This window comes from Cannabis sativa, chromosome 4, assembly GCF_029168945.1.
Source record: "Cannabis sativa cultivar Pink pepper isolate KNU-18-1 chromosome 4, ASM2916894v1, whole genome shotgun sequence".
NCBI lineage: Eukaryota > Viridiplantae > Streptophyta > Magnoliopsida > Rosales > Cannabaceae > Cannabis > Cannabis sativa.
The window spans coordinates 50,671,631-50,743,719 of NC_083604.1; the positions used below are offsets into that span (position 1 = coordinate 50,671,631).

The 72,089-nt window shown below is 34.7% G+C and overlaps 3 protein-coding genes, 1 long non-coding RNA gene and 1 other non-coding gene across 5 annotated transcripts in view; 3 read left to right on the plus strand and 2 right to left on the minus strand.

Annotated features, from left to right (window-relative positions):
- The first annotated feature begins 9,437 nt into the window (after positions 1–9,437).
- On the plus strand, positions 9,438–16,413 carry LOC115714735 (leucine-rich repeat receptor protein kinase HPCA1). The gene is made up of 19 exons (XM_030643491.2): positions 9,438–9,863; positions 10,575–10,689; positions 10,784–10,855; positions 11,151–11,225; positions 11,317–11,388; positions 11,510–11,671; positions 11,775–11,849; positions 12,054–12,125; positions 12,232–12,303; positions 12,427–12,495; positions 12,651–12,725; positions 12,856–12,927; positions 13,068–13,205; positions 13,303–13,796; positions 13,882–14,055; positions 14,145–14,281; positions 14,544–14,763; positions 14,898–15,136; positions 15,751–16,413. The coding sequence occupies exons 1-19, from the start codon at positions 9,782–9,784 to the stop codon at positions 16,222–16,224; spliced, it is 2,889 nt and encodes a 962-aa protein (XP_030499351.2). The 5' UTR covers positions 9,438–9,781; the 3' UTR covers positions 16,225–16,413.
- A 13,404-nt stretch (positions 16,414–29,817) lies between these two features.
- Positions 29,818–30,788, plus strand: LOC133036977 (uncharacterized). The gene is made up of 2 exons (XM_061113766.1): positions 29,818–30,299; positions 30,416–30,788. The coding sequence occupies exons 1-2, from the start codon at positions 29,818–29,820 to the stop codon at positions 30,786–30,788; spliced, it is 855 nt and encodes a 284-aa protein (XP_060969749.1).
- A 39-nt stretch (positions 30,789–30,827) lies between these two features.
- On the plus strand, positions 30,828–31,493 carry LOC133036978 (uncharacterized). Its single transcript, XM_061113767.1, has one exon. It carries the CDS (start codon positions 30,828–30,830, stop codon positions 31,491–31,493), a length of 666 nt encoding a protein of 221 aa, XP_060969750.1.
- Positions 31,494–48,869: 17,376 nt separating this feature from the next.
- LOC115715383 (small nucleolar RNA R71) lies at positions 48,870–48,976 on the minus strand. Its single transcript, XR_009687654.1, has one exon. It is a non-coding gene; the product is annotated as a small nucleolar RNA R71 (small nucleolar RNA).
- Positions 48,977–65,916: 16,940 nt separating this feature from the next.
- LOC115702560 (uncharacterized) overlaps positions 65,917–72,089 on the minus strand; it is a 13,917-nt gene continuing 7,744 nt past the window's right edge. Inside the window, exon 3 of the long non-coding RNA XR_009687132.1 lies at positions 65,917–66,163. This is a non-coding gene — a long non-coding RNA (uncharacterized LOC115702560). The remainder of the gene's footprint in view (positions 66,164–72,089) is intronic.

Here is a 72,089-nt window from a genome sequence, read left to right on the forward strand (position 1 = left end):
AATCAATTTCGAAAATTGCATTTTATTTATGCAATATTTTCAAATTTTTTATTTTAAAAAAAAAATAGACTGAGTTGTAAATTAATTATTTATTTTAATTAATTCTTGGATCAACTACAATCAATGATTTTTTCATTTAATTGATTAATTTAAATAAATGAATTTAAAATATATATATCATTAGAAATTGAATTAATTAGTCAAAAGAAAATCTAGATAGGTGATATTTTTGCTTGAAGTATTTCTTTTCTATTTTTATTATTTTCGAAAATTGTATACTTTTTTTAATATATACTTTAAATTTTAGAACTCAATAAATATATTCTCAAAGGAAATTTTTAAGTTGCTAATTATTTAATTTAATTCAACTTAAATTAATTTCCTTAATATTTATATTTAAGATTATTACTAAGATGGAAATAATTTATTTTATTTCAATCACCATCTAAGTATAATTTTATAAATATTATATTAAATTCTTATTTTTGAATTTCAATTCTAAATTTCAAATTTAATGAGAATTTATTTATTAGAATAATAAAGAAAATACATATTAAAGAATGAGCTTTATTATTATTAAGATATTCGATCTCCATTGTGGGTTTTACACCGCGTTTGTTTTAGTGAGTAATCCTCCCTAATGAAGGAACGTTCATTAGCAATTTCGCACCTTTTAATCTCGCATGATAAGTGGTTTGTAAGTGTTTTATATGGTATAGATCACCCTAATGATGGCGACCATATTTGACTTGCAAATTGCGAAACAATGGTAGAAGCTCATAAGATAGAATAGCCTTGACTCTCGCCTAAACGGGACAACACTGGATTCCAATCTTGATCGAATAAAAGGTTGCTAGAATGTTTGACAACTCTATTCAATTGATGGTAACTTTGACTCTCGCCTAAACGGGACACTGATATCAGTTTGTTGAAAAACCTTGGAAATTATTTAGGATTGAATTTTTAAGTATTTTCTCATATCATTCCTACTTGCTATGTGCTTATAATTTCTGAATTGATTTTGTGTTAAACCATTATTAATTTCTATTTGTTGATTTCTATTATTTTGTAGTATCCTGTTTTGTCAAAATGACTTCCATGTTATCACTGTTGACTGAAAATAAGCTGAATGGATCTAACTTTAATAAGTGGAATGAGAACATTAATATTGCTGTCATAGGAGAAAGTGCCTTGTTTGTTTTAACTGAGCCGTCACCTGAAGTGCCTGGGGACAATGCTTCCAAAGCTGTGAAAGAAAAGTATGAGCGTTGGCAGAAAGCAAATAACAAAGCTCTATACTTTATGCTTTCTAGCATGGTTAACACCCTCAAAACTCGGTTTTCTAAAACCGAAAAGGCTGCTGAAGTCATGACGAAGTTAAATGAGCTATTCGGTAAGGCACCACTTCAGTCACGCTTTGACGCGACTAAGAAGTACATTAATGCACGGATGGAACCTCATCAAAACGTGCGTGACCATGTTCTCCTCATGTCAAGTTATTTCCAAGAATCCCAGGATCATGGTGCTGAAATGGACAGTGCTACTCAAGTAAGTCTTATCTTGAATAGCCTGACTCCAGCATTTCTACCATACACATCAAATTATGTCATGAATAAGAAGGAAATTGACTTTCATGAATTAGTCAATGACCTTCAAACTTATGAAAATTTGATTGGAGGATCCAAGAAGAAAGGGAGTAAACCTCATAATCCTGGGAATGGTAATGGGACGATGAAACCTGAAGCAAATGTTGCCTCTGCTTCAAAGCCCAAATCGAAGAGGAAGTGGAACAACACCAAGAAGCGAACTAAAGCCATGAAGAATAAAAAGGCTGTTCCTTCTGGTGATGCTACAATTAAAGGAAAGTGTTTCTACTGCAATGAGAAAGGTCATTGGAAACCCCAGTGTCCTAAACTTCTTGCAAAGAAACAAGGTATTTCCATTTGTAAACTTTAAGAGTTTTAGTGAATTATTATCCAATTGGATTTATGATTCTGGACTAAACTTTGTTTATTTGTTTTCTTCTTCGTATAAGCCAAGCTACTTGAACTCAGATGAGTTGGATCAGCAAGCTCGACCAAGGGTGAAATCGTCCAGATGAAGATGAAGCTCTTCAATTTATTTTTGAATTAATTGTTTTAGTTTAAAGACAATTTGGATTTCAAATTTTAGTTAGGGATATTTATCCCTTTTTCTCTCATATTGTTGCAATATTTTTTTTATTATTAATAAAGTATCTATTTTTCGAAATTCACTATTGCAAATTATGAGATTGAGCTTCATTTAATTTATCTTCATCAATTATTACCACATTATATTTGTATGTTCGTATGTGTAAGTGTTTTTATTATTGATGCAAATTCTATAATATTTACAACTCTTCATAGAGTTATATTAAATAAAAACTAGAAATTATTTCTATGTTTATCAATAATTGTTAATTCTCATACAATTATTAAGAATTTGTTTAATAAAAGGATCTTTTGATCTGATAGGGGTGGAGAAAAGTTAAGAAAACTATGCAGTTCAACGATCTTTTATATCTAATGAACTCTGGATAGTATTCAACTCCACATAAACTCTATCACACTAAGAGAATAATGATCTTTACAACCTTTAGGGGTGGATCATAATCTCTATATACTTAGGGGTGGAGGTTATCCATAGTACCCTATATGTATATACTTAGGGGTGGAGTATATTCCACAATTCCCTATGAAACACATATCTTGTTTAAACATGGAAGTAATATAATGAGTCAGCTATTGTCAATATAAATTCTTGATTGTATGCTCCATTTCGTTTTTATTGTTGTAAGTAAAAGTTTGATACCTTTGAAAGTTCTTTGTTAAAGTTTCACACTACCTTAATTGAGTGGGAGAATTTTAAAGTTCTATACCCATCTTCATTAGGTTGATAATTGTGATAGGTACTTAAGAACACTACTGAAAAGCAAATCTAACCATTCACATGGATAGGTATAGCTTATCAGAATTATGAGAATAAGATAAAGAACTCTAGTTCAGTCCATTCGAATGACTTGAACCAAGAATTCTTAATCCTCATAAAATTTGATGGTATCTTAATTTTGATTACTTTATCTCTGACATGTATTTTTCACTTCAAAATACTAGTCTGCTATGTTGATGACTTAGTCTTAACTTAAAGTTTCAAACTAATACAAAAGTCACAACTAGGTAACTCACTAAACAATCAGAGGTTAAAAGTATTATTTAACCAGACATCTGCTATTGAGTGGGAGCTATCTGAGATGTAATCAAATAGGGAACATTAGAAGATATTCAAGAAAGATTTATGAAAGTGATCTATATGTTAGATATTAAGAAACTGTGTACCAGTTATCCTTGTATCTCACCATCTAATTTCGATTTCTATGAGATGGAGCTTACTTTTGAGGTGGAGGAATTATTGTATAATAATTCAAGCTCTACCAGAGAAGAACTATAACTTGGTCTATTCAAAAATACCAGAAAGTTATATCACTGAAGAAAAGTCTACACTGTATTATCTCAATTACATATTTTAAAATATGAGAGATATGTCTTCTGTTAATTCAGATGTACTTTTAAAACAGTAAAGATTTCAGTATCCCTTGATGAGTAAAGCATATAGTAAAGGATGTTTCATAAGTGAATTTATGAAATAGTTTCCAGAAGTTTGGGTGGATTCAAATATACTACACTTGATCTGAAGATCAAGATATCAGATTGACCTATTTGCACAGTTTGTTTTATATTAGTGCAAGTGGGATTTTGTTGGGTTTTATGCCCTAAATAAAACTCTTTACAATCTGATTAGTTATCAATATAAGAAATTTGAAGTGATTGATGTTTGCATGAATTTTACATGCTAATGGTTTAATATGTTTAATATGTTTATTACATTCATACACACAAAATCAGTTAAATCCAGATCATATGTTTATTCACAATTACAGTATCGTCAACACAGTGGAATGTGATTGTGATCATATGAATCAAAAGTTTTGGTCCCTGTTTCATCAGTGTTATTGGATTTACACTAATGTGATAATCAGCGATGATGTATACTTACACTTGGAGTAAGTGTTATGTTCTTTCCAGGACATTAGTAAAGTATACTAGTTTCGAATGTATGGAGTATACATTGGACTGGACCGATATTGCAACTAAGTTAAGATATTACAAACTTACCGTTATACATATCTTTCCAAGTCAATATCAGTAGTTGATCTTAAGATTAAAAGAATCTAAATCCTGATATGCTTAGCTCAACTCAGGAGTGCTATTCATGTTCTTTGATTTATTAGTTAAGCCTACTTTTGGGTCAGGGTGATACGTATATTTTGGGAACATGATAGTATGATTGAGTGGGAGTGCTAAACATAAATATGGAATCTATAGCTTCTACTGGTGTATAGAAGTCAAGTGATGATTCCCTTCGAGCTTAGCAAATAGAAGTAAATGGATGAGCTCTTGTTTAACTGACTATTTATTAGATCACTAAACACCATTTACAGGTAGCTAAGTGTTTTAAGGGGCAAAATACATTGAGGGGTGAGAACGGTAAAGAAATCCCATCTCGATGTAGATCATCTATATAGAGGATCTTTAAATCACAATAAGATTAAAACAATGGTTAAATGAGATAGCATATTGATATCGTGGAACATACAATATGCTCTATATAAGTCTGAGAGTGCAATTCTAAGTTCTAAGAGTGGATTCAACGAAGAATTAATAAGTAGGAATTTACTTGGTAAATTTGGTTCACTTATTGGAAGCTCAGCATATAGATCCATGGTCCCCATTCTAGTTGAGAATATTCTGCTTGTAAGACTCATTAATTGATTCGTGATTGATCAATTATAATTCTAAAGTTAGACTATGTCTAATTTTATGAATTTTCACTAAGCAGTGGTGAAATTGTAAAGAAAAGAGTTTCTAGGTTTATTTATTTATTAATGGACTTTATATGTCTAATTAATAATTAAATTAAATGACAATATTATTTAATAATGTATTTTAGTTATTAAATAATTAGTTTTAGCATTTAAAAGGTTAGAATTGGAAAATTGGCGTTTTTGAGAAAATAGAGATAAAATTTGATAAAACTGCAAAATTAAGTGAGGCCCAATAATACACCATGGCCGGCCACTTAAATAGGTTTTTCAAATTAATATTTTTATTATTTTAATGCCAAATAATTCCTAACCTAAACCTAGTAGTTACCTATAAATAGAAAGTGATGGCTCAGTCAAATCACAAGTTTTCAGATCATCTTTCTGAGAGAAATTTCTCTCTTCAGAAAAACTGAGCCTTCCCCACTTTCTATACCTGGCCGAAATCATCCCTCTCTTTTCCCTTCATTAATTTCGTGACCCTAGTGAAAGATTAAGTGCCCACACACAGCAAGCAGTAACTCAATCATAGATTGGAAGACTGTGAAGGATCAAACTTGAAGAAGAAGGACATTCGGGCTCAGATCTTGATTATACTCTGCTACAGAAAGGATACAAGGGTTAGAGATCTGAGTGGAAGGAGACATTAATTCCGCTGCATCAATGTAAGGTTTTCTTAACTTTATATGTGTTTAATTTATCGTTTTAGAAAGTTCATATTTAGGGTGTTTAAACAACATACTTGTGAGTAGATCTAAGATCCTGGTAAAATAAATATTCCAACAGATCCTTGCTATCTCATGTTAGTTTATTGCATATGCACACATTCAATATTTATTGTCGACAAAAATTTCAATAAATGATAATTTCCTCCCATATTGACATAACTTATAGAGATCTCTTTAAATTACATATTTCTCAAATATGTTTATCATTTATAGGTACCTATATAGAATCACTTCAGGGATTCAATTATGATCAAATGTATTATGTCTAACTTCTCTTGGGAGTCTCTTCAAGTACTATTTTCATCACAGTTATCATTTTAATCATCAATACTTTATAACATTAAGGTATCTCCATGAGTACCTCTAGATTTAACAACTTCAGGATAAATTAAATGAATATTTATTAATAATTTCTATATTGTTCATTTACGCTTTAGGCGTTTTCAACTCATTCTAACTCAACTTTGAATAATATTGATTTGCAGTTGGTATATATCATTTTGAACTATATTGTTCTTATATACTTTTGTGCAAGGATCATTTTTCAAAAATTATCATTGATTCCAACTACTTCTCTCCCCTTGATCGAGAGAATTTTTTAAAAATTGTGATATCTAATAATATTAATATACCTGTAGGGATTTTAATATATCACAATGAATCAATATTTATTTAAACTCATATATACTACATGACATTGAACTTCAGGTTCAATAAACTTCAGTTTCAAGTTCAATCCTTATGAACTTGAAACTGAAGTTTATTGAACCTACATGACATTTCTAAGAATGAGTCATACGTGTATAATTAGAAATACATAAATTTAAACATTTTGTAAATGCATGATCATATAATCTTATCACATCGATAAGAAACTATACAATAAAAATATAACAATGGCTCAAGATTGTTAAAGAAATATAATTTAAATATTTTTTATGTGCAAATATATGCACATTCTTCTTTTGAGCCTTATAAATTAACAATGAGAAGAATCTTCTTGTTCTTCCACAAAATTTAGTCAAATTCTTTGATAATTTATTGCATATGATTGATCATGTCAAAATAATTCAATTCATGAACTTCAGGTTCACTATAATTTGTATTTCAATGAAACTTTCAAAAGGTAATGTAAATTCATTACAACATAATCATTATAAGTTTCATTTTTATATACACGAATAATATAATTATATTATTCTCTATAACGTGTATAAAATAATATATAATAGATTTTCTCTATCATATCATAGACACACATATATTGTAAATATTATGAATGATAAGAACATAACATATATATGAAATCAATAATAAATATATAAAAACATATACATACATATATAATATATAGATATATAGATAAAAAGAAACCAAATAATTCTTGAATTTGTTTCAGTCAGATGAGTATATATATAAATATATTTAGTGTATTTTGACTTTGAAACAATTCAAGAACTTTAACAAGATACTTAAATTGGGACTTGGCCAGAGAATCATGCTTGAAGCTTAGGCAGAGACTCGTGCTGATAACGTGTTATAAAATAATATACAATAGATGAGAAGAAAGAAGAAGAAGAAGAAGACAGAAAGAGAAAGTGAATGAGAATTTCTCAGTTGTTTATTCCCATGGGATGAACCCCTATTTATACAAATACAAGAGTGAAATATAAAGAAACTAAGAAAAATGGAAACTAAGAAAAAGAAGAATGTTGATTACAATTAATGGTAATAAATAAAAGATTTGGACATCCACATAATTATTAATATTTATAACATTTCTCAATTTTTAATCTTTTCTTCCTTATAAAGTTTTAATACTATCTCTTATTAGTCTTGCTTCTATGGATATGCCATTGTAATTAATAAGGGTGTTTATTGGACCACATTCAATATTTTTAGACCTATCTAGATCAGATCCAATTATATATTGGATGTTAAATTTTATCATCCGATTAGATCCAATTAGTTTCAATTATCTAATCGATCCAACATCCATTGATTGTTGGATTAGATCAGTTCTATCTATTGGGTGTATTTTATATATATTTATTTGTTTAATTTGGGTTTGTCCAATATTTTAGACTTAGTATTTTTTGGATCGGATCAGATCCATCTAATATTTTAGGTCCAGTATTTATTGGATTGGATTTGATCCATCCAATCTAAGATAAAAAGAGTAAAATATTAATGTTAATTTTCATATATACATATATATTTTACGTATAACAATATAAAATTTAATTACTCTTTCAAACTAAATGAAAATATTAATTAGTTCGATTGGATATTGGAAATATTAGATTTTTAGGCACCCTATCCGACATCCGATCCGATCTAATCACAATTGATATTCAATGTTTGGTGATCGGTTGTAATTGGATCGGTCGGTTGGCATTGAATTGGATCAATTTATGCACACTCCTAATTGTAATGTTTAATATTTTGTTTTAACTTTTAATCTTTTCATCTCCATTAGCACTTCATTATATTATTTATTTGTATTATTATGTATCGAGTAAACCTATTGGGGATAACAATGGCAACGACTATAAGTAGAATACGGTGATGACAACGGGTGAGATATAATAATTGACAACAACTTTCAATAATTGAGATATAAATAATATTGATTGCGGGAAAGAGTGTTTACTTAAATAATAATAATACTCTAATTTTTCTCTATATTATCCTATTTATTTTATTTTATATTAATAATTTTTTAATAGAGAAATTAAAAATTTACATATATATTATTCATATAAATTTTAAACTTCTTAATAAATAAAATAGAATTTTTTGAATTTTATTTTTAATAAATAATTTGATAATATATTTTTAATATTATTATATATTAGATTAATTTTTTAAGTTATTATTTATTATTTTCATAAGTAATTCTTTTTTAATTATTATATTAAAATAAAATTAAATAAGTTCACGAAAAGCGACTATATTGACTAGTTATATAATATATGACCTATAAATATACTACTAAACAATATTTCAATTTCTTTGAAAACATTTTACATTCATTATTATAGTTAGGGGTGGACACTTAGTAGCATTTTATGGAAATAAAACTACATAGCAAAATTAATGAGAATCTGGCCCCCCTTAAGCTATCACTTACCTCTGCTCTTGACTATAACATAATATTTATGCAAATTTTTACAATGACAACTTTTTCTCTTCAATTTCTCTTTAATGGTACATCATTCTAATATTTTGCCATATAATATGTTCATGAGAATTCTCTAAAATTTTACTATTAAAGATGCTCTAAAGTTGCTATTTGTATATTTAAGTATGAAATGTTTAATCACTTTTACAAAATATGGCTATTTATTTGTAAATAGCCCTCATGAGGTGCTAGATAGCTGTTAGGGCCTAATATCAATCCTCTTATTTGATTGATTTGATTTTACTGGCTATATATTCTGAATGGATGCAACTTGCAAGGAGAAGAAAAGTCAGCTATATTTCATTAACAAATCTTTTGTTGCTGGGGTCCATCCACACTCTGATCTTTTGTTTGGGAAGGACGAATGAGCACTAACTGGTTCTCAATCTCTATCACACTCACTTAAAGGTCTACATGGCGAGAAGAAAATAGCAAAATAAACAAAAGTGAAAATAGATTGCTGAAGCTTTCCAATGGTTTACCTTTTCACGAGGAAAAACTTCTTTAAAATGTATTGTTTCATTGAAAATGATATGACAGATTTAGTCCATGAAAATACAAAATTATACTGCTGTACCATTATTTGATATTATATATATATATTTTTAATTTAACCAACTGCCACAGCTTTGAACATTATCAGTCTTTGCCTACATAAGTGGAAATATTCAAACACGGCAGCCTGTCTTTTATTCTAAAACATAATCCACTTTCAATGCTGATTAACACGGGCCATTGACCATTTAAAAAAAAAAAGTAGTCTAATATCAGAAATTAATCAGGAAAACTTGAACATCAAGACTTCATTGTGCCAGTAGTGATTTTGGTTTAGAACTTTGTTTTTTGTGTTGTTCACTTCATTCCATGAAGTAAGATGGACTCTGGTTGAAACCCAGCAGAAAATTTTCTTCCCCATTTCATAGTGATCCAAAAAGAGGTGTATATGCTTTTGAAATTCTGGTTGTATATATGATGGAACAAAAATTACAAGTCTTCCTGCTCCTTGTAATATCCCAAACATGGGTCGTTGTTTATTCAAACAATCAAGACTGTAAGTTCTATTTATTTATCATGATGCATTTAAAATAGTTCTTACATACTTGTAAAATTGGTACTCGAGATGAATGGTACTGCTGGTGCTGTTGTACTTTTATTTTTCTTTTTCTTTTTGAGTATGTGAAGGTACATAGAAAATGAAATTAGCCTGTTGACATTTCAGTCCTTCTGGTGTGTCATTCTCTAACTCAGCATTAGTTCTAATGCTAATTCTAGTGTTTCTTATCCAAATTCTTCTATAACTTAGTGAAGATTCGTCTGTCATATTAAGCAGTTATAATAGCTTTAAGAAAGAATCTAACATCAGAATTTATATCATATATCTTAAGCACTCTTTTTCTTTTACAAAGAACTTTTTGTCTTACTATAATTGTGTAATGTTTGTGTCTTATAGGGCTCTTCCCTCCTTTGAGTTTTCTCACCAAAGTTATAATTGGTTCACCATTAAATTCTAATAGCTTTTTTATGTTTGACTCATATTGCTTCTTCAATTTTTCCTTTTTTAATAATCAAAATGAGCTTTAAGGACTAGTAGTAACTTTATATGGTTTTAGAGTTTTGTTATTGGTATGGTCATTTCTTCTACTAATATATTTTGCTCACTTTCTGAAAACTTCAGATTTAGTTGTGATTCTTTAAATACATTGTATTGAGGATGCATCTCTTTCTCTCTCTTTTTTCTAATTTATTTTGACTACTTATGTAGTTCTTGGTTTAAAGTCTCTTGAATGGAAGAACACGCCTCCTAATTGGGGGAGGAAAGATCCTTGTGAAGCTAAGTGGGATGGCATTGACTGCATCGACACTCGTGTTACTTCAGTGTAAGAAAATCTTTTATAGTTAAATAAATAAATGTCTTCTTATTTCAGCCAAAATTCACTGCTTCCTGATATGTAAAATGCTCATTTTATGCAGAACATTATCAAGCATGGGGTTGGAAGGTCAGCTTTCAGGAGATATCGAACAGTTAACTGAACTACAGACTTTGTAGGTCTTCTATTTTGTGTAATTATTGGCTTTGTATGAACTATCAATGAGAGGCTTCCTTTCTCCCTTCGGCCAACAATATGTGCTTACTACTTAAAACATTTAATGCTCTCAAAGTTAAGAGTAGGAAGCACTAATAGTAACTTATCATAAAATAAATCATTTTGGTTAATTATTATGATAGAAATAAGCTTCAAATTTTTATAACTAGATATCTTAAACACCCTTATTATAAATTGGCAACTAAATTTTCATAATGCATTTCTGATTTTTATTTTTTTGTCTTTCCATGCAGGGATTTGTCTTATAATAAGAAACTGACAGGACCACTCCCACAATCAATAGGGAATCTGCAGAAACTTACTAACTTGTAAGGAGATATATGTTGAATTGCCTAATGGAAATTTCATTTTGAGATCTTTGTAGTAATTTTGTACTTTTTATTGTTTTATGGTTGCAAGAATCTTGGTTGGTTGCGCCTTCTCCGGTCAAATTCCTGGCACAATAGGATCTCTAAAGGATCTGGTCTTTCTGTAAGCATTATACATTTTCACATATAAGACTACTAATTAAGCTATCAGTGTTTCTTTTCATTAAAAAAAAAAAAGCTAGAAAAATGTCTTCCACGGAACTAACTCATTCCATTAAATGTAGATCTCTGAACTCTAATCGCTTCACTGGTCTTATTCCACCATCCATTGGAAGTTTATCCAAACTTTATTGGCTAGATCTAGCAGACAACCAAATAGAGGGGACTATCCCGGTGTCTCGTGGGAACACACCTGGTCTTGACATGTTACTTCACTGCAAGCACTTGTATGTAAATTCGGTTTTGTCATCATATAAGTTAGCTACTTTCTTATAATGATAACTCTTCTTTCAATAATCTGACAGTTGAAAACTTCTCTGTTTTCAACAGCCATTTTGGAAAGAACAAGCTCACAGGCTCAATTCCAGAAAAGCTTTTCAACTCAAATATGACTTTGATACATGTGTAAGTTTGACAATAAATTCAGTTCTATGACAACTCATTCTTCTGTGTCAAAACTTATAATTTTCTGGCTGTTGCTTTGATCAAATCGCATATTTAACTCATTTGAACATTTACCATGCATTTGTTTATTTTTTCAAAGATATCCACATGAAACAACTGCCAACATTGTAGTCATTAATATTGCTGTTCTCATTTCATTTGCAGGCTTTTCGATAGTAACCAATTGACTGGGAATATTCCTTCATCCCTTGGACTTGTTAAGAGTTTAGAGGTGGTGTAAGTACCAACCTCATACATTTAGTCTATTGTATGTAAAGTGAACTTGTTTGGATGTTTGCAATGCCTAACAATATCATATTTTATCTTGTCTAAAAACCTCCAGGCGCCTTGATGGGAATGAATTAAATGACACTGTACCTGCAAAACTCAAGGATCTTACAAATGTTACTGAGCTGTAAGCAGAAAAACTAGATTTTTTGCAATTATGCTTTGAACTTGTAGACAGTTTCTTTATCTTCAGGCTTCAATATATTGCTTTATATTTTTAAGAGATCATATTCTTGTGACCTTTTAACAGGATCTTGTCTGATAACAAGCTGAGTGGTGTTATTCCTAACCTTACTAGCATGAGTGGCCTGCATTATCTGTATGTTCAAGAACTTCCATGATCAATTAAAGCATTTATGGACAATTGTTGTTCAATTGAGCACTTGATATAGTTTTTCTCATTCCAAAAAGAAATAATTTTCCAATCATCATATGATTATAATTATGATTACAATGACTTCACACTTACTGCAGAGATTTGAGCAACAACACTTTTGACAAGTCTGATTTTCCGTCATGGATTTCAACGATTGAGTCTTTGACAACATTGTATGTCTCTCTCTTCCCTTATTATTTTTCTTAGTGCATGTCTTTGTTTTCATTTCCAGCCCGTATTGTGTTGAATATCAAGGGCATGTCCAAGATTACTAATTTTTTTTTTTTTTAACTTGTGTGGCAGAATAATGGAGGACACAAAACTTCAAGGACCAATCCCAGTTGACCTATTCAGTCTTCCAAATCTAGAGACTGTGTGAGTTGATAATCATAAGTTGATCTGACCTACCACAATTCTCAGAGACATATATTGAGAACATATAGAATTTCCTTTAAATTTGAGATGGTTATAGTTCATATATTCTTCCATGTGATTAATTTTCACATCAATTGCAGGATACTAAGGAAGAACAAACTCAATGGTACATTGGATATTGGTACATCCCATGGCTCACACCTGAACCTCATTGATTTGAAGAACAATGAAATTACTGAGTTTCGCAATAGTGATGAAGTGAATGGCATTGATATAATGTAACCAATATCCTTCAATCTTCTAAAGTTTTTAAGTGATTACATTAAGGCAGGCCTAAATAACTTTTTTTTTTCCCTTCTTATCTTTCTCCTGCAGACTTGTGGATAACCTGATTTGTCAGGAAACAACAGAAAGCAAAGCAAATTACTGTAATACTTCTGTAGTTTCTCAGTTAACTAATTCTTCATATGTTACACCTAAAAAGGGCTGTGTTCCTAGTCCTTGCAGTTCAGATATGATTTCCAGCCCCAACTGCCAATGTGCTTATCCATACACAGGATCATTAAACTTCCGAGCTCCTTCTTTCTCAGACTTGGAGAACACAACTTACTACCAAATACTTGAGAATTCTCTCATGACCTTCTTTCAGAAGTTTGAAGTTCGTGTTGATTCTATTGCTTTGAGTAATCCCAACAAGGATGTCTCTGAATATCTTAATATAAAGCTAGAAGTATTCCCATCTGGCCGTGATAGTTTCGATCGACAAGAAATTTCAGATATAGGTTTTGCACTTAGCAACCAAACCTACAAGACCCCAAAAACTTTTGGTCCCTTCTTTTTTATTGCTGACCAGTATGAAAGCTATGCAGGTGATTCTTTGAACATGAGTAAAGCAATCTGTTTCAGTTTATTTATGAACTTTTGAAAACTCTTCATGTTTCTCTTTGTAAATAGACTCTATAGAAGTTCCTTCAGACAAAAGCAAGTCATCCAAGACGAGTACTGGCATCATCATTGGAGCAGCAGTTGGTGGTTTGGCTGCTGTGCTGTTATTACTTCTTGCAGGGCTGTATGCTTTCCACCAGAAGAAGAGAGCAGAAAGAGCCACTGAGCTGAGCCACCCTTTTGGTAAAGTATTTACTTCTCTTTTTCTGCAAGAACTAAATTTAAGCAACATTTTCTTAGAACGTTGTTAGACCTTAGTTTATTTAATACAGGGAGTTGGGATCCAAATTCGAGTAGTGGAGCAGTTCCACAGTTAAAGGGAGCAAGGTGGTTCTCTTTTGAAGAGCTCAAGAAATACACCAACAATTTTTCAGCTGCAAATGATGTTGGATCTGGGGGTTATGGGAAGGTTGGTTTTCATTGTCTTAAATTTGTGTATAATTCTTAGTTTCAAAAACCAAACTATGATTGTATACCATTATCATTTCAATTGGTGAATGAACTCTTAACCCCAAGTAGATTTTGTAATGTCGACAACTCATCTGTTTGAATGCTATTCTTTTTTGGAACTCTAGTGTATTGTTTATGCTATTTATTTGTGTTGTTTCCTGCACTTACAGTTATATACATTAAAACTTTCTCAATATTAACCATGTGGTAATATTTTAAAGGTTTACCGTGGAACTCTTCCCACTGGAGAATTGGTTGCTGTCAAAAGATCTCTAAAAGAGTCAATGCAGGGTGGAGTTGAGTTCAAAACTGAGATCGAACTTCTTTCAAGGGTTCATCACAAGAATCTTGTCACCCTTGTTGGATTTTGTTTTGAGCAAGGTGAACAAATATTGATCTACGAATATATACCAAATGGTTCTTTGAAGGATAGTCTTTCAGGTATTTCCATCTAGTTCTTCACCCTCCATATGTTCTTTTCACATATAGTTAATACTTACTAGCACTTTTCAGAAGATCAATCACTCAATGTTTCTTTGTGATATAACTTAATAGTAGATGCATGTTATATGCAGGTAAGTCTGGAATTAGATTGGACTGGATGAAAAGACTCCGAGTAGCTCTTGGTACTGCAAGAGGCCTTTCCTATCTTCATGAACTTGCCAATCCTACAATAATACACAGAGATATTAAATCAACCAATGTCCTTTTGGACGATCGCTTAAATGCAAAAGTTGCTGATTTTGGTCTCTCCAAGCTTATGATGAGGGATAGTGATAAGGATCATGTCACTACTCAAGTTAAAGGCACAATGGTGAGTATTCAACCCCTCAAAGCTCTAGGCATCAGTTGGTGCATTCTTATTTATACTGAATGAAAATCTATGTTTTCCTAAGACAGTTAAAATCTGCTCTTTTAAACTATATATGTCCCATGATTTTTTGTTTGGATAATGGATATGGAAAATTTTATTCATAATTCGAAAGTATAGCTGACCACGAAAACCCCAGATGATGATGATTCTGATAGAAAATTAAGTGAGAGATTGAGATTCAGAGGAAAACTCTCTGGGCAAGCAGCTCAGAGCTTCAGAAACATATTAAGAGACACAAACATGGAAAGCTCACTTTCTTAATTGAGTTTCTATTTCCTTATTCATTGAAAAAACATCTCTTTATAAAATAACGAGGAAGAATTTTCATCAGCCAACATAAGTTGTTGTACTCATTAGTACTTAAAAGTGTAACATGTAAAATGAAAAGTTGAAAAGACAATCTCCTAAGACCTTGAAAACTATGTCATTTTGTTATTACAAGATGCATTAGTCTAATATCATGGAACTATAATGTTGTTGAGAATGCTATAGATATCAAATGTTACATAATTTATTGTTCCTAACCGTGGAGTACTTTTTGTTTATTGGCATAGGGTTACTTGGATCCAGAATATTACATGACACAACAGCTGACAGAGAAGAGTGATGTTTATAGTTTTGGAGTACTGATGTTGGAACTCATAACTGCGAAAAAACCTATAGAGCGAGGGAAATACGTCGTTAGAGAAATTCGATTAGCTATGGATAAAACTAAAGATCTATACAACCTTCACTCATTTATTGACTCTAATATAGGTTCAGGAACAAGATTGGTTGGCTTTGAAAAGTTTGTGGATATGGCAATGGAGTGTGTTGGAGATTCTGGAGTAGACAGGCCTACAATGAGTGAGGTGGTGAAAGAAATTGAAGCCATCATGAAGCTTGCTGGTTTGAATCCAAATGCTGATTCAGAACCCACATCTACAAGTTATGAGTATTCAAGTAAGATGAGCTCTTCCAATCCTTATGGTGAAGAAGCGTTTGATCATAGCGGAACCTTCCCGCCATCAAAGATAGAGCCTCAGTAGCATTGTTTCTTAATTGAAAACACAAAATATCTAAGTTTGTTGAAAATGGCAGCCTCTTTTTGTGTATTTGTATATGTGAAGATAAACTTTGTGTTGAATTTCATATAGTTCTTGTTAGAATTAATTTATCAATGTAAATTGCAGAATTTTTAACAAGGAATATCGCTAAATAAAATGAAGTTCAACAAATATAGTCTTGTTGTTAACACGCCAAACCAACTCAATGAAAGATGAAAGGAAAACAAAGATAAACAAAACTAAAAATAATATATCAAAGCCAAAAAAGCAAAACTACAGATGCAACAGGTTAGAGCACACCAAAAATTTATACTGGTTCAGTCAAAATCATTGACCTAGAGTTCTTGGACCAATACTTGTTCAAAACTCAAAATTCTCCCTCACTTCCTTTACAATTTCTCGGCATTTAATTTTCATTAATGTAAGCCTTAAAGTGGTGTAAACCGTCTCTATTGATGGCACTCATTCTCTTCATTTTCATATTTCCAATATTCTTTTTCCATTTTCCGAGATAATTGTTATTGGAAAATTCTACCGTGCACACCCTTAAAATGGATATATTGATGCAGCCCTATCTGTTTTAGCATCTGAAATAATTTTTCAGTCAAAATTTTTCTCATAGTCATGTACGTTATAGTTATTTAAGACATCCTGCAAAATTTTAAGAAATTTGGAAAATTTTAACACGCCGAAAACTATGTTCAAACATTGTATTGCACGTGTGACTATTTTATTTTATACGCGTGTAAAATCGACTGTTTGAACATTGTTTTCTATATTGTAAATTATTCTGAATTTCTCAAAATTTTGTAAGATATCTTAAATAGCTGTAACATACATGAATATAAAAAAAAAATTAGATTAAATTTTGTTTCTGAATGCCGAAATAAGTTAAGGGTGCATCAATACATCCCTTTTAAGGAAGTGCATTGTAGAATCACCCATTATTATTTACACCGTATACTAACTTTTATCTCAAGTTCATATTTATATTTTTGGATGGGGATGTAGTCACGCATCACTTTTATGCGTTACCAATCACGCATGATGTTTTAACCATTGGATTTGTTTAATTTTGACAGATCAATAATCAAATGGTAGGTAAGTTATACAATTAAATAAGGTTAATTAGGATTTTAATCCTCTGAACTTTGACATATACCGAATCATGTCCCTGAACTTTTAAGGTTGTTGAAAATGCCCTCTGAACTATTGAGGTTGTTGGATTTAAGGACTTTTGTCTAATTTCATTCAATTTAACTATTTCAGTGATTGCTTATGTACTAAACCATGCTCCCCAGATTTTGATATCTACCAAATCATGCTCCTTGAACTTTGATATGTACTAAATTATGGCCCCTGAACTTTCATCAATGTTAGACTTTTTTACTAAAATTAGAAAAAAGTCCTTAAATCAAACAATCTCAATAGTTCAGGGGGCATTTTTAACTACCTTAAAAGTTCAGGGGGCATGATTTGACACATGTCAAAATTCAGGGGGCAAAAATCCTAATTAGTCATTAAATAATAAATATATTTTACTTTTTATGAATTTATTTAGAGGGCATTATTAATGTTTACCCGCTGTGTAACCGGTTAGACTTTAATTTTTCCTTTTCGGTATTAGTGCTGGAAAGAGACTATTAATTAAAAATGACTTTTTCCTTATATATAAAGAAAAAAAAAAAAAAAGCTGAAGTACTTTTACCCTAAGATACAGTCACAATTTTTTTTTCTTTGAAATATAATGCCACATTAATAACACTTGGCACACACAAAAAAAAAACAATCTCATTTTTTTTCTTTATTCATTTTTTAGAAATTAATATTTAATTTATTTTAGAAATTTTTACATGAAAAATCCATTTTACACAATTTATTACAAAAAAACCCCTACACGCCTATATCAACTTTTTTACTTACCATGTTTGTTTTATTACAAAAATACCACTTAGTCATCATTTCATGCACATACACGTGTGCTATCCCCATCACTCATCAATCAAATCCCACTCTCTTCCCTCTCTTTTTTCATTTTCTTTCAATTTCATTTTCGATTTTTCCTTCTGTTTCTAAGTTGATTTGAAGATCAAGTAACCTCCATTCATAAGCTTAACCACCCATTATTGATCACGTTTTTTCCCTCTCGTTTTTTGTTCATCCACAAAATTTCAACTCCCACTAAGCCCACGATTTCTCAACTGTTTTTCCCTCTCAGTTTCATTTTTTTTTCAAATTTATTTATAAGATGGCAATCACTCGTTCATCATCATCGCCTTCTCCAGTTCTCAAACAAAAATCGAAAATGGGCAAGAAAACTTTGGCCAACAAATCCAAGGGTAAACGCCCGATCCTTGAAGACTATGATTCTGATTTTGATGCTCCACTGCCCAAGCGTGGGAGGCCCCATTCTTCGAAGAAAACGAAGCTCAACGTGGAGGAGTACACGGTTCCAGAAATTTCTGGGAAAAAATCTCTTGCCTCTGCTGAAGATCGAACTCAGGTTGGTTTTAAGTTTCATTATCGTTTCCCCCTTTTCCAACATTTACACTTTCCCCAGATTTCAGCGTTTTTTTGTTCATTTTGCTTTGTGTAATTTTAGGGTTTCATTTGCACATTTCGTTTTATGTTGTTTAATTTTTTAGTTATTTATTGTTGGTTTTGAACAATTTATTTTGTTCTTTTCTGGGTGTGGTTTTTAAATTTGATTTTGTTTTCTTTATTTTCAGTGTTTTTTTGTGCTTTAGGTTCTGTGTTTTGTTTTCGTTTTTAGTGTGTACAATCAGTCGTATGTAGTTTCTTATTAGTTTTTTTATAGTTTAATGTTGGTATGTTTGATGTGTTTTCGATTTTCATTAGGTTTAGTTGTTTGCTGTTATTTTTTAGGTTTCAAAACGATTTTCAGATCTTTGCTCTTTATTTTTGTATAGTTGTATCTGTTTTTTAGTTTGTTTGTTGTTTGTATATAGTTTTATTGTAGTTTTCCTACTGTATTATTCACTATTAATAATTTTATTGTGTTGTTATGTTTGATGTGTTTTTCGATTTTCTTTAGGTTTAGTTGTTTGCTGTTATGTTTTAGGTGTCAAAACGATTTCAAGTCTTTGCTGTTTATTTTTGTGTAGTTGTATCTGATTGGTAGTTTGTTTGTAGTTTGTTTATAGTTTTATTGCAGTTTTCATACTGTTTTATTCACGATTAATAATTTATTGTGGCCATTTTCGTTATGTTGCAGGTTTGGGACTACAAATTTAGTCCTTCTGATTTCTATAGATCTAAGTGTGTATGCACTAGTGTTTTTTCCGTGATAGATAATATTAAGAACACTTTATCTGTTAATTTGCTTTCTATGTTTCGTGAAACTCAGTTTGGCCATTTTCTAGATTTGTCTGAGTTTGTTTTTCATCCGCAAGTCGTACATAGTTTATTACTAAGGGAAGTTTTTCAGCCCAATCCTAAAGAGTTTTGGGCTAAGGTTGCTGGCCGTTGCATATGGTTTAGTGCCGAGGAATTTTACTTGATTTCTGGAATAGATTGTTTCGGTGATTGCAACAAGTTGTTGTTTTCACAGGAAACAAATCAGTTGGTAGAAACCTGTTTCCGTGGTGTAAAAACTATTGACCACAAAGCCATCGAGGATGCTTTTTTGGGTAGTCGGTGGGATTTGGATGAGTCTCTTGGTTTGAAAATGGTTGTTTTGTATTTTATTCAGTGTTTTCTTCTTAGCAATACTCCTGATAAAGAAGTATCTAGGTTTGATCTAGATGTTGTGGATAGCGGTCGGTGGGACGAGTATTGTTGGGGTAGGGAATCATTTGAATTGATAATTGATTCATTCAAAGGTAGAATTCAGCATGGGATTATTATGAAAAATAGGAAGGCAGAGAAGGGAGGCCAGTATGATGGCTGGTATAGGGCTTTGGGATGTCCTTGGGTTTTTACGGTTTGGTTTTATGAATGCTGTCCTGCTATGGTGAACTCTTTCTGTAAGAGAGTTTCATCTTCTATTCCAAGGATTCTGAACTGGAGCAACACCATTGTCACCAAAAATCCAACTCTTCGAGACTTGAAGGGCAAGATTTTTGATTTGGCGTTGGACAAGGTAATTTACAGTTTTTTTACTGTTTCTTTTCAGTTTTATTTATGTTGTTAATTTTTAGTTTTTTCAATTGTTTTAATATTTTTCATATTATGTTTGATTATGCTGTTCAGTTGAAGATCAAAAACATGTGTCCTACTGATGAAGAGAGGCAGAAGCTTCAACTTGACGGTTTATTTCTCGATGAGTCTATTGATGACCGTGGTGTAGCGAAGCAATCCTTTGAGAGTGGGTCATCTTCAAAGAAGTCTGATTCAGCGGATATTGATTTGATGAAATCTAAGTTGGAGATGGTCATTTCGAATCAATCATCATTGGCCAAAGACTTTATATCCTTGAGGTGTTTTGTTGATCTTAATTTCAAGTCCGTAATGACTGTAATTAAGGATATCCAAGAGAAGGTTAATGTCATTCATCGTCGTCCTTCTGATGAGGTATTTATTCATATTTTATTGTTTAGGTTTTTTCATATTTTTTTTAAGTTTTTTTACTGTTTCATTTAAGTTTCATTTATGTTGTTTGATGCAGGGAAAGCCATCAGATGAATTAGTAACTCAAGATTCTGATGATGATGCTGCTGCTGATGATGATGATGATGTTGAGGATGATGAGAAGCAACTGCCTGATCTAGAAAATATTGATTCCGACTCTGACGATGGTGGTGAGTTGGTTAAAGTTGGTGGTGATGCTGATGATGCTGACAAGGTTGTTACTGATGTTGCCCCTGCTAATGTGAATCCATCTGAGGCTGATGGAGGGAGTGATAAAAATGCTAAGGATGTTGAAAAGCCAAAGGGCGATGAGTCTCGATTGAAGGGGGACGATTTCTTTGATGGGTTAAGCCAATTTTAAATAGATGATGATCAAGTTATGTTGGCTGGCTTTGGAGGCTGTTGGTAAAATCCATGTAAGTGTATTTTCAATTGTTTGCAAGAAAATTAGGTTTCTTTTTGGTTGCTCAATAGTTTCTAGTTTGTTTTGCAACTGTTTTAATGCATTCTTTCTTTTTTAGGTCCCCGCACCCAATGCAGATGTTGTTGGTCAAAAGTCAGATGCTCTTCATACTGATGAAGAAACTGAGGACACTGTCTCTGATACACCTCTGTTGGATAAGAGGAAGCGTGCTCCGGCCTTGAAATCTCCTTTTGTTGATTTCAGGTCTACTGATGTGGGGAGCACTCCAATGGAGCTTATGTCCTCAGGTTCTCAATCAGCTGGGGATGATAGGGATTTTAAAATGGTGACTTATGTGAAGGGCCTTTATGCTCTTAATGATGCGTTTGCTGATCTCGTATCTCCCGAGATTGAGGCAAAATTTGACGCTTGGATTGGTGAAGGATTGCTTAAACATCCTAGGTGACTGTTTTTATTAAATCTGTTTTTGTATTATGTTTCATTTTTCAGTTTTATTCTGGTTTTAATGCTATTTTTTTTTGTTGTTTCTTTGTTGTTTTAGGCATTACAATTGTTATGAAGATGGCGCAAATAAATTTACCCCGGGTTTTAGGCTAGGTGTTGATTATGTTGAGGATAAAACTTGGTTTTATCATTTTGGCTACATGTGACATGTTTATAAACGACTCGGTAAAGTTTCCAATTTCTATTGTAGTTCTGATAGTTTGTTTTCAGTTGCTTTATAAATGTTTTTAAGTTTTGATGTATTACAGATTTTTAACAATTGTTCAACCTTTTCATTTGTGTTTCTGTGTTGTTTTTTTTTTCAGCATATGAACACCATATTCTATTACCTTCGGAAAAAAGGTAAATATTCTTCCGCTGTGACGTTGAATTTTGCAACAACTTATTGTCTCTTTGATGATTCCATCCAAACTTTGTACCACAAATATAACAAAGCCAAGTTAATGAAGACTAAGATGTCACACATTCACGCTGCCCACCCAATAGCGCATTACATCCAAGGTATGCGCATTCCCTGTTCCAAGCCTTGGTATGAAGCCGATCATGTGTTATTCATCATCAATCTAAGAAGGGAAAGTCATTGGGTGTTTGGTCGTCTTGACTTGAATGAAGGGATTCTGTTTCTGTATAATTCTATGAGGACTGCGAAAATGAATGCTGCAGCTAGGAATGCCATGAAGGCTTATTTTGTGTTGCTGCCTTTATTTTTCGATTTATTTGATTTCTGGAAGAATAGGTCACATGCTCCTGCTTCAGGTTCTAACCCTACAGCTCCCTTAAGAATCGTGGAGATTAGTGGTCTGCCGTCTCAGCAGAAAAAGTGAGTGTTTCTTTTAAGTTTATTTTATGTTGTTTTTTAGTTTCTAAACTGTTTATTTTTCTTCTGTTTTTATAGTGATTGCGGAACATATGTTGCTGCATTTTTCGTGTTCTTTATCCACGGAAAGGATGTCCCTGCGGACTTTGATATCGAAGTTTATCGTACCCGGCTTGCTGCACTTTTCTTCTCATATGGCCAAAGGAAAATTGATGAAAGCATTGATAGCGAGGATGAGAAGCAAAGCAAGTCTTCTAAGGCATCTAAATTGAAAAAATAGGATCTTTTATATTGGTGACTATTTTGTGTTATTGGTTGAATCTATTATCAGACAATAGTTAGTGTTATTGGTTGAATGTAGGTATTATATTTGATTTTATAATGTGGACCTGGTTTAAAACTTTTAGGATATTTGACATTTAGTCCTTATAATATGTTTATTGTATAGGTCTGTATTTCCTAAAGTTGTTTGTTTTGTTTAATTGTTCAAGTTTTTGTATACGGTCGCTCAACTATGGAGAAACTATTAACCAACTGAATACAAACAATGTTTACATATTTCTAAATTGTGCTATGAATGTATTTTTATTCTTTGTTTTTCCGTTACTCCTTTTTCCTTTATTTTAGTTAGGTTTTATCAATTCTTACCTGACTGCTTTTAAAATTGTAAAGAAGAAGTCATTCTGGTACTTAATATTTTCAAAGTGTCACAATTGTAACAAAACGATTTTGCAACTATTAAAAAACTGTTTCAAATTTCATAAAAATGAAATCCCATGTATTTAGAACATCACAGATCAACCTGTTTGAATTTGCACACAGAATTAAACAATTCAAATATTTCATATGTATCTATTTCATTGCTTGATTGTTGCATGTCTTTCGATTGTGTCCGTGTTGACCATATTTGCTGCACCTGTTATGTTTTTTTGTATCCCATTCAGATAAAAACCTTCGTTTCCTTGGTCTTCCAGATCTTATTTTTTGGTTTGGTGGCAGAACAATGATATCTTTTATGTTTTGTGGCACATCCCATGTTGTGTGATTGTGTACCGGATATGTTGAGCCGCTGTATGTTTCAAGCCATGTTCTTGTGGTGTAATAACCTGAACAGTAGTTGTAAACATTCAAGTTCATCTCTTTTATAACAGCAAGTGCATGAGCACACGGTAACTCGTCAAGTTGGAATCTGTTGCAATTGCATGTTTTCTCCTTGAGGTTGATGACCCATGATCTGGTTAGTTCAACGACTTCGAACATGGTCTCCATTATTGGTTTTACATTAAGTAAATTTATAAAATTGTTATTATGTATAACAACGGCAACCAAACTATTAAGAAACTATAACGCAACTACAATATTAAACATTTCATTACATTTTCTGTCAATGAGTCCACAAAGTTGTCGACTAATTTCTTCTCTGCTGTAGGTGTTAAAAATATTGTTATTTTCTGTGCTTTTTTCCTGTTTGTGTATGTCCATTGTTGTATCAAAGCTCTCAATGACTCCATCAGTGTTGTGATTGGTAGCTCTCTAGCTGCTAAGTTTGCTGCATTTAGAGATTCAGCAATGTTTGAAGTCACAGTTGAATACCTGTTGTTTTTGCAGTGGTATCTTGACCATTTGTGGTATCCAACTTGTTGTAAATATGGTCTGACACGGATATCCAAGCTGTCCAACTCGCTCATATGGTATTCAAATTTCCTCTCTGTGTATGCTCTGGCTGCAGCGAAGAATGGTTTATCCAGCTTGCTTGCATTCTTCTTGAAGGTTGCTTTTAGGTTGCTTAACAGGTGGTATACACAATAGCAATGTGTGATTTCTGGAAATAATTGACAAGCTGCCTTAATTATGCTCTCATGTCTATCTGAGATCAAGCACTGTTCCTCTCTAATCCCATATGTTTCTCTTACTTTTGTGAAAAACCATTGCCATGAGTTGTTGTTTTCTGAATCCACAACAGAAAAAGCTAGTGGAAAAATGTGCCCATTTGCATCTTGTGTGCAAGCAGAGAGCAATGTACCTCCATATGTTGATTTAAGGAAAGTTCCGTCAACAACTATTATAGGTTTGCATTTCTTCCATCCTTTTATTGAAGCATCCAGTGCGACAAACAAGTACTTGAAGCTGTTGTCATCCTCTGTTTGCATGTGCACTATTCCGGGATTAGTTTTTTGCAACATGTGCAAAAAACCGAGCAGCAGCTTGTATGATTCGTTGGCTTTTCCTCGTAATTCTTCTTGCGCGTGCTCTTTGCTTCTCCATGCTTTCATGTAGTTTATTCTCACCCCATACTTTTGTTTCATTTCTCATCTGATGTCTTGTGGCGTTTGAGTTGTTTTTATGTTGGTAAACCGTGGGTTGATGTAGTTTCCAATCAATTTCGTTGTAGCTTGTCTTTTGTCGGCAAATCTTATGTTTAGATCACAAGTGTGTATCACCTTTCTGTCGTACTTTCGAATGATGAATGACTTTGTTGGCCCGTTTCTGGATGCCGTTAGTGCCCACTTGCATTTTGGATCCAAACAACAAATCTTGTATGTTCTTGCACATGATTTTTTCACTCTGAATTGGAAGTTGTTCCTAATTGCATAAAAACCAAGCACACTCTGCAGTGTTTCTTTGTCTTTGTATATTTGTGCTTCTTCTATTTCAGGATGTTGCGGATCTGTGATTAGTAGTTCGTCATAATCTGTGATTTCTGGTTCCTTTTTTTTGTTGTTTTCCAGTTGCTCAACCATCTCCTCTGCCACAAGTTTTGCATAGTCCATGAAGTCAAAACTTTCTCCCCCAAATTCGATGTAGCTTCAATTGTATGTTGTTGATTTGTTGAGTCTTCTGTTGTTCCTGCATTGTATTCGATTGGTTGGAAGGCGCTTGTATGTGTAATTAATGAATTGTCATTTCCCAAGAATGATGCATCGATGGTTGTTGTTGGGTTATGGATGACATTCACACACAATGGGTATGTTGTGAAGTCGGGGTCCTTCAGTTTGAGTTGTATGTAGAAATGCAGGCTTTGATCATCCTTTATCCTCAATGGTTGGTATCCTTCCTTCACTTGATATTTCAGTTGCAAAACAGTGTTTTCTTGGTTGCACTCCAGGACATCTTTGAGTTTCTGTTGCAAATCTTCATAGTTAGAATTGGCTGAAATGTAATGTCCACTGGCTTCATAATTTTCATAATTCATTCGATCATCGAATTGTCCATTGTAGAAGACTAGGAATGGAATGTCTTTCCTTTCCTGTGTTTTTGCAATGTTTATTAGTCCGAGGCAACGAATTTTAAAACTGGTTTGATTTTGTTATGAAATAGAATACAAACTTACTTCTATCTCTGTCCCTTTGTTCAAGCATTGTATTTCCTGTCCTGATTCCTGCTTTTGTCATTTTTTTTGTTGTTAATAAACTACAAAGAAACGAGAATAAAACTATTAAGAAACTTCATTAAATTTTTGGGAAACTAACTATTTCTCAAACTGTTTTGTCCTCTATCTTTTCCAAAATAAATTCCTGCAAAAAATGTAATGAAACTATTATTAAATGATTATGCATCTGTAAATCAACTTAAAAACCACAATTCTTTCCTCAAAATTACATAGTTCTTACTCATTATCATTTTTCATCATATTTATTCGAATCAGATCAATTTCCAACTATTATAAAACTAATTTGCTACCATTTACATAAATCGTACCTTGTATACATGCTAGCTTTTGGTACTCTTCAATTGACACTTCTTCATGATTTGTAAACCATTTTAAAACGATATTGCAACTGTAAGGCAACGCAAAAAATTAAAAAGATCCCTTATTAGTATCATGTGGTTCCTTAATTAGAATCAGTTCTTGTTTTTTGTTGTTAGAATATGACTTTCCTATTGTAAACCAGTGAATCAACCAGAATGCAAATGTGTATGACGTATATCATTGTTGAAAAAAATTTCAGTTCATACCTTTTTTTGGATTTCAGGGGGAGCTCCAGATCTGTTCAATACAGATTTACATTGCTTCAATCTGGATTTTCGACGCTCGTTTGAGTGATATTGCACGATTAAAAACCGAAATCAAATGTTTAATTTCAGTTTCTCCACGGTTTTCTGGTCTTTTTTTTTAAAAAAATTCTGTTCAGATCCTTAGATTTGTTTGTTTCCTATCGAAGTTCGCCAGAATTGATGGTTGTTCTACGCTCGATCTGGTTTCATTCTGGTTGCGTAGCCGACTGCATCGATGGAGGTTCCTTCATCGTCTCCGTTCGTGACGTGCGGCTGAAGGTATAGGTGAGGTGGTATTTTTGTAATATATTCATAGTGGGCTGTACAAATGTTGATTGGGCCGGCCCACAGTTTTTTTGTAATATTTTACCCTTTTTGGAATTTTCTTGTTTTTTTCCCTTTATTTTATCAATTTTTCTATTGAAATTATAATGTATGCATTATTTTATTATAAATACACTTTTTTTCTTTTATATAGTGAATTACTGTATATGTCATTTGCAGTTAACATCGAAGTTATTATTGCTTACATTTGTGTCAATTAATTAATCTTTAATATATTATTTTAATCTTTATTTGTTTAATATGTAACAAGATATTTATTTTAAATTACTTAATCAAAGTATGTTTTGTATATTGTTACATGAGTTAGCTAGCGATCATTTTATTACTTTTATTATTAATTACAATTTTAAGTTATCAAGTTATTTGACTTATAGAATTATTGATGTTATTGGAGTTATAATAATTATTTAAATGATGGACTGAATACTCGTGGATCTACTACAGACACTAATTGCAATTAACAAGATAAGTTCTTTTCACATTTTCTTTTTTGTTTGGAAAATTTGAATTAATATGCTTACATCATCTTAAAATTTTTCTCCTAAACTTATACTTAACATAATTAGTTATATATGACACTTTTATTGTTTTCCCCATAATACCCTCCCCAATTACATCTACCCACTCCAACCCTCTCATCCCATCAATTTCACACCTTCCCCACCCGAATCCCTATCTTCCACCACCACCAATTTTTTTTTTCTTCTCTTCACTCATTAATACACTAGAAGCTACAACCTTCCACACTACAAGCCACCACACTAAACCACCACATTAGAAGCGAGAACACTACAAGCTCCCATATAGCATCAATGGGTAAGTAATTATTATTTTTTTAAATCTTGTTGTTGTTATATTTAAGTAAGAATGTTGTGTTTGTTGCTTGATCTGTGGATTGTTGCTGTTATTTTTCTATTTTTTCTGTTAAAATGTTTGCTGCATGTGAAAACTGGATTTTTGCTGGTTTTCTGCATATTTTTTTTCGTCGGGCCCGATGGGGTCCGATGCTGGCCCGATGGGGGGGAAAAATTTGTTGGCAGGGGTGAAGGTCCGATGGTTCGATGCTCCTCCAAATGAGTCCGATGGTCGGACCCCCATCGGACCCGATGGCTATTTTTTTATTTTTTAAATTTTTTTTTTTAATTTTTCGAACTTGGGTCCGTTGCTCCCCATGTGGGTCCGATGGTCGGACCAATCGGACCCCGTCGGACGCGATGGCTTTTTGGAATTTTTTTAATTTTTTTTTAATTTATTAAAAGTGGGTCCGATGCTCCACCATGGGGTCCGATGGTCGGACCAATCGGACCCGACGACTTTTTTTAATTTTTTTAATTAATTAATTATTTTTGTAATTATTTATTATTTATTATTTATTATTTTATGATTAATTTATTTTGTATTGATTTATTAATATTTGTGTTATTAATTATTCTTTTATTAATAATTATTAATTATTATTTTATTTAATGTTTTAAGAATTATTTTATTTATTATTGAGTTATGAAGTATTGTTTAATTAATTGTTAATTTTTTTATTTTTTTATCAATAAATGTTTTATTAATTATTAATTATTATTGTTTTATTATTAATTATTAATTATTATTTTATTATTAATTATTGTTTTATTTTTTTATTAATAATTGTTTTATTATTAATTATTATTTTATTATGAATTATGAATTATTTTTTTTATTTTATTTTTTATTTATAATTATTTTATTATTAATTATTAATTATGAATTATTATTACTAATTGTTAATTATTATTTTATTAATTATTGTATTATTTTTTATGGTTTTAGTAATAATTATTAATTATTATTTTATTATCAATTAATAATTATTATTTTATTTTTAATTATTAATTCAGACTTTTTTCGGTGAGATTTTTGTTGTAAATTATAACTGTGTTTTTTTAAATGTATGTGACAGGTTCAACTGTTAATGCGTGTGTTATGTATAATGGTGTTTGGGAGCTTGATGGTAGAGACTGGGTTTATAAACAGAGCGAAAATTTGACATTTGATATTGATCCGAACCTAAGCTACTCAGGTTTGGTTGATGTTTTGTACGAAGAACTGGATGTTGACAAAGTGGAGTATGACTTGAAATTGGAAGTAAATTACAAGTACAAGAAAGACTATGAGTATCGCCCTGAAGTTGTTGGAAATGATAAGCGTGCAAGGTACTTTTTATCTACACTTGCGAAGAAGCCAGATGAATTTACTCCTTTGTTTGTGACTTTGTTAAAGAAGAATGTTTGCGTCGATCCTAGTCCCACACCAAGTTCTGCTAAGGATAATCGTAGCGAGGTTGGGAGTTTTGTTCCAGAAACAAATCCAGAGATGTTGGTTGCGGATGTATTACCTGAATTAAACACTATGATGCCGAGTGCTGATATTGTAGCACAAATGCCGTTCATTGATTTTTTTTGATGGTCCAGACCCTGAATGTTATGTTGAGGGCTATGATGGCGTAAGAGACGACCAAGGTACAGAGGCCCCTGCTGCTGTACCTTTGAACTTGACTCCAATATCGTACCAAATACCACCGAGGCCACCGACACGGAAAAGAATGACCCGTAGAGAAAATTGCCAAACACTTGGTACTAGTAGTAGCTGTCCAGGCGAAACCAGTCATGCTAGAGAAACTACTGACAGTACAGATCCTAATAATGGTAGAGAGACCAATGATATTAGTGGTCCTACTGATGCTCGAGGGACCAATGTGACTGGATGAAGCGATCCATTTTCTTCTTCGACAAGTTACGGTAAATTGAAGGAGAAAATGTATACAAGAGAAGACCTCGAGGATCATAGTCATTATATATCTACGTGTGGCACACCAAGCGGGGAGTTACATGTGGAAAAGTTTTTTAGAGACAAAGATCATTTAAAGATGGTTGTTGGCCTGTATGAAATGAAGAAAGGGTTTGACTACTACGTTAGGAAGTTCGGTACTGATATTTGGTACGTCACATGTAAGGATACAGATTTTGGGTGGAGATTAAGAGCGAAGAATAACATACTTTCTAACATGTTTGAGGTGAGTACATTTCATAATGTACATACATGTTCCCTTGATCTTCGAGGAAAAGATAACCGTCAAGCATCACCTTTGATAGTTGCCCATCTAATTAAGGATAAGTTCGCAACTGACGGCTCGGATCACTTGGCCTCTGATATAAGAAAAAGTATGCACAAGGATTACGGGATCCAAATGAGTTATGAAAAGGCATGGAGGTGCAGAGAGAAGGCACTACACCTAGCTCGGGGTACACCTGAAGATTCGTACTCAAAATTACCTAGTTACTTGCACATGCTACAGTTGAGAAATCCAGGTACCAGTACGGATTTTGTGGTAGAAGATGGTCGCTTCAAGTATTGTTTCTTCTCTCTGGGTCCTTGTATTCGGGGATTTAGGTTTTGTCGACCTGTTGTATGCGTTGATGGGTCTTTCTTGAAGACTAGGTATGGTGGGCAAATGTTGTGTGCAGTGGCTCTGGATGCAGGGAGTCATTTCCGATAGCTTTTGCTATAGTTGACAGTGAAAACCACAATTCCTGGACCTATTTTATGAGAAAATTGAAAGAAACGATTGGTGATGTTGAGAACTTAGCCTTTGTTTTGGATAGGCATCAAAGCATTGTTCCTGCTTTGGATATCGTGTTCCCTGATGCACACCACGGTGCATGCTACCACCACATTATTATGAACGTCAACCACAAGTTCAAGAATGACGTCTTCACGAATCCCATTTACACGTGTGCCTACACGTATTCAAGATCAGAGTTTCACAGAGAATTTGAGAACATTCGGGCAATGAATGCTGTGGTTGCACAATATCTTGAGGAAATTGGATTTGAATAATGGGTCCGGTCGTACTTTCCAGGGGTACGTTACAATGTAATGACGAGCAACTGGGCTAAGAGCTTCAACAACACAACTAAGGATGCAAGAGGCTTCCGGATCACTGCTGTTGTAGCATTCCTGAGGTCCAAAGTCCAAAAGTGGTTTGCTTCACGAAAAGAAAAAGCTGACAAGTGGACGAAACCCCTAGCACCAGAAATGGAGGAGGACTTGACATTGCATTTTGAAAAGGGTCCGTATTTGAACGTTGATTCATGCGGACCTTACATGTTGCAGGTTCACCCTGGAGGAACAGTTCTGACCGGTGGCGTAGTGGACTTGCAGGAACATACTTGCACTTGCGGCTTGTTCCAGTGCATGAAGTTTCCTTGTCCTCATGCATGTGCTGCATCTCAGGAGCGAAGTATTAGCATGTACACACTATGCTCGCCATATTACACGACAGAATATTGGAGGTGGACATATGAAGGAACAATTATGCCAGTTGGTGACGAGGATGATTGGGAATTGCCTGATGACATAAAGAACATGACAGTTGGAGTGCCTGTTGAGAAGCAACCAGTAGGGCGACCCAAGAAGCAAAAGGTTGGAAGAATTAAGAACAACCGAACTGCTTGTAACAGTGAAAGGATTATCAAATCACGAAATTGTAGCAAGTGCGGTGCCAAGGGGCACAACAGAAGCACTTGCACCTACCGAAATTAAAAATGAATTTTTAGTTTATTTGTATTGTGATGTCTTGGACTATTATGTATTGTTATTGAATTAATGTTGGACTATTTTAAACATTAGAATTTGTGATATTTTATGTTTACATAATTATTATAATTTGTTGCATGAAAGAAAGGCATAAAGTTTGTATGAACTCTTAAAAAAACATAAACATACCAATAAAAAAACTAGTTACAATTTTATCTTAATAAATACCAATTAAAAAAAAACATATTTGTTCATGCTAAATTCTGATAAAACAAATCTACACACCACCGCTCTCTAAATTTCTTCATATTGTCATCGTGCACATTATCAAACGTAGTCTCTAGCATACTATGCTCGATGTGCTCTATCACATACATCTCGCAGTCACCGCTGTATGAGACAATAAAAGTAAATAAATAAAAGTATGCAAATTAAATTCAAGTTAAATAACAAAAAAATCAATTGTAATTAAGTTACCTTGACTATGTCTGTCGAACAACGCCCCAGTCCATGACTTTTGAAGTAAAACTTCTAACCTGGCTCTCTGAGGTGGTAAGTTGAGGCACGAGGATCATGTCATGAGTCTCGAATAGGCCAGCCCGCAGCATCAAAGTTGGTAGTAATTTTTCCCACATTTCCAAGTGACTCTTAAATTCATTCGGGGAAATCGATCCGAGGCTCGAGTCAAATATGTTCAACAACCAATGATCCAGATCTACCTCTAGTGTCACCCAATGCTTTGCACTATCGAAGTAGAGGGCCATATATATTCTCTCCTTATTCTTCCAACTGGAAAAGTATTGACCTTCATCCCCTCGAATCAAATCTAATATGCCATCATCCCACCGATAGTTAGCGTGGTCATCACCTGCAGCTTCCCACCGAGCAATAACTCCTGCTGGGAAAATACACGGCATGATGACACATCTATTGAGGTAGACCTCCGGATAAAAGTGTTGTCGCCTCCTCATCAAATGAATGCCGCATCCAAATGCTAAAACATGAAAATTAAATATTTCAGAGATTAAATAAAAAGAGTTAGATAAAGTCTTTAAAAAGAAAGAAGTAAAAAAGTCTTAAAAACTTACATCGTCCCTAAGCCATGTCCTCAGAGTATGTAGTTCGAGGAACCAAGCCGAATCGTGTCTACCGGTGAAGCACTCTCTCGGGTACTTGTTCCCAATCTGGTCGAGTACCCAACTGTGAAAAGTCCTGAGCAACTTCCGATCAACCACTCTAAGTGGGTCCGCATTCATGAGTGTCTTTGTAGCCCTAGACTTCTTTTTCATTTTAGTGTACTCATCGAACCACCTAGGCTGCTTTCTCTTCCTCCGGTTCTCCACGAGTTCTGGAGCTGTCTCTAACACCTGTACCTCAGAATCCTGAGTATCCCCGATGCTGGTGATATTCGTCTTCTCAGGTTTACAGAACATGCCATCATCATTCAGTCTGTAATCATTTGGGAGAATGAAGTCATTTTCCGGTGACTGAGCCTCTTCTTCTGGTTGTTGCTGTGACTGTGGCTGTGACTGTGAATCTGCTGCCGGCCTTCTAGGATCTTGCAGGAGCCTCATTATGGTCTTCAACTGATCCATAATCATTGTTTGTCCTCTTAGCAGAGCGGTCTTCCCTTCCCCAAAGCAATCTGCCCCCTTCACAGTCTCCAACCTTGCCAAAATGGCAGGGTATGCTGGATCGCGAGGCTCTGAGGTGCTGGGAATAGAAGCTAACGGGGGAACAGGAGGATCCTGTGATGCTGCAGATGGGTCAACACCAGACTCATCTGGAACTGCAGACGGTGCACGTTGTGGAGACGGTGGAGGTGGTGTAGAGTCTCTAAATATTCGGGCTGCATCCGCTCGTTCTTCCAATGTGGAGGCAAGCTTTTCGGCCTGGCTTCGCAAAGCATCCTGTGTTGGTTGCCCATCCTCACCCAACATAAGTTCCTCCAAGTCAACAAACAAAGGCGGCTGGCCCCCAGTGATGTAACTCACAAACTCAATCTCATTCGGCCGGGGACATAACATGGAGTACACTGTCAACTGAAAAATAAAACAAATATATTAATATAATATATGGAAATTAATATGAATTAAACATAAAGCGTAACAAACTTACATTTCTAGCAAATAATCTGATTACTTCATCCTTCCCGAGTGTACTGTTCAGCTTACTCTCCCAGTTCACCATTCTCAGAAAGCGATGCAACTTCCTCACTGCATACTCGTTGCCCAACTGTAAGATGGCCTCGTATGCCCAATACTGCAACGCTGCAGTATAGCAGTAGGATGAGTATTTTGCCTCCTTCTGAGTAACTCCCTTTTCAATCTCTTTCAACATCTTATTCTTCACATCCAAGTAGTCCTTATGACAAGTTTCCATCAGCTTGGTGTAAGAAATCTTTCCCCAGGGGTACTCGTAGAAGAATGGAAGGTTATCAACCATTCTTATGACAAAAGGAAGAACGACAGTCTTCTCCTCCTTACCAGTGAGGACGCCCATAACAAACAAGGCCATCCCGAACTTGTAGACATCATCAACTTCTGTGCAGCTCTCAAAAACTTTGCGCAGTTGGCCGAAGCTAATTGAAGGATTACCGTTGAAATATTCCATAATCAACCGGTCAGAACTTCCTTTCTCTTTGATGTCTTCCTCAGTAGGGCCGGGCAACAAGTTTAACCCAGTGACCAAGCCGAACTCCACCCTACCAAATCTACATCTCTTCCTTCCACATAAAAATGCACCTCGTCCGGCTTGTCAAATTTGATTTTGTGAAGCATCAACTGATGAAAAAATTCTCCTGAAAATTGAATGGGCTTTCTCTCGAAAAACTGTTTGAAAGGGGATTCCCTCACCCTATCCCATAGGTTGAATTCTTGAAATTTAGCCTTAATCTTCGGGTAGTAATAACTACCGCTGCGCCATGTGACACGACCTGTGTAATGGTCCGACATTGGAATTATTAGATGTGGAGTTCCCTGAAAAAAAAAACCAAGAACGATAATTAATAATAAAAAAAATAAAACAATAATTGATTCATTAATAATATAAAAAAATTATGAATAATTAATATAAAACAATTATTAATAAAAAAATAATTAATAATTAATATAAAACAATTATTAATAAATAAAAATATAACAATAATTAACAATTAATAATTAATAATAAAATAATAATTAATAATTAATAATAAAACAATAATTAATAATTATAACTAAAACAATAAAAAATAAAACAATGACTAATAATTAATATAAAACAATTAATAATAAAACAATAATTAATAATTATAACTAAAATAATAAAAAATTAAACAATAATTAATAAAAAAATAACTAATAATTAATATAAAACAATTAATAATAAAAAAATAATTAATAAAACAATAACTACTAAATAATATAAAATAATTATTAATAAATAAAAAATATAACAATAATTAATAATTAATAATTATAACTAAAACAATTACAAAATAATTAATATAAAAAAATAATTAATAAAAAAATAAAAAATAGAACAACAATTAATAATTAATATAAATTAAAATAATAATTAATAATTAATACTAAAACAATAATTAATAATTACTAAAAAAATATAACTAATAATTAATAAAATAATAAAAATTAAAACATTAATTAATAATTAATACTAAAGCAATAATTAATAATTACTAAAAAACATAACTAATAATTAATAAAACAATAAAAATTAAAATAATAATTAATAATTAATACTAAAACAATAATTAATAATTAATAATAATTAAATAATTATTAATTGGTAATAAAAAAATAATTAATTAAAAAATACTTAATAAATCATTAAAAATAAAATAATACCTAAAATAATTACTAAATAATAAATAATTAATAAAACCAAAAAATATAAATAAATAAATAAACCACGGGTCCGATGGCTACCAATCGGACCAATTGTGAAGGTCCGATTGGTAGCCATTGGACCTAAACAATACCCACTTTTGGCACCCATCGGACCCACATATCCCCATGACAATCGGACGATCGGACCCATGATGGTCCGACCATCGGACCCAATACACTCGGACCCCATCAGACGCGTACCATCGGACCCCTACTCATGACCATCGGACCCATACCATGGACCTTCAGACCCTCTTCTTCCCCACATCCGAAACACCCCAATCCCTTCTCCTTTCACAAATCCGAAACACCCCAATCCCAATTCCACAAAAAATTTCTTAAATCAAAAACTATAAATCTTAAACACAAACAATTCCAAACAAAATCACAAACCCAATAAATCTTAAACACTTTCTTAAAAAAAACAAAAAAAAACAAAATAATCAAACCATACCTTCGATTTAGACATGGTTCGGCATGGATAGGTGGGCTTGTCGTCGATTGGGTGGGTCGAAGGCTGCTGCGCCGTGCACCGTCACCGTGGGTTGAGGCTTCGGGTTTTCGGTGGGTTGAGGCTCACAGGCTAAGAGAGAGGAAGAGAGAGGGGGGCTGGGTCCGAGAGAGGGGGGTTGGGTCCGAGAGAGGGGACTGGGTGGTCCTCGGTGGTCGTCAGAGGTGGTGGAGGTGAGCCGTGGAGGTGAGCTTTTGGGAGAGAGAGAGAGAGAGAGAGAGAGAGAGAGAGAGAGAGAGAGAGAGAGAGAGAGAGAGAGAGAGAGAGAGAGAGAGAGAGAGAGAGAAGCTTTAGATTTGGTTTGGTTCAAATGTGAGCGGTATTATCGGGATAAAGCAAAGGTAGTCATATATGGCCTATGGTATAACATTTAGCTTTAGGGAAATAATATTAGGGTTTATTATGTATAGAATTTCAAATTTCCCTTTTGTTTTTTCCGGTTGAAAATATTTTATTTATGGTAACTATTATTTGTAATATCTATAATTTTAATCTATTGATGCTTGTTTTGGTTATTTAAAAGAGTAAATTTATAATAATATTTATTTATTTATTTATTATTTTATGTTTCATCCCACTAATGTATAGTTTGTTTATGTGCAGTTAAGATACTAATGTCCCTTCAAGCTTTTAGAGAAAGGATAACAAGTTTTTAAAATAAATTGCGGGACACTGATGACATTGGATTGCAATCTGTTACCAAGATTTTACAACTATGATTTATTTTTCAATGAAGTTTCTGTTGGAATTTATTTTACCAGGATCTTAGATCTACTCACAAGTATGTTTATTAACATCCTAAATATGAACTTTCTAAAACGATAAATTAAACACATATAAAGTTTAAGAAACCTTACATTGGGTGCAGCGGAATATAATGACTCCTTCCGTTCAGATATCTAGCCCTTGATTCCTTTCTCAGCGAGCATTATCAATATCTCGAACACGGATCTCTTTCTCTGAATCTTTGATGCTGAAACTCCTTTGCTGATGATCTTTCTTCACGATCTTCCTCACTATGATTGAGGTATCACTTGATGTGTGTGGGCACTACTCATACACTAAGGATTTCGAAATTCTCAAGAGGGAAGAGAAGAAGTGACAAGACTAAAGATAGGGAGAGAGAAGGCTGTGTTTTTCTCTCGAAGGAAAAATAGAAAATTTAAGTGTAATTTTCCTGAAGCCTTCACTATCTATTTATAGCATTCCACTAGGGTTAGGTTTGAATTATTTGGCATTAAAATAATGAAAAAATCAGTTTAAATTTCCTACAAAAGTGGCTGGCCCTAAACTTAGTGGATTGGGCCTTGCTTTTTGCAATTTTGCAATTTTAACACCTTTTGTATCTGATTTTCTCAAAAATGCCAATTTCCTAATTCAACCATTTAAATGCCAATTCTAACTATTTAATAACTATAAATAATTATTAAATAATATTGTCATTTATCATATTTATTAATTGAACCATACAAAGTATCATAATTAACAAATATGCCCCTATAAACTCTTTCTTTACAATTTCGCCCTTACTTAGTGAAAAATTCACAAATAGACATAGTCTAATTTGAGAATTATAATTAATTAATCAAAACCAATTACATGAGTCTTACAAGCAATATTATCTCAACTAGTGGGGGGACCATGGGTCTATATAACCGAGCTTCCAATAAGTAGATCAAGAATTTAGTACTAAAATTCACTAACTTATTAATTCTTCGTTGAATCCACGCATAGAACTTAGAATTGCACTCTCAAGATATAGAATGCTCTATATGTTCCACCATATGCGTACACATCATTAGTTATCCATTGTTATAATCCTAATGTGATCAATGATCCTCTATATGAATGATCTACACTGTAAAGGGATTAAATTACCGTTACACCCTACAATGTATTTATTCCTTAAAACACTTGACCCCGTATAAATGATATTTCAGCTAATGTGAAATGAGTACTCCACCATTTATGTTCGTTTGGTCAAGCTCGAAGGAGATCATCCTTTGCTTACTATTCGCCAGATAGAAGCTATAGATTCCATGTTTATGATAGCGCTCCCACTCAATTGCACTACCGTGTTCCCAAAATGTACGTATCACCCTGACCTAAAAGTAGGCTTAACTAACAAATCAAAGAACACGAATAGCCTTTCAAGATCGAGCCTAATCATATCGGAGATTAAGATCATTTGATCTAGGATCAACTAGGCGATATTGACTTGAATAGATATTACGGTAAGTTTAATAAATCTAAGTCAAAGTTCAATATCGGTCCCTTCCGATGCATACTCCATGCATCCAACTCGAGCTTTACTTTTAACCAATGCTCGGAAAGAACATAGTATTTCTCCAAATACAAGTAAACTCTGTTGTAGATTATCATATCGGTAAAACCCGTGTCCGATAAATCTAGGAAACTTTATTCACATAGTCATGTTTACTTTCCAATGTGTTGACGACCCAATAAACAGGATCAAGTATGTGAAAAGGGTTTCGTATGAATTTATACATTATGTACATATAATCATGAAATAAATCATGTGAACCATGCAACATTAAATGTTATTTCGATCTATATTAATAAGTAAATCTCGATTATATTGAAATGAGTTTTATTTAGGGCATAAAACCCAACAAACTTCACTTGCACTAATATAAAACAAAAAGTGCGTTTCAAATAATCTCAACACCTTGATATACAAATCAAGTGTAGTAGTAGTAAACTCCTCGTAATAGGATCTGAAAGGTTGAATTAACCACAACCTTTTCTCCACCATTACTCTTCCTTTAATCACAAAATCATTGATAATGTGAAATTCCTCTCTATATGTTTACTCTCTTGGGATACTGGATTCTATACCTTTGGCAACTACTTTTGGTTAATCAGGAAATTAACACTAGTAGTTTAAGGCAATTTGGAATGGTGCCAAAGATGTATAGAACTTTCCTTAGATCGAATAAGTAACTTTCCCGCAGTACTTTAACATTCAGTCCCTTTCGGTAGACCTAGAGACTTCGTATAGGTTTTTACACTTCTCCAAAATCACTATTCCACCCCCAGAGTAACCACCATCTTATCAGAAAGATTTACTAGCACATAGGCAAATTTCGAAATCTGATATGGTGTAGTCTAAGAGTTTTAAACACACCCTTATAGACTAACATATAGTTCCTCTTCTTTATCTTAAGATTTACTTGATTGTCTTCCAATGTTCTTCTCCTGGATTAACTGATACCCACTATTACTCCCACTCAACACAGTGTGTCCGGTCTAAGGCATACAAAAGCATATCTAAGACCTCTCACTGTTGATATAAGAAATTTTTCCATGGCTTTATCTTTTCTGGAATAGTTGAGACTTTTCCTTAGATAAATAAAATCTATGCCTAAGAAGTTGTGAAGCTTCTATAGATTGCCATTAGAAAGAAAATGCTTCAGCATCTTACTAAAGTAAGTTGCTTGCATTAGAGTAAGTAATTACCAGGTATACCACAAGCCATAGGTTTAGATAAACTCAAACCTATAATACTAGGAACAGGAAGTTTTGTTAAGTCCATAGAATAGACTTATTAACGAAAATTTCCTTTTATGTCCTTGTAATAGAAAACTTTAGGTCATTCCATGTGAATGGATTAAACCATAGTTCTATTGGCTTTCTTCTTAGTTTCTTATCTTGACAATCCATTACTTGTTTAAACTCACAATGGATTTTAATCACTAGTGTCTCCCAAGTCATAAGAAGGTGAGTTCCTAGAAACTCTCCCACTACGACAAGGTACCGCGAATTATGTCGAAGAAAACTAAATGGTATTAACCTCTTTGGTTGTGACAAGACAACAGAGGCAGTGGGATCATCATATGTCATATAAGATGATAGAACACTTTTGGAATCAAGAATTAAATATCTCCTTTATTTGCTACTTGTTTTCAGACTTAGTCATTTTCTTAGAAAAGTAGTATTTGTTTGAACAAACACTTTCTTATCTATTGACAATGGGATGGTCCACCCCTAATCACTTAGAAAAGCTAACAAACCATGGTTAACAGTTCTAGCCTTTCTTAAGATTTTGATTAGGTCATCCATGAATCTAGTAATGATTTACATTAAGTATACAACCATTACATCATTCTGAAATTGTATTACCATAGAAGGATTTAGGCAACGACTAGTAACTAATGATCAACATGCAACTCGAAATTTCTGGGGAGGTAAGTTTGGATATAATTCAAAAATCAAATTAATGATCTTTGAACTGCATATCAACTAACTATTTCTCCACCCCTATCAGTTCGCAAGATCTTTAACCACTTACCTTAATGGTTTTAACCATTGCTAGAAATTAATGAAATTTTTTAAACATTTCAAATTTCTTGCTATAAGGTATAATCTAGAGTTATCGTTTTAAGAATACAACGAAAAACTCATATCCACCCCTGAATGTACATCCATCTGCGAATGAGATGAACTACTTTCAGTGGATATAGGCATATTAACTCTTTGCAGAGATTGATCTTGTCAAATCCACTATGAACAAGATACAAATGCCATAGATTAAAAAAAATGTGGTAGTGTCTATGATGACATAGGTTTAGTTACATCAAAGAGTTCTTAGAATACTGCAAGTGGATCCTGGTCACAGAATACCTAACTCATATTCCATACAAGCTTTTAATCCATTAATAGAAGATGGATATTAAACACTTGAGAAAGTGTAACTGTATTGTATTCTGGAATTAGAAATATAAGAAAATTTCTATGTGGAATCTAAAATTAAAGTCAAAGACTTAAATTTATACCAAATATTATGAGTAATTCTATCTTGGACCAAAGACTACTAATACAAACTCTAAGTCAGATTTGCCCATTCAAGTAGGAGATTTCTAAGATTGAGGATTTATATCAATTGGGAATAGAATTTCGGGATTATAATCATATGCGTCATATAAAATGACATGAAATGATTTATAGACCATTCATCCAATGATATATTATGAAAGCTAATTCGAAATGAATAAGCTAAGAGGAATTAGGATAATTTCGTTTAAAATAAGAATCCAACGATGCTTCGATTAGCGAAAGTCAAAGTAATCTTATTTATATAATCTTCTTGTTTCATATCGTAAAAATACTAGTCTAAGGTGTCATCAATTGATGAACAGCTAGATGTCGCATATACAATATTTATCTTTCGAGATCTAACACTATTATGTATGTCTAATGGTGAAAATCCACTAGGGATTTATCTCATTAGATAAACAAGCCAAGTTAGACCAACAATGAAGATTCGAAATTAAACTACAACTTAATAACAAAATAACATGGTTCAATATAAATTCATACACAATTCGTAAATTATAAACATATAGTAAGTAGGAATGACAAGTGAAAATACTAAAACTTACAATCCTAAATAATTTCCAAGGTTTTCAACAAGGCGATATCGAGTTGTCCCGTTTAGGCGAGAGTCAAAGCTACCATTCATTGAATAGAGTTGTCAGCTCGTCTAAAATAATAAACATTCTAGCAACCTTTTATTCGATCAAGATTGGAATTCAGCGTTGTCCCGTTTAGGCGAGAGTCAAGGCAATTCTATCTTATGAGCTTCCACCATTGTTTCATAATTTGCAAGTCAAGTATGGTCGCCACCATTAGGTGATCCATACCATACAAAACACTTACAAACTACTTATCATGCGAGGTTAAACGGTGTGAAATTGCTAATGAACGTTCCTCCATTAGGGAGGATTACTCACTAAAACAAACGCGGTGTAAAACCCACAATGGAGATCGAATGTCTCTATAATAAAGCTCATTATTTGAAAAGAGTTGTATTTTCTTTTATTCTCTTTATTTATTCTATTTATTTTAAATATATATTTATTTAATTAAAATTTCCAATTCAGAATGAAAAATTCTAAATATAAATTTTAATTTAATATTTATAAATTTTACTTAGATGGATATGAAAATAATATGAATTATTTCCATCTTAGTAATAATTTCCAATAAATATTTAGAAAAAAATATTTAAGTTGTTACAAAATTAATTTAAATTAATTTACAACTCAAATTTAATTTTCTATAAATATATATTGCATTTCGAAAAATTAAAGTATATAAGAATACAATTTTCGAAAAATGCATATTAAAATAAAAAATAAATCCTGGAAAAATTATTCTAATTTAATGTTGGCCCAAAATTAATTAATAAAATTAATTTACAACAAAAAATATAATTTTCCTATTTAATTAAATATATAAGAAAAAATTTCAAATATTTAAGTAGATGATGAAAATCAACTTAAATATTAATTTTCTATTTAATTAAATACACTAGAAAAATACTTCAAGCAAAAATATCATCTATCTAGATTTTCCTTCGACTAATTAATTCAATTTCTAATAATATACTTTAATTCAATTTATTTTAAATTAATCAATAAATGAAAAAATCATTGATTTAAGTTGATCCAAGAATTAATTAAAATAATTAATTTACAACTTAATCTATTTTTCAAGATAAAATTCGAAATTCTAGCATTTAAGAAATGCAATTTCGAAAATTGATTAATAAAATAAAGAAAAAATATATTTTGAAAATTATTTAAATTTAGTTGAAAAATTAAATTTCAACTAAAAATAATTTTCTATTTAATTAAATGTCATGAAAAAGAAATATTTAAGTATGATGATAAAATCAACTTAGATATTTAATTTTCAAATTAATTAAATGTATTAAATTCAAGAAATAAATAATTAAGTGTAGAGAAGACTTAATTATTAATCTCTAGTTTAATACTAGGAAAAATATACTTAAAATAAATTGTACCAAAATTAATTATTTAAATAATTAATTTCACAATTTATAATATTTTCCTATTTAATATTAGAAATAATAAGTAGTCTAGAAATAACTATCTAGAAAATATCTTATTTGACTAAGTATCTTTTCCACAAAATTTGAAAAAATATCTAATTTAAGTTGTACTAGAAAAATCTAGAACTTAAATATTTTCAAATTTAAATTTAATTAAATATCAAAAATTAAGTTGTAACCACTTAATTTGAAAATATTCCATTTTAAGTTAATATTCGAAAAGATATTAACTTAAAAAATATCTAAAGAATCTTAATAACCAATGCCTAAAATTCCTCAACTTAATTTTGAAATTTGAAATTCAAAAGATATTCAGATTTAAGTTGGTTAGTTGTAGATAACTAAATATCAACTTAAATAAGAATATTTAATGAAAAATTTAAATTAAGTTCCAGAAAGAATCTAGATGGTTATAATTCTATATTTAATTAAATACAAGAAAATACATATAGTTTAGCTTAGAATAAAAAAAATTCTTTAAACTATAATTTTCTTAAATTAATTTCAAAATAAATGAAATTAATTATGTTGCTAATCAATTTTATTAGGTTAAACTAGTTTAATTAACCTAGTACAGTCATTCAAATCAGGCAAATGGGCCTTCACAATTGGGGTGGTTTGTGTGAGGGAGTCTTGAGTTCGGTATGTCGTACCCACTTCTATGGCTCCCAACTCTCACAAGGCCCAAAAGAGAGGAATTTAACCTTAATAAGAACAACTGTTATTAATTGAATAAGCCCAAAACTAAATGGGCCTAAATAAAATCTATCAATGACTATGACATTTTATTTAGCAACATTAACCTATATGCATCTATAATAAAATTAAACACATAGGCTCACACAGGCACACTTTGGATGGGTCCTATCATGTTGCTAGGTCATACACAGATGAAAGAAGATTGTAAATATACCTGTTACAAATTATTATCTTGACCAAGGGAGCCATCAGATCATTAGATACGGCAAAAAGTAACCATGGCTATTTGCGATCAAGTAATAATAGGTTTTAAAAACTTACACATAAGCTAAAACACATACTCCTGCAACAAGGTTAGTTGGATAGTTGGATGTAGGATTTATTTAATTTTAAATTAAATATTTAATTTCGAAAATAATTAATTAAATAAAAAAAAATAATTTTTCGAAAAATTTAAAAAAAATTTGAAAAATTCGAAATTTTTAAAAAATTTAAATTTAAAATTAAACCTACAATTTTTGAAAAATTAGGTTTCAACCAACCTAAATATCATTTCAAAAAAAAATTGCTAACTACTTTTAAATTTTAAATGTTATTTTATAAATAAAAATTAAATAAAAAATTAGAAAAGATAAATAAATATCTTTTTCAAATTTTAAATGTAATTTAAATAAATAAAATAACAAAATTTAAAAAATTAGCAAAATATCTTATATCATTTAAAAATTACATGATTATTAATATCTTATTTTTAAATTTAAAATAAGATAAGATATAATCAAATTTTAAAATAAGATAGATTTTTAAGCAAAAAGATAAATACTAATTCTATTCAAATTCAAATTACACTAATATCTTGAATTAAATTAAAAAAAATTTAAATTAATTCAAAATGATAATTAGAATTGAATTAGGAATAGTAATAGTATATATACAAAACCATACAAAAAATTGGAAGTTAATTCCATGAAAAAGTATGAAAAATTGAAGAAAATTGAAAAAATTCGAAACTGTACGGACAGTTCTGCGATCAGGAAACTATCAAAGATGGCCGATTTTGTCAAATCTTCAAAAAATCATAACTAATTCAAATAAAATCCAAATTGAGTTCTGTAAAAGGCTAACTTGCTTAATTTTTTCCATACTATCCAATAAAAATAATGCCAGAACCGAAATAACAATTATTTTTCACGAAAATTTCACAATCATCAATCAATCATCAAATAACACTCAATACAACATGATACCATCCAAAGAACATACAAACAATCGTTTTAAAGTCCAAATTACATGTAAGTAAATCAATTACCATGGCTCGAGGCCAGTTGTTGGAATTTATTTTACCGGGATCTTAGATCTACTCACAAGTATGTTTATTAACATCCTAAATATGAACTTTCTAAAACGATAAATTAAACACATATAAAGTTTAAGAAACCTTACATTGGGTGCAGGGGACTATAATGACTCCTTCCGTTCAGATATCTAGCCCTTGATTCCTTTCGTAGCGAGCATTATCAATATCCGAACACGGATCTCTTTCTCCGAATCTTTGATGCCGAAACTCCTTTCTTGATGATCTTTCTTCACGATCTTCCTCACTATGATTGAGGTATCACTTGATGTGTGTGGGCACTACTCATACACTAAGGATTTCGAAATTCTCAAGAGGGAAGAGAAGAAGTGACAGCTAAAGATAGGGAGAGAGAAGGCTCAGGTTTTTCTCTGAAGGAAAAATAGAAAATTTAAGTGTAATTTTCCTGAAGCCTTCACTATCTATTTATAGCATTCCACTAGGGTTAGGTTTGAATTATTTGGCATTAAAATAATGAAAAAATCAGTTTAAATTTCCTACAAAAGTGGCTGGCCCTAAACTTAGTGGATTGGGCCTTGCTTTTTGCAATTTTGCAATTTTAACACCTTTTGTATCTGTTTTTCTCAAAAATGCCAATTTCCTAATTCAACCATTTAAATGCCAATTCTAACTATTTAATAACTATAAATAATTATTAAATAATATTGTCATTTATCATATTTATTAATTGAACCATACAAAGTATCATAATTAACAAATATGCCCCTATAAACTCTTTCTTTACAATTTCGCCCTTACTTAGTGAAAAATTCACAAATAGACATAGTCTAATTTGAGAATTATAATTAATTAATCAAAACCAATTACATGAGTCTTACAAGCAATATTATCTCAACTAGTGGGGGGACCATGGGTCTATATAACCGAGCTTCCAATAAGTAGATCAAGAATTTAGCACTAAAATTCACTAACTTATTAATTCTTCGTTGAATCCACGCATAGAACTTAGAATTGCACTCTCAGTATATAGAATGCTCTATATGTTCCACCATATAGACACATCATTAGTTATCCATTGTTATAATCCTAATGTGATCAATGATCCTCTATATGAATGATCTACACTGTAAAGGGATTAAATTACCGTTACACCCTACAATGTATTTATTCCTTAAAACACTTGACCCCGTATAAATGATATTTCAGCTAATGTGAAATGAGTACTCCACCATTTATGTTCGTTTGGTCAAGCTCGAAGGAGATCATCCTTTGCTTACTATTCGCCAGATAGAAGCTATAGATTCCATGTTTATGATAGCGCTCCCACTCAATTGCACTACCGTGTTCCCAAAATGTACGTATCACCCTGACCTAAAAGTAGGCTTAACTAACAAATCAAAGAACACGAATAGCCTTTCAAGATTGAGCCTAATCATATCAGGATTAAGATCATTTGATCTAGGATCAACTAGGCGATATTGACTTGAATAGATATTACGGTAAGTTTAATAAATCTAAGTCAAAGTTCAATATCGGTCCCTTCCGATGCATACTCCATGCATCCAACCTGAGCTTTACTTTAACCAATGCTCTGGAAAGAACATAGTATTTCTCCAAATACAAGTAAACTCTTGTTGTAGATTATCATATCAGTAAAACCCTGTGTCTGATAAATCTAGGAAACTTTATTCACATAGTCATGTTTACTTTCCAATGTGTTGACGACACAATAAACAGGATCAAGTATGTGAAAAGGGTTTCAGATGAATTTATACATTATGTACATATAATCATGAAATAAATCATGTGAACCATGCAACATTAAATGTTATTTCTGATCTATATTAATAAGTAAATCTGATTATATTGAAATGAGTTTTATTTAGGGCATAAAACCCAACAGTTTCCCTACTCTAATGATTTTAAGATTATTGTTAGAAGTTTTTACAAGTTTGTCATCCAGATTTCCATGAGTGTCCCTAATCTGTGTTGCTCATGGATTAGTTGTGCATACTCTTTGTTAGGCTATTTTTAGCCTAAGTTTCAGGTCATATTTTATAGTTGTTTTTCTTCTTTATTATTATTTTTGGAATAAAATTGCGCTATTTTTCTTTGGTTTCAGGTTTCGACACTTGGAATGCATAAATTAGACGAATTTCGAAAAACAGTGATCTATAAAATAGAGAAAATTTTGAAAGAAAATAAAGCTGAAACTTAAAGCCTAAATTCGACTATGTTCTGGTCATATTTTGGAAGAAGTCAAAACATAAAAGTTTTAGATCTCTTTTTTATCTTTCCAACGCATCTTGAATCAGCTCATTTGGAATTTGTATGAGAAAGTTATGCCCATTTTACTGAAAGATGTCAAAGTAGAAAAATTGGGTACAGTCGCGGCGACGAGATCACCATGGCCGCGGCCATAACTCGAGAACAGGAACGAGGTTTTTAGAAGCCCCAGTCGCTGCGGCGAGATACCCTGTGGCCGCGGCGAGTGTCCATACGGTCAAGGGTATTTTCGTGCGACGAACCCTAAAAATTAGATATAAAAAGAAAATTGTGATTGGAAATTAGGGGGAGCGATATGGAGACCTAAAACGAAGTGAAGAGCAGCAAGAAGAGCAAAGTGAAGATCCAGAGTCATTCCACCAACAGTTTCTTTCTCTATTCCTTTTTAATTTCTTTATGCTGAATATTGTTTTTTAGGAATAGTTATGGATTTGATTATGAACTAAATTTCCCATTTAGGGAGGATGATGATTGTTGTTTAATGTGTTTGCCTAGTTAATGATTAATTGCCATTCCTCCATTCTTGATTGTGAAATTTTCTATATTTATGTTTAATTCCATGTGTAAGCTTGATCACCTTCTACATGTTCTATGATCTCAATTATAAATCTGAAAAGTGAGAATTGAGAATGCTAAAATTGGATAATCGATGTTCTATGTGAAACGAGAGTATTCACATGACCTATGTGACAAGTAGATTATTGCTTAATACTGATTTCATGTTAGTTTAATTAAGAGATTAATTAGAGAACATGTGATTTAGAACCTAAAAGATCTAAAAAGAGTTCGGTTAATTTATAATCTGTCATTCACTTCAAGAACATGATAGCAATTAGGCATTAACAATTAGGTAAACATACAACATGATTCTCCTCCCTATTATCTCATCTTGATTAATTCTCACTTGTGTTATTTAAGTTTCTTGAATTACTTTCATTCTTTTTGAATAATAAAAGTATTGATTTGCCAAATAGAATCATAAGTATACTTTAGTAGCAGTTAATCTAATTCCCTGTGGTTCGACCTCACTTGCGTGAGTTTACTACTTGATTGCGTGCACTTGCGTAGTATTTAATAATTTTCGTAACAAGTTTTTGGCGCCGTTGCCGGGGAATTTTATAAAGATTAATATTACATAAAATTATACTAAATTCTGCTTTGGTTTATTTTTTCTTGCTAATTGCTAATCTGTTCTAGCAAGATTGTTTCTATCTATTTCACGAGTTTTAGGTGTATGCGCCGTCAGGGACAAGGAGTCATATTACCCGTTGATCCTGAAATCGAGAAGACTTGTAGGAGAAACAGAAGGAACAAAAGGCAAGAGAGAGTTTCAGCACCTACTGAAACACCAGAAATCATGGCTGATAATGCTAATGCTACGAATAATGGAGGCAACAACGGTAATAATGGAGGTGTCGTTGAAGATCAAGCTAATGACCCCAGCTTGAGAGATTATATTCTCCCAACTCTTACGGGGGTTCAGTCATGCATCAGACCACCAGCAGTGGATGCTAACAACTTTGAAATTAAGCCTGCCATACTTCAAATGGTGCAGTCTTCAGTCCAGTTTGGTGGACTCCCTTCTGAGGACCCCAATCTGCATCTATCAAACTTCATAGAGTTATGTCAGACTTTCAAAGTCAATGGAGCTAGTGATGATGCCATTCGCTTGAGACTTTTTCCATTCTCGGTGAGAGAGCGAGCCAAGAGTTGGTTGATTTCCTTGCCACCAAATTCTATAGCAACATAGACAGACTTAGCAACAAAATTTCTGTCTAAATTCTTCCCTCCAGCAAAGTCTGCTAAGCTGCGAGGAGAAATCAACAACTTCTGTCAGTTAGATAATGAATGTCTCCATGAGGCTTAGGAGAGGTTTAAGGATCTCATCAGGAAGTGTCCACATCATGGTATTGAGAAGTGGATGTTGGTCCACAACTTCTACAACGGGCTGATTGGTAATACTAGAACACTTATAGATGTCGCAGCTGGTGGGACATTTATGAGGAAAAGTGCAAACGAGGCCTATGAACTACTATAAGAGATGGCCATGAATAATCAGCAATGGCCAACTGAGAGAAGTCAGACAAAGAAGGTGGCTAGTATACATGAGGTAGATGCCATCACAAAACTGACAGCCCAGATAGAGGCCTTGACAAAACTGATAGTTGTTCAAGTAAAACAAGCTCAGGTGGTCTGTGAGCTATGTGGAGGTCCTCACCCCTATGAGGAATGTTCGGTGGATGTGAACAGTTTACCAATGGATCAAGCAAAAGTCATTGGAAACTATTCCCAAAATAATAATTATGGGCACAACCAACAGGGGTTCTACCAGCAGAGAAATTAGCCCCAACAAAACCAACAACAGCTGTAACAATAAAGTCCTAGTGGAGGCTGTTGGAATTTATTTTACCAGGATCTTAGATCTACTCACAAGTATGTTTATTAACACCCTACATATGAACTTTCTAAAACGATGAAATAAACACATATAAAGTTTAGGAAACCTTACATTGGGTGAAGCGGAATAATATGACTCCTTCCGTTCAAATATCTAGCCCTTGATTCCTTTCTGTAGCAGAGCATTATCAATATCTGAACCTGGATCTCTTTCTCTGAATCTTTGACGCTGAAACTCCTTCTTGCTGAAAGTCTTTCTTCACGATCTTCCTCACTATGATTGAGGTATCACTTGTTGTGTGTGGGCACTACTCATACACTAAGAATTTTGAAATTTAAGAGGGAAGAAAGAGAGAGAGAGTGGTCGGCCAGATAGGGAGAGAGAAGGCTCAGGTTTTTCTGAATCAGAAGTGTAATTTTCCTGAAGCCTTCACTATCTATTTATAGCATTCCACTAGGGTTAGGTTTGAATTATTTGGCATTAAAATAATGAAAATATCAGTTTAAATTGCCTACAAAAGTGGCCGGCCATGCTTAGTGGATTTGGGCCTCACTTTTTGCAATTTTGCAGTTTTACCTTTTCTGCATCTGATTTTCTCAAAAACGCCAATTTTCTAATTCAACCATTTAAATGCCAATTCTAACGATTTAATAACTATAAATAATTATTAAATAATATTGTCATTTATCATATTTATTAATTGAACCATACAAAGTATCATAATTAACAAATATGCCCCTAAAACTCTTTCTTTACAATTTCGCCCTTACTTAGTGAAAAATTCTAAAATAGACATAGTCTAAATTGAGAATTATAATTCATTAATCAAAACCAATTATATGAGTCTTACAAGCAATATTATCTCAACTAGTGCGGGGACCATGGGTCTACATAACAGAGCTTCCAATAAGTAGATCAAGAATTTATTACTAAAATTCACTAACTTATTAATTCTTCGTTGAATCCACGCATAGAACTTAGAATTGCACTCTCAGTTATATAGAATGCTCTATATGTTCCACCATATAGACACATCATTAGTTATCCATTGTTATAATCCTAATGTGATCAATGATCCTCTATATGAATGATCTACACTGTAAAGGGATTTGATTACCGTTACACCCTACTATGTATTTTATCCTTAAAACACTTGACCCCGTATAAATGATATTTCAGCTTATGTGAAATGAGTACTCCACCATTTATGTTCGTTTGGTCAAGCTCGAAGGAGATTATCCTTTGCTTACTATTCGCCAGATAGAAGCTATAGATCCCATGTTTATGTTAGCGCTCCCACTCAATTGCACTACCGTGTTCCCAAAATGTACGTATCACCCTGACCTAAAAGTAGGCTTAACTAACAAATCAAAGAACACGAATAGCCTTTCAAGATTGAGCCTAATCATAACAGGATTAAGAACATTTGATCTAGGATCAACTAGGCGATATTGACTTGAATAGATATTACGGTAAGTTTAATAAATCTAAGTCAAAGTTCAATATCGGTCCCTTCCGATGCATACTCCATGCATCCAACCTGAGCTTTACTTTAACCAATGCTTTGGAAAGAACATAACACTTCTCCAAATGCAAGTAAACTCTGTTGTAGATTATCATATCAGTAAAATCCTATGTCTGATAAATCTAGGAAACTTTATTCACATAGTCATGTTTACTTTCCAATGTGTTGACGGCACAATAAACAGGATCAAGTATGTGAAAAGGGTTTCAGATGAATTTATACATTATGTACATATAATCATGAAATAAATCATGTGAACCATGCAACATTAAATGTTATTTCTGATCTATATTAATAAGTACATCTGATTATATTGAAATGAGTTTTATTTAGGGCATAAAACCCAACAAACTCCCACTTGCACTAATATAAAACATAATGTGCATTGCAAATAATCTCAACACCTTGATATACAAATCAAGTGTAGTAGTAGTAAACTCCTCGTAATAGGATCTGAAAGGTTGAATTAACCACAACCTTTTCTCCACCATTACTCTTCCTTAATCATAAAATCATTGATAATGTGAAATTCCTCTCTATATGTCTACTCTCTTGGGATAGTGGATTCTATATCTTTGGCAACTACTTTTGGGTTAATCAGGAAATTAACACTAGTAGTTAAGGCAATTTAGAATGGTGCCAAAGATGTATAGAACTTTCCTTAGACTGAATAAGTACCTTTCCTGCAACTTTAACATTCAGTCCCTTCCTGGTAGACCTAGAGACTTCAGATAGGTTTTTACACTTCTCCAAAATCACTATTCCACCCCCAGAGTAACCACCATCTTATCAGAAAGATTTTTTAGCACAAAGGAAAATTTCGAAATCTGATATGGTGTAGTCTAAGAGTTTTAAACACACCCTTATTAGACTAACATATAGTTCCTCTTCTTAATCTTAAGATTTACTTGATTGTCTTCCAATGTTCTTCTCCTGGATTAATCTGATACCTACTCATTACTCCCACTCAATAGCAGGTGTCTGGTCTAAGGCATACAAAAGCATATCTAAGACCTCTCACTGTTGATTTAAGAAATTCTTTCATGGCTTTATCTTTTCTGGAATAGTTGAGACTTTTCCTTAGATAAATAAAATCTATGTCTAAGAAGTTGTGAAGCTTCTATAGATTGCCATTAGAAAGAAAATGCTTCAACATCTTACTAAAGTAAGTTGCTTGCATTAGAGTAAGTAATTACCAGGTATACCAGAAGCCATAGGTTTAGATAAACTCAAACCTATAATACTAGGAACATGAAGTTTTGTTAGGTCCATTGAATAGACTTATAAACGAAAATTTCCTTTTATGTCCTTATAATAGAAAAATTTAGGTTATTCCATGTGAATGGATTAAACCATAGTTCTATTGGCTTTTCTTCTTAGTTTCTTATCTTGACAATCCATTACTTGTTTAAACTCACAATGGATTTTAATCACTAGTGTCTTCCAAGAAGGTGAGTTCCTAGAAACTCTCCCACTACGACAAGGTACCGTGAATTATGTCTAAGAAAACTAAATGGTATTGACCTCTTTGATTGTGACAAGACAACAGAGGCAGTGGGATCATCATATGTCACATAAGATGATAGAACACTTTTAGAATCAAGAAAAATATCTCCTTTATTTGCTACTTTATTTTCAGACTTAGTCATTTTCTTAGAAAAGTAGTATTTGTTTGAACAAACACTTTCTTATCTATTGACTATGGGATGGTCCACCCCTAATCACTTAGAACAGCTAACAAACCATGGTTAACAGTTCTAGCTTTTCTTAAGATTTTGATTAGGTCATCCATGAATCTAGTAATGATTTACATTAAGTATACAACCATTAAATCATTCTGAAATTATATTACCATAGAAGGAATTAGGCAACGACTAGTAACTAATCATCAACATGCAACTCGAAATTTCTGGGGAGGTAAGTTTGGATATAATTCAAAAAACAAATTAATGATCTTTGAACTGCATATCTATTGACTATTTCTCCACCCCTATCAGTTCGCAAGATCTTTAACCACTTACCTTAATGGTTTTAACCATTGCTAGAAATTAATGAAAATTTTCAAACATTTCAAATTTCTTGCTAAAAGGTATATCTAGAGTTATTGTTTTAAGAATACAACAAAAAACTCATATCCACCCCTGAATGTACATCCATCTGCGAATGAGATGAACTACTTTCAGTGGATATAGGCATATTAACTCTTTGCAGAGATTGATCTTGTCAAATCCACTATGAACAAGATACAAATGCCATAGATTAATAAAAATGTGGTTGTCTCGTTTTGATGACTTAGGTTTAGTTACATCAAAGAGTTCTTAGAATAGTACAAGTGGATCCTGGTCACAGAATACTAAACTCATATTCCATACAGTTTGAATCCATTAATAGAAGATGGATATTAAACACTTGAATGGTGTAACCGTATTGCTTCCTGGAAATAGAAATATATAAAAATTTCTGTTTGGATTCTAAAATTTAAAGTCAAAGACTTAAATTCAGCCAAATATAATGAGTAATTCTATCTTGGACCACCACTACTAATAGAACTCAAAGTCTGATTTGCTTATACAAGTAGGAGATTTCTAAGAATGAGGATTTATATCAATTGGGAATAGAATTTCGGGATTATAATCATATGCGTCATTTAATTTCTTAAGAGAAAATATAATGACATGAAATGATTTATAGACCATTCATCCAATGATATGTTATTGAGCTAATTCGAAATGAATAAGCTAAGAGGAATTAGGATAATTTCGTTTATAAATAAGAATCCAACGATGCTTCGCTTAGCGAAAGTCAAAGTAATCTTATTTATACAATCTTCTTGTTTCATATCATAAAAATACTAGTCTAAGGTGTCATTAATTGATGAACAACTAAATGTCGCATATACAATATTTATCTTTCGAGATCTAACACTATTATGTATGTCTAAGTGTGAAAATCCACTAGGGATTTATCTCATTAGATAAACAAGCCAAGTTAGACCAACAATGAAGATTCGAAATTAAACTACAACTTAATAACATAAAATAACATGGTTCAATATAAATTCATACACAATTCAGAAATTATAAGCATATAGCAAGTAGGAATGACAAGTGAAAATACTAAAACATACAATCCTAAATAATTTCCAAGGTTTTCAACAAACTGATATCAGTGTCCCGTTTAGGCGAGAGTCAAAGCTACCATTCATTGAATAGAGTTGTCAGCTCATCTTAAATGTTAAACATTCTAGCAACCTTTTATTCGATCAAGATTGGAATTCAGCGTTGTCCCGTTTAGGCGAGATTCAAGGCAATTCTATCTTATGAGCTTTCACCATTGTTTCGCAATTTGCAAGTCAAATATGGTCGCCACCATTAGGGTGATCCATACCATATAAAACACTTACAAACTACTTATCTTTCGAGATTAAACAGTGCGAAATTGCTAATGAACGTTCCTCCATTAGGGAGGATTACTCACTAAAACAAACGCGATGTAAAACCAACAATGTAGATCGAATATCTTAAAAATAAAGCTCATTATTTAAAGAGATTTGTATTTTCTTTGATTCTCTTTATTTAATCTATTTATTTTAAATATATATTTATTAAAATTTCTAATTTAGAATGAAAAATTCTAAATATAAATTTTAATTTAATATTTATAAATTTTACTTCGATGGATATGAAAATAATATGAATTATTTCCATCTTAGTAATAATTTCCAATAAATATTTAGAAAAATATTCAATTTAAGCTGTTACAAAATTAATTTAAATTAATTTACAACTCAAATTTAATTTTCTATAAATATATATTGCATTTCGAAAAATTAAAGTATTCAAGGACACAATTTTCAAAAATGCATGTTAAAATAAAAAATTAATCCTAGAAAAATTATTCTAATTTAATGTTGGCCCAAAATTAATTAATAAAATTAATTTACAACCAAAAATATAATGTTCCTATTTAATTAAATATATAAGAAAAATTTCAAATATTTAAGTATGATGATGAAAATCAACTTAAATATTAATTTTCTATTTAATTAAATACACTAGAAAAATACTTCAAGCAAAAATATCATCTATCTAGATTTTCCTTTGACTAATTAATTCAATTTCTAATAATATACTTTAATTCAATTTATTTTAAATTAATCAATAAATGAAAAATCATTGATTTAAGTTGATCCAAGAATTAATTAAAATAAATAAATAATTAATTTACAACTTAATCTATTTTTCAAGATAAATTCAAAATCATCTTGCATTATGAAATGCAATTTCGAAAATTGATTAATAAAATAAAGAAAAATATATTTTACTTCATTTATTTTAATTAATCATTAAATGAAAAAAATTATTGATTTAAGTTGGTCCAAAATTAAAATAAATAATTTACAACTTTAATCTATTTTTCAAATAAAATTCAAAATTCCAGCATTTAAGAAATGCAATTTCGAAATTTGATTAATAAAATAAAGAAAAATATATTTTGAAAATTATTTAAATTTAGTTCAAAAAATAAATTTCAACTAAAAATAATTTTCTATTTAATTAAGTGTCATGAAAAAGAAATATTTAAGAATCATGATGAAAATCAACTTAGATATTTAATTTTCAAATTAATTAAATGTATTAAATTCAAGAAATAAATAATTAAGTGTAGAGAAGGCTTAATTATTAATCTCTAGTTTAATACTAGGAAAAATATACTTAAAATAAATTGTACCAAAATTAATTATTTAAATAATTAATTTCACAATGTATAATATTTATCTATTTAATATTAGAAATAAAAAGTAGTCTAGAAATAACTATCTAGAAAATATCTTATTTGACTAAGTATCTTTTCCATAAAATTTGAAAAAATATCTAATTTAGGTTGTATTAGAAAAAATCTAAAACCTAAATATTAATCAAATTTAAATTTAATTAAATATCAAAAATTAAGTTGTAACCACTTAATTTAAAAATATTCCATTTTAAGTTAATATTCGAAAAGATATTAACTTAAAAAATATCTAAAATATTCCATTTTAAGTTAATATTCGAAAAGATATTAACTTAAAAAATATCTAAATGTAACGCCCGTACTTTTATAAAAATACTAATTTTATTTACAAGCGTTAATGCAGAAAATTATAATGTCGCATTTTTATTTAATACTTGAAAATGTTCACAACTGGCCAGTTTTCGTACAAAAGACATAATAAATAATAACTAAAATAATTGCGACATAAACTTAATAGCGTAAATAAATAAATAAATAAATAGAGTGTCCTAGACCGCCCGCAGTTATATGGCCCTCAGCGAGTTCACACACACACAAGCGTCCAAAGTTCCACTCGCCCCCGGCATTCTAGACTTTCAGTTACCTTGGTATGCACATGGTAATTTGATAAGGGTGAGCTACTAAACTCAGTAAGGAAATGTGTGTCAGTAGTCACGTAAATAATGTTGACCGAGATTTTCGGCAACTATTAAAATATAATTATAGTATTGAGCTGTAAGAAAGCGAGATGAGGATTTTCACGTGGTTGGGGCGTTAATGAGCCTTAGTCCACGAGTCTTTGTTATTAATGGATGTATTTAATACAGATTCCACACTTGAGGGAATGTTATCCTCATAAATACAGAGAATGTTCTTGGTGAGTATTTTCTCTTCTTGCTCATATGCAACCCAAGATTCTCGACCCCATTAAATGAGTTTGGAGGGGGTATTTATAGTGTTTTGGTGGGGTAATCCCTAGGATTGTTCTTACAAACGTATCTGTAAGTATCCATAAAGTTGGGTATTCCCAATGAATATACCATGGGTGATGCATGGTCAAATCCCTAGGTGCTGTAGGGTTTTTATGAGGAATGTCCTTTTTGCCTTGTGATTGACGTGACTCTTCGCAGAGTAGCCGTCGCTAGACTTAAATGATCATTACTGTGGCGCTGCTGTTTGGGGGTTGTGCCGTCAGACTTTATTGCGTGTTACAGTCCCAACACGCTTCCTCCCATGCGGCATTAAATGCGACTTGATTGCTCAGGAGAGGCCTGACACATCCCGGAGAGGCTTCATGCTATGCGAGCTTCCGGGAGTACCTTGTACTCCGGGTGCCTCCTCCGGGACCTATGCCCAGGGTGCTTCCTTGTGGCATACAAAGACTTATCAAATATTTACAAGTTATCTGATCCACGTGTCCCTACTTGACTGGTCCACGTATTTTGGGCGAATTCAGGGGCAACATTTACCCCCCAAGCCTTGTTTACTTGGAAAATAAACCAAGGCTTGCTTAGGTGCCTCCGGTTGACTCCTCGGTTCCCTGGCTCAAGCCTAGAGCGCGTGGGGGCACATTTATTGATGACACTTAATGCAGCGATTCGCTTTTTGCAGAGGTGTCTCCGGCCGCCTCCTCGGTTTCTTGGCCCGAGCTTGGGGCGCGTGAGGGTGCGTCTAATGATGGCATTAAATGCAGCGATTCGCTTTTCTGCAGAGGTCGATTCGTTTCACGCCCTTTGATTGATGCGGCGCATTAATGGTGTCAGACGGATACTCAAACGTTTCCACCGCCTTTATGGCAGCTCGATCTGATCCGTTGATCTTTGGGTATTCGAATCGTGCATCTCCCCCACCGTACGATTGGTAGGTGGTGACGCCTGTTCCTCATGCACTTTTGCCTATAAAAGCCACCATCTTTCCTTCATTTTGGTTACTTTCCATTCCTTGCCATTTTTGCTCGAATTTCCCAGAGAGAAAATTCTTCAAAACAGCACGAACCTTCTTAACACTTCGCCATTTCTTCCAGTTTTTCCGTGTTTGCTATCATCAGTTCTTCTCAACTTTACTCGGCCACACTCCGGACCCCCAGTTCAACACTTTACTGTAAGTTTCTTGCATCCTTTGGTAGTGACATGCTTTTACTTGCTTTGTTTGTTTTTCTGGGTTCGTACTTTGAGATTTCTGGGCATGCAAGTGTTTAGGTTCTTCAGGTGTTCTGTTTTGTGTTTATTGCTTTAGTTGTAAGATCGCCATTATCATGCCTCTGTTATTATCGTGCATTTTTGTTGAGGAAAACCATAGGTTCTTTGTTCAACGGTTGCTTAGGGCATAGAATGGGGTCTTTTTCCTTCTGTTTCTCTTACTATGTAAAACCACTTTCTGTGATTTTACTGCACCCGACACTTGTTCAGGGAATCTTTCTAGGGTTTCCCATGTGACACGTGTCCGGAGGGGGCCTCTTTCCAGCGGTTAGGGGACCCCCACTCCCTTTTTCTTGACTTAGGGTTTGGTATGGGACCTAACTGCTGGAATTTTCTCTTTCTGTTTTTTTGTTTTTCACAGAGTACAAAATGTCTGCCTCTGGTTCGAAATCTTCGAAGAAGAGGGGGAAAGGCACGGCCACTCTGGAGGAGGTTTCCCTTGGACCTGTTGCCCAGGAAGGGTACAAATCCCGAGCGACCGGTTGGGAAGCGGCTGAGCTTCATTCCACCCTAACCTGTCCTCACCAGCTGGAGAATATTATAGACGTTGCTGGGATCAAACCTTCCACTTCGGGGACCTATCACCGGCCACCTCGCGGCTCGGAGACGCCTAATCATAATTACGACGGCTTCGGGGCCTGGAGCCAGACACACCTGATGGCCGGTGCCATGCTCCCGCTTCAAGATTATTTTGTTAATTTCCTTGTATTTGTCGGCCTTGCGCCATATCAACTCATTCCTCAAGCTTATCGCCTGCTTTCAGGCTTATTTAATTTTTATACCGCCCGCGGATGGGGATCTCCCAGCCCGGCGGAAATTTTATATTTTTATGAACTTGTATCCGTCCCCAAGAAAGGGGACAAACTTAAGGACGGTTTCTATGGGTTCCGGATCCATCCCGCTAACGAGGGGGTGGTTCCGTATAATAGGCAGACTCACGTTAAGGAGTATCGCCATCGCTTTTTCTTTTCCTCCAGGTTCCGGGCAGTGGATCACCCGGAGCTCCTTACTGAGTGGGTGAGGATCCCACCTTATCAGCGGACGGCCCCTACTCAGACCTTCCTCCGGAGGGCCCAAGCTTTTGCCTCCTACGACCGCGCCGATCTCGATGTCGGGGGTTTGGTCACCACGGAGAACTGTAGGAAGGCCAAACTTATCCTTCTGCATCAATCCGTGGAGGACTCTAACCTCTCACGGGTCATCTGTCCCAACGTAAGGGCACCGGTCGCGGAGAAGGCCTTCCGGGATGAGCTTATTGCCACGGCAGAGAAAAAATACCCAGACTATCTCTACCGGAAGGCCCAGTAGAAGGCATACTCTCAGGCCCAGGCTGCCTCTGGGAGGGGACTTCGCGTGGGGAGCCCGGTGGTGCGGAGGAGCCAGGCGATTTGCCGGGAAGTCCGAAGCTAAATTTTTTGACAAGATTCTTCAAGAAGAGATTGGGGATCGTCCTGCCAGGAGGCCCCTTCGTATTGAGCATTCTTCGGAGAAGCAAACCCCCCGGCCACAGCCTTCGATCCCAGAGCCAAACTCGGGGGCTCCTGGTGCTAGCACCTCCGGTGCCGGCGGTAAGTCTCATTCGTTATGTTCCTTCCGTTGGTGAATACGCCAGTCATAGGCCTGTAGGGTTCGACGAGCGTCTCCATAGGTTTAGGATGCCATCGACCCGGTGGGGGGGGGGTCGTTTGAAGGAATTTTATTTTTCAAACTTAGGAGATTTCCTAGGTCGGTCCCGGATGGGCTCCGGCCCTCCGGAACCTATTCCCTTAGGTCCTTCAGCTTACATAACGTCCAGCTGGTTCCGGCCCTCGGACAGTTATCTCGGAGATGACGCTGCCAGCATTAAAGTTCAGGACTTTGCTAGGGCCGAATTAGGAAGTTCGGGTAGGAGTAGCTTATTTGTTGTATCTTGTATAAGTGGTTCCTCACGGACATCTAACACTTGCTTATTTTGTGAAACAGGTGTCTCCATGGATGCCATTTTGGAACAGCTTGCCGGAGTTCACACTCCCGTGGCTCCTCCGGCCTTTACCTCTTCCCCCCCGGCCCCTTCCCTGAAGGTTTCTTCCAGCGCTCCCCCCGACACTATTGACTTAGTGGATGACGAGGAGGTGCTTCCGGGAGAAGGCCAAGGGAAGCAGTGGGACTTCTCGGAGGAAGTTGCTGAGGGTGCGGGAGAGCCCCGAGCCCTTCCGGAGGAAGCTGAGGAAGGCGAAGAGGAGCCTGAGGTGGCTCTGATTCGTAAGCGCAAGGGCAAAATGATTGCCCAGGACGAGCCCAAGAAGCCTCGGAGAGCCGACACTCCTGCTCATGGTCTTGACGGCGGGGTCTCCCCCATGGAAGAAAATCCTGCTCCTCCCAACATCGTGCTTACTCCGGTTCCGGGGGATGAGGTGAGGCAAGAGCTTCGGATAGCCAAGCATAACTATGCTATGGACGAGTACTCCCGGGGGTACGCCGAGGTGGAAGCCCTTAGGAGGATTCTGCGGGCGGAGGTTGAGGCGAGCATCAACCACCCGGAGTACCAGGATCCGTGGGACCTTAATCTGGACCCCTTATCGGACTGGTTCCGTCGCTTCCTAGGGCCCACCTTGGCTCCTTTTGCCGCGGAGATGACCGGGGAGTTCGCTTCTCAGCTTACCCGGTGCGCGCCCAAGCGGTTCGCCACTTGTGCTTCCCTGAACTCCATCTTCCAAGTCCAGGACCTCAGCCATTCTCTCACTGTGGTAAGTACTTCGCAATTTTTCTTTTCCTTTTATTTTTTCTTCTTGAGAAACTTCTCCTTCTTACCCTTGCATTATGGTTCAGCTTGCTGCTGAGGCTGGCCGCCTCTCCAAGAACATCATAAATCATGGCTTCGTTCTGTCCGACTTTGGGGACATGAACGATGTCAGGAAGGTCCTTCAGGACCTCACAGCGGAGAGGCAGATCTACCAGGAGGCTGCCGAGCGCCAGGAGGCGGCTGCCAAGGCCAAGGAAGAGGAGGCCAAACGGAGGGAGGCTCAGGCGGAAGCCATGATCCGGGACGAGGCCCAGCGGAGGGACAGGATGGAGGCCCAACACCAGGAGGAACTGAGTGCTCAAAGCGAGGCTGCTGATAAGGCCAGGCGAGACCTCCGGGAGGCCAGGGAGGCTTTGGATGAAATGGTCGCCAAGGTGAGATCTTTAGAGGAAACTCACCAGGCGAACTTAGAGTCCAAGGCCGCTCTAGCTGCGGAGCTGAAGGAGCCCAGGGACTTCAAAGAACAATCCATCAAGAAGGCCAAAAGAGCCGAGCTCTTCTCTCCTGTTTCCTGCGCCCGGTGTCCGAAGCGCTTTGACGATGGAGTCTACATGGCTTGGTCCACCAACGACCAAAATATCAAGCTTACTTTTTATCCCAAACCCGAGGAAATGATTGCCAAATTTCGGGAAAAGAAGAAGAAGCTTGATGCCGTGTTAGAGGCACGTATCGGACCTCGCCTTCCTCCGCGCGCTGACTGAGCTGCTGTACAACCGACCCAGTATAACCAAGATTCCACCCGGTTCTTTTATTATTCTCTTTTCTTCTTTTTTTTTGTACATATTTGCTGCTGCCTTAGAACAATATATATAGGTAGCAGTTTTTATTCGAAGGGGAGACAATTATATTCTAAGGCCTGTCCCCGGGCCATTTATATGTATATGACCTGCCCTTTGGGCCAGGATATTTTTTTTTATGTGATCTTTCTTTTGCCACATACTTATGTTTTTTAACCTGTCCTTTGGATCAGGATTTTTGAGCTTATGCCTTTTATTTTTGTGCATACTTTTTGACCTGCCCTTTGGGTCAGGATATTTTACTTAGTTTGTTTTTCTGTTTGTCCGTGCGGTATACCCTAGTACCCCCCTGAGTGGCATAGAAACTTTGTTTTTAAGGCACTCAGTTTTATTTAATATATACAGGAGGTATACATTTGGACGGTACAAACCCTTTGAACAAAGTCTAAGTTTTATTTCGCTACTGGTAATATTTTCTGAGGTGATCGGCATTCCAGGCTCTTGGGACGGTGGTTCCGTCCATTCTTTTTAGTTTGTAAGTGCCGGAACCGATCTCGTCCTCGATCTCATATGGTCCTTCCCAATTTGGTCCAAGTACCCCCACTCCGGGTTCTTGGGTGGCTGGGAAAACCCTTCTTAGGACCATATCCCCAATAGCGAATTTTCTGTTTTTAACCTTAGAGTTAAAATACTTGGTCACCTTCTTTTGATAAGAAGCCATCCGTATTTGAGACTCATCCCGGAGTTCTTCGACTTGATCCAAAGCTTCTTGGAGCAGTGCCTGATTAGTGGCAGGATCGTAAGTCGTCCTCCTGTGGGATGGGAATAATGTTTCTACCGGGACCATTGCTTCACAACCGTACGCCATTGAGAAAGGCGAGTGGCCGGTTGTGGTTCTGGGGGTCGTCCGGTAGGCCCATAATACCCTTGGCAATTCTTCAGGCCAGTTATTTTTGCAGGCCAGTAGCTTCTTTTTCAAGGTGACTTTTAGGATTTTATTGACCGCTTCCGCCTGGCCGTTTGTTTGAGGCCTGGCTACTGCGGAGAAGCTTTTCACTACTCCGTGTTGGTTGCAGAAGTCAGTAAATTCCTCGCAATCAAATTGCTTTCCATTGTCTGAGACTATTTTGTGAGGCAAGCCGTATCGACACACTATGTTTTTGATAACAAAGTCCAATGCCTTCTTGGCAGTTATTCAAAAAACATGCAACTCGAAATTTCTAGGGAGGTAAGTTTGGATATAATTCAAAAAAAAAAAATTAATGATCTTTGAACTGCATATCTACTGACTATTTCTCCACCCCTATCAGTTCGCAAGATCTTTAACCACTTACCTTAATGGTTTTAACCATTGCTAGAAATTAATGAAATTTTTCAAACATTTCAAATTTCTTGCTAAAAGGTATATCTAGAGTTATCGTTTTAAGAATACAACGAAAAACTCATATCCACCCCTGAATGTACATCCATCTGCGAATGAGATGAACTACTTTCAGTGGATATAGGCATATTAACTCTTTGCAGAGATTGATCTTGTCAAATCCACTATGAACAAGATACAAATGCCATAGATTAATAAAAATGTGGTTGTCTCGTTTTGATGACTTAGGTTTAGTTACATCAAAGAGTTCTTAGAATAGTACAAGTGGATCCTGGTCACAGAATACTAAACTCATATTCCATACAGTTTGAATCCATTAATAGAAGATGGATATTAAACACTTGAAAGGTGTAACCGTATTGCTTCCTGGAAATAGAAATATATAAAAATTTCTGTTTGGATTCTAAAATTAAAGTCAAAGACTTAAATTCAGCCAAATATAATGAGTAATTCTATCTTGGACCACCACTACTAATAGAACTCAAAGTCTGATTTGCTTATACAAGTAGGAGATTTCTAAGAATGAGGATTTATATCAATTGGGAATAGAATTTCGGGATTATAATCATATGCGTCATTTAATTTCTTAAGAGAAAATATAATGACATGAAATGATTTATAGACCATTCATCCAATGATATGTTATTGAGCTAATTCGAAATGAATAAGCTAAGAGGAATTAGGATAATTTCGTTTATAAATAAGAATCCAACGATGCTTCGCTTAGCGAAAGTCAAAGTAATCTTATTTATACAATCTTCTTGTTTCATATCATAAAAATACTAGTCTAAGGTGTCATCAATTGATGAACAGCTAAATGTCGCATATACATTATTTATCTTTCGAGATCTAACACTATTATGTATGTCTAAGTGTGAAAATCCACTAGGGATTTATCTCATTAGATAAACAAGCCAAGTTAGACCAACAATGAAGATTCGAAATTAAACTACAACTTAATAACATAAAATAACATGGTTCAATATAAATTCATAAACAATTCAGAAATTATAAGCATATAGCAAGTAGGAATGACAAGTGAAAATACTAAAACATACAATCCTAAATAATTTCCAAGGTTTTCAACAAACTGATATCAGTGTCCCGTTTAGGCGAGAGTCAAAGCTACCATTCATTGAATAGAGTTGTCAGCTCATCTTAAATGTTAAACATTCTAGCAACCTTTTATTCGATCAAGATTGGAATTCAGCCTTGTCCCGTTTAGGCGAGATTCAAGGCAATTCTATCTTATGAGCTTCCACCATTGTTTCGCAATTTGCAAGTCAAATATGGTCGCCACCATTATGGTGATCCATACCATATAAAACACTTACAAACTACTTATCTTTCGAGATTAAACAGTGCGAAATTGCTAATGAACGTTCCTCCATTAGGGAGGATTACTCACTAAAACAAACGCGATGTAAAACCAACAATGGAGATCGAATATCTTAATAATAAAGCTCATTATTTAAAGAGATTTGTATTTTCTTTGATTCTCTTTATTTAATCTATTTATTTTAAATATATATTTATTAAAATTTCTAATTTAGAATGAAAAATTCTAAATATAAATTTTAATTTAATATTTATAAATTTTACTTCGATGGATATGAAAATAATATGAATTATTTCCATCTTAGTAATAATTTCCAATAAATATTTAGAAAAATATTCAATTTAAGCTGTTACAAAATTAATTTAAATTAATTTACAACTCAAATTTAATTTTCTATAAATATATATTGCATTTCGAAAAATTAAAGTATTCAATGACACAATTTTCAAAAATGCATGTTAAAATAAAAAATTAATCCTAGAAAAATTATTCTAATTTAATGTTGGCCCAAAATTAATTAATAAAATTAATTTACAACCAAAAATATAATGTTCCTATTTAATTAAATATATAAGAAAAATTTCAAATATTTAAGTATGATGATGAAAATCAACTTAAATATTAATTTTCTATTTAATTAAATACACTAGAAAAATACTTCAAGCAAAAATATCATCTATCTAGATTTTCCTTTGACTAATTAATTCAATTTCTAATAATATACTTTAATTCAATTTATTTTAAATTAATCAATAAATGAAAAATCATTGATTTAAGTTGATCCAAGAATTAATTAAAATAAATAATTAATTTACAACTTAATCTATTTTTCAAGATAAATTCAAAATCATCTTGCATTATGAAATGCAATTTCGAAAATTGATTAATAAAATAAAGAAAAATATATTTTACTTCATTTATTTTAATTAATCATTAAATGAAAAAAATTATTGATTTAAGTTGGTCCAAAATTAAAATAAATAATTTACAACTTTAATCTATTTTTCAAATAAAATTCGAAATTCCAGCATTTAAGAAATGCAATTTTGAAATTTGATTAATAAAATAAAGAAAAATATATTTTGAAAATTATTTAAATTTAGTTCAAAAAATAAATTTCAACTAAAAATAATTTTCTATTTAATTAAGTGTCATGAAAAAAAAATATTTAAGTATCATGATGAAAATCAACTTAGATATTTAATTTTCAAATTAATTAAATGTATTAAATTCAAGAAATAAATAATTAAGTGTAGAGAAGGCTTAATTATTAATCTCTAGTTTAATACTAGGAAAAATATACTTAAAATAAATTGTACCAAAATTAATTATTTAAATAATTAATTTCACAATGTATAATATTTTCCTATTTAATATTAGAAATAAAAAGTAGTCGAAATAACTATCTAGAAAATATCTTATTTGACTAAGTATCTTTTCCATAAAATTTGAAAAAATATCTAATTTAGGTTGTATTAGAAAAAATCTAAAACCTAAATATTTTTCAAATTTAAATTTAATTAAATATCAAAAATTAAGTTGTAACCACTTAATTTAAAAATATTCCATTTTAAGTTAATATTCGAAAAGATATTAACTTAAAAAATATCTAAAATATTCCATTTTAAGTTAATATTCGAAAAGATATTAACTTAAAAAATATCTAAATGTAACGCCCGTACTTTTATAAAAATACTAATTTTATTTACAAGCGTTAATGCGGAAAATTATAATGTCGCATTTTTATTTAATACTTGAAAATGTTCACAACTGGCCAGTTTTCGTACAAAAGACATAATAAATAATAACTAAAATAATTGTGACATAAACTTAAAAGCGTAAATAAATAAATAAATAGAGTGTCCTAGACCGCCCGCAGTTATATGGCCCTCAGCGAGTTCACACACACACAAGCGTCCAAAGTTCCACTCGCCCCCGGCATTCTAGACTTTCAGTTACCTTGGTCTGCACATGGTAATTTCATAAGGGTGAGCTACTAAACGCAGTAAGGAAATGTGTGTCAGGTAGTCACATAAATAATGTTGACCGAGATTTTCGGCAACTATTAAAATATAATTATAGTATTGAGCTGTAAGAAAGATAGATGAGGATTTTTACGTGGTTGGGGCGTTAATGAGCCTTAGTCCACGAGTCTTTGTTATTAATGGATGTAATTAATACAGATTCCACACTTGAGGGAATGTTATCCTCATAAATACAAAGAATGTTCTTGGTGAGTATTTTCTCTTCTTGCGCATATGCAACCCAAGATTCTCGACCCCATTAAATGAGTTTTGAGGGGGTATTTATAGTGTTTTGGTGGGGTAATCCCTAGGATTGTTCTTACAAACGTATCTGTAAGTATCCATAAAGTTGGGTATTCCCAATGAATATACCATGGGTGATGCATGGTCAAATCCCTAGGTGCTGTAGGGTTTTTATGAGGAATGTCCTTTTTGCCTTGTGATTGACGTGACTCTTCGCAGAGTAGCCGTCGCTAGACTTAAATGATCATTACTGTGGCGCTGCTGTTTGGGGGTTGTGCCGTCAGACTTTATTGCGTGTTACAGTCCCAACACGCTTCCTCCCATGCGGCATTAAATGCGACTTGATTGCTCAGGAGAGGCCCGACACATCCCGGAGAGGCTTCATGCTATGCGAGCTTCCGGGAGTACCTTGTACTCCGGGTGCCTCCTCCGGGACCTATGCCCAGGGTGCTTCCTTGTGGCATACAAAGACTTATCAAATATTTACAAGTTATCTGATCCACGTGTCCCTACTTGACTGGTCCACGTATTTTGGGCGAATTCAGGGGCAACATTTACCCCCCAAGCCTTGTTTACTTGGAAAATAAACCAAGGCTTGCTTAGGTGCCTCCGGTTGACTCCTCGGTTCCCTGGCTCAAGCCCAGAGCGCGTGGGGGCACATTTAATGATGACACTTAATGCAGCGATTCGCTTTTTGCAGAGGTGTCTCCGGCCGCCTCCTCGGTTTCTTGGCACGAGCTTGGGGCGCGTGAGGGTGCGTCTAATGATGGCTTTAAATGCAGCGATTTGCTTTTCTGCAGAGGTCGATTCGTTTCACGCCCTTTGATTGATGCGGCGCATTAATGGTGTCAGACGGATACTCAAACGTTTCCACCGCCTTTATGGCAGCTCGATCTGATCCGTTGATCTTTCGGTATTCGAATCGTGCATCTCCCCCACCGTACGATTGGTAGGTGGTGACGCTTGTTCCTCATGCATTTTTGCCTATAAAAGCCACCATCTTTCCTTCATTTTGGTTACTTTCCATTCCTTGCCATTTTTGCTCGAATTTCCCAGAGAGAAAATTCTTCAAAACAGCACGAACCTTCTTAACACTTCGCCATTTCTTCCAGTTTTTCCGTGTTTGCTATCATCAGTTCTTCTCAACTTTACTCGGCCACACTCAGGACCCCCAGTTCAACACTTTACTGTAAGTTTCTTGCATCCTTTGGTAGTGACATGCTTTTGCTTGCTTTGTTTGTTTTTCTGGGTTCGTACTTTGAGATTTCTGGGCATGCAAGTGTTTAGGTTCTTCAGGTGTTCTGTTTTGTGTTTATTGCTTTAGTTGTAAGATCACTATTATCATGCCTCTGTTATTATAGTGCATTTTTGTTGAGGAAAACCATAGGTTCTTTGTTCAACGGTTGCTTAGGGCATAGAATGGAGTCTTTTTCCTTCTATTTCTCTTACTGTGTAAAACCACTTTCTGCGATTTTACTGCACCCGACACTTGTTCAGGGAATCTTTCTAGGGTTTCCCATGTGACACGTGTCCGGAGGGGGCCTCTTTCCAGCGGTTAGGGGACCCCCACTCCCCTTTTCTTGACTTAGGGTTTGGTATGGGACCTAACTGCTGGAATTTTCTCTTTCTGTTTTTTTGTTTTTCACAGAGTACAAAATGTCTGCCTCTGGTTCGAAATCTTCGAAGAAGAGGGGGAAAGGCACGGCCACTCTGGAGGAGGTTTCCCTTGGACCTGTTGCCCAGGAGGGGTACAAATCCCGAGCGACCGGTTGGGAAGCGGCTGAGCTTCATTCCACCCTAACCTGTCCTCACCAGCTGGAGAATATTATAGACGTTGCTGGGATCAAACCTTCCACTTCCGGGACCTATCACCGACCACCTCGCGACTCGGAGACGCCTAATCATAATTACGACGGCTTCGGGGCCTGGAGCCAGACACACCTGATGGCCGGTGCCATGCTCCTGCTTCAAGATTATTTTGTTAATTTCCTTGTATTTGTCGGCCTTGTGCCATATCAACTCATTCCTCAAGCTTATTGCCTGCTTTCAGGCTTATTTATTTTTTATACCGCTCGCGGATGGGGATCTCCCAGCCCGGCGGAAATTTTATATTTTTATGAACTTGTATCCGTCCCCAAGAAAGGGGACAAACTTAAGGACGGTTTCTATGGGTTCCGGATCCATCCCGCTAACGAGGGGGTGGTTCCGTATAATAGGCAGACTCACGTTAAGGAGTATCGCCATCGCTTTTTCTTTTCCTCCGGGTTCCGGGCAGTGGATCACCCGGAGCTCCTTACTGAGTGGGTGAGGATCCCACCTTATCAGCGGACGGCCCCTACTCAGACCTTCCTCCGGAGGGCCCAAGCTTTTGCCTCCTACGACCGCGCTGATCTCGATGTCGGGGGTTTGGTCACCACGGAGAACTGCAGGAAGGCCAAACTTATCCTTCCGCATCAATCCGTGGAGGACTCTAACCTCTCACGGGTCATCTGTCCTAACGTAAGGGCACCGGTCGCGGAGAAGGCCTTCCGGGATGAGCTTATTGCCACGGCAGAGAAAAAATACCAAGACTATCTCTACCGGAAGGCCTAGGAGAAGGCATACTCTCAGGCCCAGGCTGCCTCTGGGAGGGGACTTCGCGTGGGGAGCCCGGTGGTGCGGAGGCCCCTTCGTATTGAGGATTCTTCGGAGAAGCAAACCCCCCGGCCACAGCCTTCGGTCCCAGAGCCAAACTCGGGGGCTCCTGGTGCTAGCACCTCCGGTGCCGGTGGTAAGTCTCCTTTGATAATTCGTTATGTTCCTTCCGTTGGTGAATACGCCAGTCATAGGCCTGTAGGGTTCGACGAGCGTCTTCATAGGTTTAGGATGCCATCGACCCGGTGGGGGGATCGTTTGAAGGAATTTTATTTTTCGAACTTAGGAGATTTCCTAGGTCGGTCCCGGATGGGCTCCGGCCCTCCGGAACCTATTCCCTTAGGTCCTTCAGCTTACATAACGTCCAGCTGGTTCCGGCCCTCGGACAGTTATCTCGGAGATGACACTGCCAGCATTAAAGTTCAGGACTTTGCTAGGGCCGAATTAGGAAGTTCGGGTAGGAGTAGCTTATTTGTTGTATCTTGTATAAGTGGTTCCTCACGGACATCTAACACTTGCTTATTTTGTGAAACAGGTGTCTCCATGGATGCCATTTTGAAATAGCTTGCCGGAGTTCACACTCCCGTGGCTCCTCCGGCCTTTACCTCTTCCCCCCCGGCCCCTTCCCTGAAGGTTTCTTCCAGCGCTCCCCCCGACACTATTGACTTAGTGGATGACGAGGAGGTGCTTCCGGGAGAAGGCCAAGGGAAGCAGTGGGACTTCTCGGAGGAAGTTGCTGAGGGTGCGGGAGAGCCCCGAGCCCTTCCGGAGGAAGCTGAGGAAGGCGAAGAGGAGCCTGAGGTGGCTCTGATTCGTAAGCGCAAGGGCAAAATGATTGCCCAGGACGAGCCCAAGAAGCCTCGGAGAGCCGACACTCCTGCTCATGGTCTTGACGGCGGGGTCTCCCCCATGGAAGAAAATCCTGCTCCTCCCAACATCGTGCTTACTCCGGTTCCGGGGGATGAGGTGAGGCAAGAGCTTCGGATAGCCAAGCATAACTATGCTATGGATGAGTACTCCCGGGGGTACGCCGAGGTGGAAGCCCTTAGGAGGATTCTGCGGGCGGAGGTTGAGGGGAGCATCAACCACCCGGAGTACCAGGATCCGTGGGACCTTAATCTGGACCCCTTATCGGACTGGTTCCGTCGCTTCCTAGGGCCCACCTTGGCTCCTTTTGCCGCGGAGATGACCGGGGAGTTCGCTTCTCAGCTTACCCGGTGCGCGCCCAAGCGGTTCGCCACTTGTGCTTCCCTGAACTCCATCTTCCAGGTCCAGGACCTCAGCCATTCTCTCACTGTGGTAAGTACTTCGCAATTTTGCTTTTCCTTTTATTTTTTCTTCTTGAGAAACTTCTCCTTCTTACCCTTGCATTATGGTTCAGCTTGCTGCTGAGGCTGGCCGCCTCTCCAAGAACATCATAAATCATGGCTTCGTTCTGTCCGACTTTGGGGACATGAACGATGTCAGGAAGGTCCTTCAGGACCTCACAGCGGAGAGGCAGATCTACCAGGAGGCTGCCGAGCGCCAGGAGGCGGCTGCCAAGGCCAAGGAAGAGGAGGCCAAACGGAGGGAGGCTCAGGCGGAAGCCATGATCCGGGACGAGGCCCAGCGGAGGGACAGGATGGAGGCCCAACACCAGGAGGAACTGAGGGCTCAAAGCGAGGCTGCTGATAAGGCCAGGCGAGACCTCCGGGAGGCCAGGGAGGCTTTGGATGAAATGGTCGCCAAGGTGAGATCTTTAGAGGAAACTCACCAGGCGAACATAGAGTCCAAGGCCGCTCTAGCTGCGGAGCTGAAGGAGCTCAGGGACTTCAAAGAACAATCCATCAAGAAGGCCAAAAGAGCCGAGCTCTTCTCTCCTGTTTCCTGCGCTCGGTGTCCGAAGCGCTTTGACGATGGAGTCTACATGGCTTGGTCCACCAACGACCAAAATATCAAGCTTACTTTTTATCCCAAACCCGAGGAAATGATTGCCAAATTTTGGGAAAAGAAGAAGAAGCTTGATGCCGTGTTAGAGGCACGTATCGGACCTCGCCTTCCTCCGCGAGCTGACTGAGCTGCTGTACAACCGACCCAGTATAACCAAGATTCCACCCGCTTCTTATATTATTCTCTTTTCTTCTTTTTTTTTTGTACATATTTGCTGCTGCCTTAGAACAATATATATAGGTAGCAGTTTTTATTCGAAGGGGAGACAATTATATTCTAAGGCCTGTCCCCGGGCCATTTATATGTATATGACCTGCCCTTTGGGCCAGGATATTTTCTTTTTTTTTTTATGTGATCTTTCTTTTGCCACATACTTATGTTTTTTAACCTGTCCTTTGGATCAGGATTTTTGAGCTTATGCCTTTTATTTTTGTGCATACTTTTTGACCTGCCCTTTGGGTCAGGATATTTTACTTAGTTTGTTTTTCTGTTTGTCCGTGCGGTATACCCTAGTACCCCCCTGAGTGGCATAGAAACTTTGTTTTTAAGGCACTCAGTTTTATTTAATATATAGAGGAGGTATACATTTGGACGGTACAAACCCTTTGAACAAAGTCTAAGTTTTATTTCGCTACTGGTAATATTTTCTGAGGTGATCGGCATTCCAGGCTCTTGGGACGGTGGTTCCGTCCATTCTTTTTAGTTTGTAAGTGCCGGAACCGATCTCGTCCTCGATCTCATATGGTCCTTCCCAATTTGGTCCAAGTACCCCCACTCCGGGTTCTTGGGTGGCTGGGAAAACCCTTCTTAGGACCATATCCCCAATAGCGAATTTTCTGTTTATAACCTTAGAGTTAAAATACTTGGTCACCTTCTTTTGATAAGCAGCCATCCGTATTTGAGACTCATCCCGGAGTTCTTCGACTTGATCCAAAGCTTCTTGGAGCAGTGCCTGATTAGTGGCAGGATCGTAAGTCGTCCTCCTGTGGGATGGGAATAATGTTTCTACCGGGACCATTGCTTCACAACCGTACGCCATTGAGAAAGGCGAGTGGCCGGTT

What these genes read in the sequence shown, in the direction of transcription:
- LOC115714735 (XM_030643491.2), top strand. Translation starts at nt 9,782, where the DNA reads ATGATGGAACAAAAATTACAAGTCTTCCTGCTCCTTGTAATATCCCAA. An exon ending in GTTAAGAGTTTAGAGGTGGT is followed by an intron (nt 12,126 to 12,231) that starts GTAAGTACCAAC and finishes AAAAACCTCCAG; the next exon opens with GCGCCTTGATGGGAATGAAT. An exon ending in GATCTGGGGGTTATGGGAAG is followed by an intron (nt 14,282 to 14,543) that starts GTTGGTTTTCAT and finishes AATATTTTAAAG; the next exon opens with GTTTACCGTGGAACTCTTCC.
- LOC133036977 (XM_061113766.1), top strand. Translation starts at nt 29,818, where the DNA reads ATGGTTGTTGGCCTGTATGAAATGAAGAAAGGGTTTGACTACTACGTT. An exon ending in GTAGAAGATGGTCGCTTCAA is followed by an intron (nt 30,300 to 30,415) that starts GTATTGTTTCTT and finishes TGTTGTGTGCAG; the next exon opens with TGGCTCTGGATGCAGGGAGT.
- LOC133036978 (XM_061113767.1), top strand. Translation starts at nt 30,828, where the DNA reads ATGACGAGCAACTGGGCTAAGAGCTTCAACAACACAACTAAGGATGCA.